This window comes from Gobio gobio (assembly GCF_949357685.1).
Source record: "Gobio gobio genome assembly, chromosome: 5".
In the NCBI taxonomy this organism is placed as follows: domain Eukaryota; kingdom Metazoa; phylum Chordata; class Actinopteri; order Cypriniformes; family Gobionidae; genus Gobio; species Gobio gobio.
The window spans coordinates 52,965,512-53,023,452 of NC_137101.1; the positions used below are offsets into that span (position 1 = coordinate 52,965,512).

At 39.4% G+C, this 57,941-nt stretch overlaps 1 protein-coding gene across 1 annotated transcript; it reads left to right on the forward strand.

The window, feature by feature from the left end:
- The first annotated feature begins 7,649 nt into the window (after positions 1-7,649).
- Positions 7,650-32,070, forward strand: LOC307126090 (uncharacterized protein). The gene is made up of 3 exons (XM_079816466.1): positions 7,650-7,713; positions 16,632-16,852; positions 29,918-32,070. Exons 2-3 carry the CDS (start codon positions 16,693-16,695, stop codon positions 31,759-31,761), a joined length of 2,004 nt encoding a protein of 667 aa, XP_079672592.1. The 5' UTR covers positions 7,650-7,713; positions 16,632-16,692; the 3' UTR covers positions 31,762-32,070.
- Positions 32,071-57,941: the final 25,871 nt, after the last annotated feature.

A 57,941-nucleotide genomic window follows, 5' to 3' on the forward strand; every position in this document is an offset into this window, starting at 1 on the left:
ATCAGAGCCCTAGTCCAATGAGGTGCGAGGTCGAGGTCATGGCCATGACGCGTAGAAGACGAGCTTTAAACTATTTTTTTTATGTTTTTTGCTGCTTTCCTTTTTCGTGATAAACAATGACAGGACACCGTCTTCAACTCAATCTCTGCATGGACGCGACAAACTTTTTGGACTCATTTTCAGGAGGCTGTCTTCGTCTTCACAACTCTGAGGCAAACTGCAGTCGCTATGAACCACAGCATGGGTAATGTAACGTTACGATTTAAAGAATATGCTTTTATTCAGCTGTATAAGGAAATGGATGCGTTAATAGATCCGAGCTTAAAACTGCACATTTTGTTTACACAGACTATCCTCGCCTCATAACGAAGCCGTGAGCTCTTATCTGCTTGGAGCGATTTCCACGAGTCCAGATTTAACCGCTGATCACGACGAAATTGTGTGTAAGTAACTTCTAATGTGTTTCTCATTCCTTGTTTAATTTTACCGTGACTGTTTTTATTAATACCAGTCTCATGTAATTGTTTTCCAGCTGCCTGTAAGACGTATTATGAATCGACACGCCGGAGCTTCAGATACAAACAACCTGAACTTACATCGCAGGCGGAAACTGCGAAGTTTAGCTCGGAGTCGATCAAGAAGGAAAAGGGTAAGATTTATTATATTAGATCCGTTTTTTGTCAATGTGAGTATTTTTCAGGTTGCTTATTGTCTTTATGGATAGTATTACAGTTGCTGGAAGCGAGAGTGTGCTGGATGAGGTGGACATTTGGAAGTCCGCGACCATTGAACTCATATCTGACGAGGAAGACGGCTTTGTTGACGGGGTGTCTGGATGGATTGTGCGGCCACCGCCCTCTCGCAGTCTGGAGCTCGACGAACTTTACATTACATTACGAGACATTACTGCTGCACTGTACATAGTTGTGTGTTTAACAATAAAGCTCTTTCTTTGAATAAACAGCTGTGTTTTATCAATGAAGCTCTTTCTTTGAATGAACAGCTGTATGCTTATAAATGAAGCCCCTTGTTTGAATAAACGACACGGTCCGTATAATTTGCCCATATATTCCTTGATGGTATGAATACTTCATAGCACAATAACATTAATATGAAACAAATTATTACAACATAAATTATATATTTATTATTATTATTGGGGTTTACATTTATAATGAGCCAGGGGGACCAATAATGATTGGTTTGCAGTGATCTGCCAACCAATCACGAGGGATTTTTCTTTTTTAAATGTAGTGGCTTCAGCCAATAGTGAGTGAGTAAATTCAAGTCTGGCCGTTGACTCTCTGGTTTCGCTGCTATTCATATGCAAATTAGAGGCGTCGCACCTCCGCGCGGTCTCTCAGCGGGGGGGGGGGGGGCTCTCCACCTACGTCATGGTTCGTTTACGACAATTTGTGGCACAGACGATCGCGACGTTCGCTGCCTCTAAATTGTCGAAAACTGCCGAAAATTAGGGAGATTTCCAGGAGTATACAGGCGTTTACGGGGTCGAAAATCCCACTTTTCATGCAGTGTGTATACGTCTCATCTTTCTCAGCAACGCTAGCTAGGCAGTGTTGCCAAGTCCCGTTGCCGTGTGCTGTTTTTCATGTCAGCGGGTTGAAGCGACCCCAGTTTTGTGATATTTAGCCCTGGGAATGTGAATTTAAGTAGGCAACCATGCCAAAAAAAAAACACATATTTTACCCCCAAATGTATTTTTACCTGTTTGTTTTGGTGCTACTTAAGAACCACTTTTCCTGGCTCAGAGCTGGGGCTTTGGGTGTGGAAACACAAAGAACCGATTTGAAACTAGGCTCTGGCTCCGATCTAGCTCTAGCACTGCTTTGGTGGAAAAGGGGTATAAGAGGCAAATGCCAGCTGGGGATGTGCTGGTGACAAAGCGCATTGCAAAGCACAGGGTGCATGTAGAGAGGGCCATCGCTAAAATAAAAAAGTTCAAGATAGTAGCCGCGTTTCCATTACAGATTTGAGCAAAACTTTTGCGATATTTTCTAAAAGTCGATAAAAAAATATTGCGAAATGACGGCGTTTCCATTAACTGATGTTATGCGACTAAAACCATGTTTTTCCTCTCGCGATAAATCATTCCAAAACTCATGCTATGCATGTTGTTAGGTTTATATATATCCCAGCCACCGCACGCCATTATTTTTAATGAGACGTGTGTGTGTGTGTGTGTGTGTGTGTGTGTCATCCAAGCATTGATGGCAAGGAAATCACCTACTTGAGCGGCACACATGAGGTGTTATGATAAATTGTGGCATTTTTTATTCTATTGTTTATTTTATGAGTTTAATAAAAAAAACTTGTCTTCTGTCCAAACATACCATCATCTGTAAAGAATGATCAACTTTTACATACGCCAGATTATTGTGACGCATTGCAGCCACATACAGAGACGAGCGAAAAGTTTGAATTTACTCAAAGTTTTTTTTTGGCTTGGAATTTCGTTTGGTCGTACTTATTATGAACGTAACTGGACATGATGGGTTTCCGCTTGCGGTTGACTTTGGCCTTAGCTGCCACCACACCACTCACAGGTTGTCCTGTAATTTTTTACCCCTGGCTTTGTGCCATTGCTGGGGCTGGCTTGTGGAGGAGATGTCATCACTTCTGGCACGGCACAGGTCCAGTGTGTGCATCAAGCCCACAATATGAGAGCAAAACCCTGGTGAACTAAATAAAAAAGAATTACAGAAGTAGCATTAGTTATTAATGTTATTAGTTATGTTCTTAGTATTAGCTGTTTTCAGAATCAGAATGTTTTATATCCATTGTTGAACATAATTCACAACTAGGAAACAGCTTTGGCTTAGTTAAAGGTGCACAACAGATAATAAAATAAAATGGATATCTGAATGCTTTATATTTAGTTTTATCTATTTCATTTTTGCACCTTTTAAGCTAAAGCAATTTTCTATTTGTGAATTCTGTTCATCAACAATGGAAATAAACATTCTGATTCTCAAAATGTCTATTCTCAAAACAACAGAGAAATGTTAGTTAGCTTTGAATGGCTTTGACGCACATGTAGGTATAGCTAGCTAACATACCCTTGTATTTGAACAAAATAGCTACTCGCAATAGACAATAATAGACCATAACATATAAAAGAGAACTTACCCGGCAGTGCAAGAGCATGACTGGTCCACAAGGCTGTGCTGGTTGCATTTGAGGTACAGGTCATGGGGTTTCTCAGATTTCGCTTGAGACCGGTAAGCATTAGCCTCGATAGTAGTCGTGTCTCCTTCATTAAGTATTTTTATATTTTGAATATATCCCTCCACTGCATACTGTAACCCCTTTTGCCTCGATCTGGAGGATATCGAGGAGGTATTGCTCCAAAAAAGGTCACTGACACGCACGGACCCGTATATCTCTTCCCGTCATAGCAATCTGTCGCGCTGGTCATGTTTGACCATTTGTGTGTCGGACGTAGCAACAGTAACTAAGGGGGGCGGGGCTCGGCGAAAGGTCAATTCCCTATTGAGCTAAATTTAATTTAATAATATATGTAACCCTAAGACGTTACATCAGCACATAATTCAAAACTGTTTTGAAAAGTGTGAGACTGTATGCATTTATGTTAATGTGCATACTTTGTATTCATCAATGTTGAAATTGATTCACGTAAAAACAACGGCAAAGAAGCATCGCGTGTGGATGTTTATTCATTTAATATCATCCTTTACATGAGTATTACAGTGTTAAACTCCATCATATCAGCGGGATGATAATCCTCCGGTCTAAAGTGAACACCACACACCACCGCGGGTTTCCAAGCAGATGCAGAAGTTAAGTCACGTCTCTTCACCGGCACAAAACGCCACAGGTTTTCTAACTTAGTTTTTTTAGGAAACCTGTGGACTCGATGTCCTGACAGGCTGGACATAATAATTTAATAACGATGATGAATTGAGATAGAAAAAACTACCGAAAAAGTTTTTATCTACTAAATTTGTGCTCTTATGTCTTTTGAAACGTTTTAATCCTGCATTACCTTTTCATATTGTATTTGCATCCAAGTTTATATATTAATTTTGAATTTATTTTTACCTGCAATATACCCTTTAATGAGGAAAATGACTGAGCACACCTTTAGAAATCTCTGCATGTGAGCGCATTAAATAACCTCATGATTTGATATTTTTGTTATGTGCAAATGCAATTTCTGACCTTCAGACCTTTATAAGTTTCTAAAAACTTTTTGAGGCTGCTGATTATGAAAGATGTCGCAGACAGAAAGCCTCTCAGTGGGTTAATGCACCTGTACCTTTAGATTGGTATTAGTCAGAGGGGTGCATGAAGAAGTACTTCAGCTTCCTCCTCAGGGCCTCCTCCTCCTCCGGCCCCTGTCCCGAGCAGAGGTGGGTAGAGTAGCCAAAATCTGTACTCAAGTAAAAGTACAAGTACTTACTGAAATATTTACTCAAGTAAAAGTAAAAGTAACAATCGTAATATTTACTTGAGTAAGAGTAAAAAAGTATTCGATGAGAAAACTACTCAAGTAGTTAGTTACTAGTTACTTTCGATCTGATTGATAAGCGAAAACCCTGAATTTCAGGCTACTTGGAGAGCTTTCACACACCTCTCTGTAACACTTTACAATAAGGTTGTATTAGTTAACATTAGTTAATGTATTAGTTAACATGAACTAACCATGAACAACACCTCTGTTCAGCATTAGTTAATCTTTGTCAACGTTAGTTCATAAAAATCCAGCAGTTCATGGTTTATTCATGTTAGTTCACAGTGCATTGACTAATGTTAACAATATTTTAATAATGCATTAGTAAATGTTTAAATTAACATAAAGATAAATAAGTGCTTTATAAGTGCAGTTCATTATTAGTTCATGTTAACTAATGTAAGCTAATGAACCTTATATATATATGTATATATATGTATATATATGTATATATATATATATATATATATATATATATATATATATATATATATATATATGTATGTATATATATATATATATATATATATATATATATATATATATATATATATATATATATATATAATATATATATATATAATATATATATGTGTGTGTGTGTGTGTGTGTGTGTGTGTGTGTGTGTGTGTGTGTGTGTGTGTGTGTGTGTGTGTGTGTGTGATTAATGGTTAAACAGTGTAAATTAATGGTGTGCTGGGCTAACTAGAGCTCTTCTTAAAACATACTTTGTTCTTATATTTGTATAAGTATATAGGCTATTCTTTAGGTAGGAATAAAATACAATACCGTTTTTATTTGTATGTATTTTCTACACTTCAGACAGGTGTCTGTCCGGATTTGTGTATAAATGCAAGACGTCACATTAGGCTATTCAATTTGTTTCGTTTTGTGAAGAAAAGGATATGTAAATGTGAAGATGAGAACGTTTGTTCGTGGACGTGTGTTGTTTGGAGGATTCAAACGATTCATTGCTTGCACAAGAGCGCATATGAGGAAAACACTCGGACAGTGTGTGAAATAGTATTATAATAAGGGAAAATTTCCCATAGTTACCAAATGACCGTTAATAGTGTTCAAATATAGGCATCATTGTGACACTTACCGCTACATGTTCTTTTCAGGGTGGAATTCTTGTATGCTGAGAGATGTCAGTTCGTTTTGGTGCACACAACATGCATCGCATTATGAAACTATTCTTTTTGACATCTTGGAGTGAAAACATAGACTGAACTTGAGGCCACGGGCAATCTGCCTCCCGTAGCTCACATCTTCCGACTAAACGCGCGCTAATTATAAGCGGGTGATGCGTAGCAACCTCTCGCGAAGCAGCCTCTCCAACGTTTCGCGAGACTTGCGAAAGTTATTCACTTATTTTAATATATATAATATAATTATTACTATTTGACAGTAACGGAGGAACGCCACCGAATGTAACTAAGTAAAAGTACAGTTTTTTCACAAGAAATTTACTTGAGTAAGAGTAAAAGTACCCATCTTTAAATCTACTCTAAAAGTACAAGTTACCCAAAAAATGTACTCAAGTAAATGTAACGAAGTAAATGTAATTCGTTACTACCCACCTCTGGTCCCGAGCCTGCCTTCAAGATTCATACAAAGCTTTTCCCCTCTTGAACTGGTCATTTAAATCAGGGCCTGGGCTCCGACCGTCTGACTTTCATGAGTCTGTTGTCACGTTAGTGAAAGAGGCTCCGATTAAGAAATCACATTATACATTTCAAATCTGCAATGTTGACATTGCGAAATCTCAGAATCAACCACATCACATTTGCTTGTATAATTCACTAGAGCACATGGCCTGATGGACAAGTGTGGACTGATGGACTTATAGTGTTTGAGTGTATTAATATGTGTGATCCACATCTGCTGATGGAGACCTTATATACTCAGTGCATTGAGTGTGTATGAAACAGTGTAATGGCACTCTTATTTCTTCCAATGTTCTATGTACCATTCGTTCAAAGCAACCAGTCTGACGCGACGAACTCATCCCAGTCGTTATATTCCTTTTGAATTCTTGTTTATTTTTGTACTGCAAAGCAATAACAACCTTTTAACTCTATATAACAACACAATATGGAACGACGGTCAAAAACTGTATCGCTCCGTCACTTGCTTACAATCCACTGACCCGGTTATGACGTCTTAGTCACCTCATGCGTAAGCAAGGGCACAACAAAAGCATATATAATTATAGTGTAAACATTCTTATTCTTTATAAAAAATGCAAGTGAAACAAATAATAATCTAAAGTTACTTCAATATTATCAAATTTCCACAATGTGCATTATGGCTCTAACACACAGAGCATGTTGATTGAGACATCTACAGGTAGGACACAAGTACAAATCATGGATTGTGGATTAATACAATTTTTCCATTTTCATTTCCAGCTTGGAAAAGCATTGTCAGTCCAGAGCATACATGTGTCAGTATTGAAATTTATATAAATGTCTGCGTTTTTGATTCTGATATTAGAAATGTGGATGTATAAAATCCATTTGAGTCTAATAATACATGAACATAGGTATAGAATGTCTAAAAAATATGATTATCCTAGTATCAGTAAATTTGTTTTCATGAAAACTTTACATTTTAAAGCCATAAACTAATAACTGATGATAAACATGATAAAGTAGACATAAAACATCAGAAAAAAAGCTTTAGTTTGTGGGTTGAATCTAAACTGCTCAGTCTCTCGACGCTCTCAAACTACATATATCTGCATATATCCAGACCACAGTGCCTCTGTTTTTACAGCCACAAATGCAAGGCCTGTTAAAATGATAATTTGCGTTTGTTATACTATTTATGACTTTTTATGGCCTTAAATTTGAACAAAATGTTTAAGGACCCACAGAAACCCTGTTATTTGGTTGTCATTAATTAAAAAATGTTATGTGTGTTTTCTATATTCTGTATATACAAGCAGTAAAAATTAAAGTTGGGTACTGTGTGTTGATTTAGAGTAATTAAAAAAAAATCTTTCAATATGAACTGTATTATTAACTTACCATTGTGTTATTAAATGTATTTCAATAATATATTCAACTCTTTAATATTATATTTTTCTATGTAAATGTCTATGTACTTCTGTGATTTTAGACGCAGCAGTGAACGGGACTTTTATTATGGTGTGGTGGTGTGACGTCATAAGGCTGCGCCGCGCTCCTGCAACGTTGAGATTCGGCTGGAGAAAGGTTTGTGTTTGAAGTGTTTAAAGTGACGCAAAATGAATGATGCATTATTAAATGTAACACTGCATTGCTTTATCTAACATTTATCAGCGTTGTGTGAGTAAAGTAACAGAATAAACTCATGAGTAGTGATGGCCAAATGAGGCTTTCTGAACCACTGAGGCTTTCCAGCCCATTGGTTCACCAAAAGGTTCATTTAGCCCAGCGGTTTTCAATAGGTGAGGCGCGCCTCCCCTGGGGGGCGCCAAAGAGCCACAGGGGAGGCGCGACGTGAAGAAAAAATAAAAATAAACCATATACTCGCGTCGCGGTATACTGGGTAAAAGCTACGCGGGATACTCGCGTCGTGGTACAAACGAGTTGACTGATTACTGACAAGTAGTAGGCCTAATGCTGACAGATTAAGCAATGGCTCCTTCTGGCTCAACATGTGCACAGGGGCTCGATAGGCCTACTCGAAAACTGAAGGATTTTATGAATGGCACCTGTTTTCAACACAAACACTTTACGCAGAAAGAGTGTTTCTTGTACTTAGAAAAAACTGCAATACAATTATTTTTTAAGGGGTAGGCTATGTTTATTTTTTTCAATCATTTTAAAATTAATTGGAGAATTAACTTGAATGTGCCTAATAGCCTATGTGTTGTAGCCATTAAATAAACGCATTTAGTTTCATATGTTAAAATATTATATGTTATTTTTTCCATCTATATGTTGATTATGAAAAGTGAACACCATGAGTAAGATAGGATGCATCGGGGACATGGAGTGGGTCAGACATGACCACTTCATTAAGTTTCGTTTTGTAGAAAGACTTTCTTTAGTTTAAAGTGAATTTCGTTTTGTATAAATTGTATCTTAATTTTAATAAATGTTTATTCAACAAATTGCCTGGATTTAATAAATAAGAAGCAAATATAGCCGCGATCAATTGCATTGCACGCGTGAACTGGAGCGCATCATAAATTCATATCTCATATCTCTTTAATTTTTTATTATAAATTAATCGAAACTCAGTTTATGCCTCATATACATGAAAAATATTTAAGAAAGCTTTACATTTCTTTAAACGAAACTATTCAAAACGAAAAAGAAATAGGCTAGCTAACGTTACTCAATGTAATCCATGATGTGCATTTCTCTCTGTAGGCTAGGCGTGTTCAATACGGAGATGGCGATCTTCAACTTAATTTTTGCAGCTGACACAGACAGAAAAGACTAGTGTAGGCCTACTAATACAAATCAATGCACGAAATCGAACTTTTTTATTTTAAATTTTTATTAAACTTTAACAAAAACTGGTCGATCTCAGCTCGAATGTGGACTTGAAGCAGAGACTGGCAGAAATGCCGATCACGCGTTTCTGGTTGTCTGTGGAGAGCGAGACTCAGATCTCCACTAAGGCTATGCAAGTCCTAATCCCCTTCACCTCCACTTACTTGTGTGAGTGTGGGTTTTCCGCACTGACCATGATTAAAAATAACTACAGATCAATTTCTCTCTGCAGTGCAGCCCCGCATCGAACACCTCTGCGCGTCAAAAGCGCGTCCTCATTGTTCCCACTGATATGGGCGGTTATTCAAAGTTCAAAATTAAAAATCAAATGACGTGAATGACACGTGCAAATGACGTGAATGGTGCATTTTGTTTATTGTTAAAATCTGAATGTATGATTTTAAATAATTTTAGCCACATACAAATCTTGTATGTGGCTGAAAAAAAAATTGTAATGCAAATCTTTTTGATCTGATAACATGCCTTCAATGCAGTTGACTGTTATGTGTTATGCGCTCCGTGAACAAAAAGCGTTGTCGTTCATTGATCAGAGAGCTGTCCATTGTGCTGATTTTGTTTGAGACAATGTGCATTAAAATGTGCGCTTAAAGAGATAGCTCACTTTATAATGAAAATTCTGTCATCATATACTCACCCTCAATTTGTTTCAAGCCTGTATGAATTTCTTTCTTCTGCTAAACACAAAGCAAGATATTTTGAAGAATGTCAGTAACCAAACAGTTAACTGGTCCCATTGACCTCCATAGTATATATATTTTTTCTTACTATGGAAGTCAATGGGACCAGTTAACTGTTTGGTTACTGACATTCTTCAAAATATCTTGCTTTGTGTTTAGCAGAAGAAAGAAATTCATACAGGCTTGAAACAAATTGAGGGTGAGTATATGATGACAGAATTTTCATTTTAAAGTGAACTATCTCTTTAAGACCCAGACACAAGTTTCACACTTGTAACATTCACATGTTAAGCATGTTTTGTTGACTTATGGTTAGGCCTACTGATGTTCTGTGATTTTTAAAAGTAGCCTCAAATAGGCCTGCATACATTTGGAAGTTATTTGCTGTTGCAAAGATTTATTAATGCACTTAAAAAAAAAAGGAAATAAAATACAATATGAAAAAATATTTACATTTTATTAGTTGTTATTGAAACTCATCATTGCCAGGAACACACAGAAGATGGCATTTACTGCCGAGGCGTGTGTGGGTTAGAGCAGGCGGACAGGATTTTGGGGAAGGGGGGGCTCGGCTGTCCTTACCTACTCTAAGGGGAGGCTCACATTCACACAATTTGAAAACCCCTGATTTAGCCGAAGCCTCATGAAACAGTGTGCTCCCTAGTGACACCTGCTGTGCACAGCAATGTATCGCACACAAATCTATTCATCCTGAGCAACCAAATTGTCATAGTGTGGGCACACCCTTTTTCTATTGCCTGTGTATTAAATAAAGTATTTTACTCTGCTTGTATTAACCTATGCACACACAACTCACACAAACACACAACTTTGTGTTCAACTATTCAGTAGTTCTTTGGGTTAGTGATGACAGTGAATGGCCCAAATGATTGTAAAGAAATTATTGTGTGTGCAGTGCTGATTGGGAGTGCAATAGTGCATGGAACTGGGAGGCTATACATATAATAATAATAATATATATATATATATATATATATATATATATATATATATATATATATATATATATATATATATATATATATATATATATTTCTATCTGTATTGTCTTTATTGTTTGATGAAACTTTTATCTTTTGTGTGAACTTTGTAAGGTGTCCTTGAGTGTCATGAAAGGCGCCTATAAATAAAATGAATAATAATAATATATATATATATATATATATATATATATATATATATATATATATATATATATATATATATATATATATATATATATATATATATATATATATATATACGTATTATAGGTATTACAACTAGATATAGGCTAATTTACTCTAATAATCTACTGAACTAATTTACTCTAATAATCTACTAAACTAAGTATAATGTAATATAATATATAATACAAGCTATGATATATAATGATAACTATGCTACTACAAACACGCTACTACTCGCTACTACGTACAACCAACACCTCAACACCAATGCAAACGCCTACTGCAAACCCCACAAGAGGCGCGAGGTTTTGAACCACTTTTATCCGGAAGCGATACTCAGAATGAAGCAATGACGTATTCAACAGAAACCGAGGCCTCGTTTGCCATCGTCAGGTGATTTTCACGGAAACGATACAAGCCTCGAATCGGGGCTTCATCTGGAACGCCCCTTTTTGCTCGACACAAGCTCCGGAGCCTCGCTTCAGATGTCCCATCACTACTCATGAGCAACAGAAAGAGCGGCTCGTTTCTCTCTTTATCATGAATCAGTTCAAACATGAGTTCAGTCTCTGGAGAGAGAACCCGAGCTTTAAACTCTCCGAGTCAATTGAACCGATTGATTTACAACAAATGATTCAGTGATTCGAAGCGCTGTATTTCTATTTATATCTCAAATTCTACAAAATATCAAATAGCTAAACTGCCTAATATATCAAGGGTCTGTATAATGTACATTCTTTTATTGATTTGTTGTGTTAGTTTTGAGTGTTTTGTCTAATCAGGTCATTTAGGTCCATTAACTGTCACTCTGATGAATTGAGATATAATTTTGGCAGAAATATAATTCATGACAATAGAATATTCATTAACAGAAATATGACACTTAAATTTAAGACAGTTCAGTAAATCTCAAAAGCTGACCATCAGAATTCAACAACTGACCAACTAATAATATATTAGACTCAAAACCAAATTTTCTTTGGTGTGTGATATGAATATTATTTCAGAGAGAAGTTATGTTTGAAACCAACCACTGCGTTAAAAGGACTTGCCTGTGAAAATTAGGGCGCTTTCACACCTACCTTGTTTGGTCCGGATTTTCCGACTTTTCAGTTTGATCTGAATCAAAATTACAGGTGTGAAACCTCCCCCGGACCAAACAGACGAAATTTGGTCCGGCAAAAAGAGGCAGTCTCGGTCCGGATCAAACTGAACAAAGGTTCGGTTCGTTTCTAGTGTGAAAGCATTTTCTGTATGGTTCATACTTTCAGAGCATTTACAGGAAGCTCCTGTTTATGTTTAAATATTATAATGTTTTTTATTATTATTTAATCTAGGCTACATTGATTATGAAAAGTGAAAAGATGCACAATATGTCAGAAGACAGAAGGTCAGAAATGATTTTGAAAGAAACTTTGTATGATTTTGCTTAGAAAGCCTTTCTTTAATGTGAATTTTGTTTTGTATAAATTTTATCTTAATTTTAATCAAAGTTTAATCAGATAATTACCTGGATTTAATAAATAAGAAGCAAATAGTCTATAGCACAATAATCACGGGAGCGATCACATGCTTTACACATGAACTGGAGCGCATCTCAAATAAACCGAAACTCAGCAGATACTTGTCTCACAAACATGAGAAATATGTGTATATAAAGCTTGAAATGTCCACTTTTAAACGTAACGAAAAGAAAATAGTCAAGCAATGCGCACTGTTCAATAGTGGCAACGATATGCGTCCGTTCCTTCATTCTTGTCAAAGACGCTGACGTCAGACGCTCGTCCGTTTACAAACTAATCAATGTCCAGATGCAGCCCACATCGATGATGACGAGTGGACGCAAGTGTGTCATGTAAAGTTCTTTAGTGCGCTCGCATGATGGCAATGTGAAACCAAACCAAAACTAACCTAAAGTATAAAAAAACAACTATAAACAGAAATGTTTAAACTTAGTTTGTGCCAATCTTGGGTTTAAGGTACCATTAAAGTGGTTTGGCTTTTAGCAGTGTTCATCTCCATAGTAACTTGCGCTCCATGGCTAACCTGCTCCAGGGCAGGTTATGTTCTGGATAAGAGATCTCAAACTGAAATTGGACCAATCAGCTGTCAGCAAAGTGACACACCTCTGATGTAATGAAGTCACTCCCCCTTTTTCTACTCCAAATTAAAGGTCACTACATAGCAAATGGTTTTTAAACACTAAAGTGTCTGGCTTTTAACAATGCTTATTTATTATAATAATAATTTTGAATGACTTGGATATCATTTAAGTAATTATTATACCCTTAATCAATCATTTTAGTTAATCAATCATTAATAGGCACATAGTTAAAATGAATATAAATAGCCTATATAAAGGTTATACAAATAAGCTTTAAAAAGATATAAAAATGACTACATGTGAGTTTAAATGTTCAATTCGCTATATATCAACTAAACTAACTTCATAACTTTTACTTGCACTAAGTAAGATTTTTCTTAAAGTTGTCCACTTTCATAGACAGCTCTTTTCTTCTTCCTGTGTAAATTTGTTTAAATGCTTAATATTTTCAATCATGTAATATTCTGCAGAAGAGAGAAATCAATTTTGCTGCTTCTCTCGCGAGAAGTAGATGTCAGTTTCACTGATCCACATCGTGTGATTGGCTGTTCACTGCTGATGTCACAGCTAAAATCCTAAACTCAGGAGCAAACCTAGCCTGGATGCCAGCCGAATTTAGCCCCGCCCACAAAATGTTTTGCTCGGGCAATTCGGTCTGGACTCGCTCCATAGAGGAGGAATTATGCCCGAACAGAAACTGTTCGGACCAATGAAATTGTCAGGGCGGGCTTTAGACGATGATGGACAGATGATCAACAGTAACGTAATCATCCACGTCATCGAAGGCTCTTGGGTTGAATTTGCTCTTATCCTAAACGGAGAACTTGTTCGTATATGCGTTCACCTTTACTATTTCTCTCAGAAACGATGATCGTGTTGGTAAGTACTCTGTGTATCCTTAAATTATTTTATTACTGCCAAAGATCGTTTACACTCATGTTTTTCTTGTAACGTTACTTAATCATGCGTGCGTGCAGACAGGGTTTCCAAGTGTTTTTGCAATGTCGCGCACAATTGCTACTCAAAACGTTTGGTTGGCAAAATATGTTATTTTGGCAAGGTTGCCAGCTAAAATTCTCATTCCTGGGTTTATATAATCACATAATTGGGGTCGCTTCAACCCGCGGACATGGAGAAAAACACGGACTTGGTAACAGTGCAGTTGAGTTCTGTTGACATTTGACAACTAACGTTACGCGTCGCTCCGTTGCTCTGATTGGTTGTGGGTCTATCCAATTGAGGTCTTTCCTGGCTCGGTTGAAACACGCCCCATAATCAAAGCTCAATGGAGCGGTACCAGACTCAAATTCTGACTAGAATTGAGTATGGCCACGCCAGGCTAGAGCAAACCCTGAGTTGACAGAGAAAGCTGATGATCAGTATCATGGGACCAACAAAGCCTGAATAGATTGGTTTGGTTTTGTCAACTCGAAACTAATCCTGTAACCCTGAGTTTGTTAAACTACCATCATGGTACAGGCCCCAGGAATACAAGTGTGAACGCACCCTAAAAAAGAATAGAGACCACCAATTTGTTTAAATTAAAGTTTAGGGAAAATATTCAACGGAGCAATTATTTTTTATTAAAAAAATAAAAAAAAAGTAAAGTCTTGTATTGTGTAACAAATAAAACCAAAGAAGAGTCATTTAACATTGTTCTCAGAATATATCCTGAGAAACACACATTAGATATGAGATGTCTCGATATCTAAGTGATAAAATGAACTGAAACCTTGTCTTAAAGAAAGTTTTACTTCATTCAAATTAATGCCTTTTTGAAAAGAAAACTATATTATTGATTTGTTTTTGTTATTAGGAAAGTTTTATATTCATCATCACTAAACGGAGTAACTCAAAACCCAATTTTGCTCATTTTCAAACAGCCTTTAAAGTTTATTTAGAAGAATCTGTAAAGTTTTAAAAAGTCAAAAAGCCCAAAGAACTGTATTTCTGGTAAATTAATTTAGCATATGTTTGTGATGTGCATTTATTTTAAATTTAAATTATTGTTGTTTCAATTTATATTTGCAAAATGTTATTAACTGATACTAAATTTCTCAGTCAATACCGATTATTCAGATCGATATCGGCCGATAGAGATAGTTAGATTTTTTTCTTATGGAAAAAATACCCTCTCCCAAATAATGCTGCAAACTATACAGAGAACCCTCTCATTCTACACACAATACTATTGGTTGCAATTAACAACAAAGGTATTGTATTAAACTGCTATTTATTTCAGATATAATGGGCTAATTACACCCAAATAAAAAATTGTAATGTTTGAATACAACTCAAATGCACATATAAGGTATTTTTCAAAAGCACTTGTATTCATGACACATTTATTCAAGCATACATATATAATTAACAGTAAGTAAGTTCCTCTCTAGCGTTTCTTTATCATTAACATCGGATGACTTTCCTGAGGTAACGCTAGACTAATACAATGTTAAATGACCTGTTGTTTTACAAGCTGTTTTTCATTCCGTTGAAACACTGATTGAGTGATTACACAAGTGATGGTAGGGATTTCGGTAAGTTGTAGTGTATCTTTCAACATACCTTTTGATATTCATGCATGTTTTTTGAGATATAACTTGTATTAAAGTGTTAGAGATGACACATTGAACTGAGGCACTACAGCGATCTGTCACGCCACATGTAGGAGCGTCAAAACAATGTTTATTATTTGAATTTCGTGATAAAATGGACAGAGTTTGAAAGACGACACTGTTGCTGTTTAGAAGTAACAAAACAAAGTGCTATTTGTGGTTATTGGATGAGAGGTGCTACAGATCATGTTTAGTGTAGGGAAAAACCGCAGACCTGCAACCCTGGCTTGAGCTACGGGTGATTCATAGGGTCAAATAGAGCCGGCTTTTATGTTGCTATTTTTAACTGTCAATAGCCACGTTTCCACCGCAGGAACTTTCCCCAGGAACTAGGAACTTTGGGCTGGTACTCGGTGTGTTTCGACCGCAGGAACCAGGGTCTAAATGAAGTTCCGGGTAAATATTTACGCTTTAGTATCAGTTTTTGCCTCTTTTCCGCCGTTTTGTTAATGACCTCTTTAGTAAACCAATACATAACCAGCAAAAGCAGCGCTGCTTGAATCTCCTCCACTTGTAATTGATGCAGACAGTATCGCGCAAAAATTATTACTGTCCGTCTCTGACTGGGAGGAGCAGTCGCATCGCACGCAGTCCTACATCACCGGACTAATTTGCCTAATCTTCCCGGTACTTTAGACCGCAGTGGAAACGCAGACAGCAACAGGTCTGGGGTACAAATTGTTCCGGGTAATTTCGGTGGGAACGGGCTTATGCGTTCTTGTCGCTTTATCTTGCTCTAAAGATAAGTGTCCTAAAGAAACGGGCACATTGTTCCGGACCCTTTTGATTGACTGCACACCATCGGCCCTGATCATCGGCTGTTTTAAACAATCAGCAGATGGCCAATAGTGAAAATAATAGCTTTTATTGGCCATTACCAATCATTGACCAATACATTGGTAGTTAGATTTAGTGGAATTCTGTAATTTTTAAAGTTTAATAAAATAAAATAAAAAAACGATCCCTCTGACTGACTGCATTACTAGTGTGATTAACTGGATTTATTTTTCTTTCTGTTAATTATTCTCATCTTAAACAGGACAAACACACAGAAAAACTCCTGGTGAAGTGACTGAGATCCATGTGACACTATTATAAAGATGGATTTTATTAAAGAGGAGAGTGAAGACCTGAAGATTGAAGAAACATTCCAAGTGAAACATGAAGAAACTGAGGAAGAAACAGAGAAAGAGGAGAGAGAAGACATGAAGATCGAAGAAACATTCAGAGTGAAAGATGAAGAAAGTGAGGAACAAACAGGTTGGTCTCAAAGCTCACCTCAGTCATTTGATATTTATTCAGATGTCCAGCTCTACAGAAATGAAGGATATTTTTCCCTTTAATATTTTCTATTTTATGGGGGATTTTACAAAAAATCTAGTCGTGTGTTAGCTGCTCAGTTGCTTACACTCATGACGCACATTTTGCAAAATGTGCTGTATTTTTGTAATTCCACTAGGTGGCGTTAATGTTGCATAAACTACATGCTTCACCTTTAAACGGTACAGCTCATCGGCTGAGGACACGCATAGAGACCACAAATAAGAAACACAATTCAAGTGTCAATTCAAAGTGCTTTAAAAATATTTGATTAAGAATTAAAAATAAGTATAATATAATAAATATTAGTAGCCTATTATAAATAAAATATAATTAGAATAAATGTAAGTATAATAAAAATAAATTATTATTTTAGAAAATAAGTTGAAATAATGCCATTGATGACTTTAACAAACACACAGACTACGATTAACAGCCTCAGATAGTTACATGTCTGCTTACAGGCAGACCTGCCAACCTTGAAGAAATTAGTACAAAAGAGTACAAAAAAGGCTGATGATGGTTAAACGTCATACAAAAATAGAACCAAAGACAGACTAAACACAAATCGCAAGATTAATAACAAACTATTCACTAGCACTAGCAAAAGTGTTTGTTTACCAGTAGATGGCAGCAATCTTCCACTAAACTATGGCACATGTTATATTTTCACTATGAATGAAATGGCCCCACTTTATATTAGGTGGCCTTAACTACTATGTACTTACATCAAAAAATCATGTACAATGTACTTATTGTGTTCCTATTGTATTGCAAAACACCTTTGCTGATATTGAGGTGGGATATGGGTAGAGTTAGGGACATGTGTGGTGGTTTGGGTAAGTTTAAGGGTAGGGTTAGGGACATGTGTGGTGGTATGGGTCAGTTTAAGGGTAGGGTTAGGGACAGGTGTGGTGGTATGGGTCAGTTTAAGGGTAGGGTTAGGGACAGGTGTGGTGGTATGGGTCAGTTTAAGGGTAGGGTTAGGGACAGGTGTGGTGGTATGGGTCAGTTTAAGGGTAGGGTTAGGGACAGGTGTGGTGGTATGGGTCAGTTTAAGGGTAGAGTTAGGGACATGTGTGGTGGTTTGGGTAAGTTTAAGGGTAGGGTTAGGGACATGTGTGGTGGTATGGGTAAGTTTAAGGGTAGGGTTAGGGACAGGTGTGGTGGTATGGGTCAGATTAAGGGTAGGGTTAGGGACAGGTGTGGTGGTGTGGGTAAGTTTAAGGGTAGGGTAAGGGACAGGTGTGGTGGTGTGGGTAAGTTTAAGGGTAGGGTTAGGGACAGGTGTGGTGGTATGGGTAAGTTTAAGGGTAGGGTTAGGGACAGGTGTGGTGGTATGGGTAAGTTTAAGGGTAGGGTTAGGGACAGGTGTGGTGGTATGGGTAAGTTTAAGGGTAGGGTAAGGGACAGGTGTGGTGGTATGGGTAAGTTTAAGGGTAGGGTTAGGGACAGGTGTGGTGGTATGGGTCAGTTTAAGGGTAGGGTTAGGGACAGGTGTGGTGGTGTGGGTAAGTTTAAGGGTAGGGTAAGGGACAGGTGTGGTGGTATGGGTAAGTTTAAGGGTAGGGTTAGGGACAGGTGTGGTGGTATGGGTAAGTTTAAGGGTAGGGTTAGGGACAGGTGTGGTGGTATGTGTCAGTTTAAGGGTAGGGTTAGGGACAGGTGTGGTGGTGTGGGTAAGTTTAAGGGTAGGGTAAGGGACAGGTGTGGTGGTATGGGTAAGTTTAAGGGTAGGGTTAGGGACAGGTGTGGTGGTGTGGGTAAGTTTAAGGGTAGGGTTAGGGACAGGTGTGGTGGTGTGGGTAAGTTTAAGGGTAGGGTTAGGGACAGGTGTGGTGGTATGGGTAAGTTTAAGGGTAGGGTTAGGGACAGGTGTGGTGGTATGGGTAAGTTTAAAGGTCCCATGGCATGAAATTTTCATTTTATGAGGTATTTCAACATTAATATGAGTTCCCCTAGCCTGAATATTGTCCCCAAGTGGATAGAAATGTTGATCGGGGTAAAACCGAGTTCTGGCTGTCTCTCTCTGCCTTTGAGAAAATGACAGGCCCGACTAGCCAATCCTGAAGGCTCCTGGTTTGACGTCCAAGCAGGCACGGTTTCCTCCCTTTCCCCCGCCCAGAGAATCTGGCACGCCCATGCAAACACTCGAGAGATCATTAACGTTACTTGTGAACGAGTGAACACTGGCAGTTTCTCAGTGTTTGGATGTACAAATGAAAACAGAAGTCTTTCTTCAGTTCCTTCTGATCTGTGATCAGTGATTTCTGATGTGTAGCTAATTATTTATTATTTGTGGACACGCAGCGGCTTCTCTCTCTCCCGACAGAACGGTGTTTTCTATCTTGAGAGTCAGTGTTTTTGTACGTCCTCGTCGCGTCTATCTGTTCTTAAATGTGCATACAGTCTTTTCTGTTTAACATCAGCAGTCACATCTTTAGAGATAAACTTCACACACGCCGAAGCTCGGCCTCCAACATCCCCGACCCCCAGTACTGCATCTGGCCCACAGCGGAGGCACCAAACGCGGCGTGAGATTAAGCAGAAGGAGGGTAAGGGTGAGGGTATCTGGGCTAGGCTAGCCAGCTTTCCCCACAATAAACTGGATTACATTCGATTACAGCTGTTGTGTCTTTGTTTGCGCTGTGTAAGTTACTCAATGCGCGTCAACGACGCTATTCATATGTTTGGAACATATCTAGAAATAATGCTATATTCAACACTTACTAACTCGTTCATCTCGCTGTAATGATACATTGCATGTGTTACAAAGTTGGTAGAATAATGATGAAGAGGACTCGGTGTGACTGGGACTCGTGTTTATTCAGAACTCTCAGATACAAACACAATAAACTCGCGCTGACTGACAGCGCTCTCATAACTCAGTAGTTACTATAAATAACTTTGTTAGCAATCGCTTCGTCTCCGTGATGTCCGGTTCGCGAACGAATCATTCTTTTGAATCGGTTCTTTTTAGTGAACCGAACCAGTTCACCAAATCGGACTGAATCGTTCTGAACGGTTCGCGTCTCGAGTCAGCGCTGATCCATAATTTACTAAAGTTACTAACTTTCTGACATGAGTGACAGTCCCTCCGACTAGAAATAAACTAATAACCTGAAGTATATGCTAGTAACTACAACAGTTCACCCTGAACTGAGACATGCTGAGAGAACTGATGAGAAGTGAACACAGGTCCATCCGTCTCTCTGGCAGACTCGTGCCTGCTCGTGCCTCGTTAAACCACGCCCCCTCCGCTCATTTAAAATGCAAAGATGTCAGCCAATCACAACAGTGGGCGTTTTTACTGAAGTCTCACAGCAGACACGCCTCTTGAAGCAGGGCATTCAGCCACAGGGCAAACAGCAGTATAGAAAAAATGCCTTTTATTTCTAAATTATGACATTTTATGATGTAAAAATCATACTAATAATATAAGTACACCTCAGGAAACACTATAAAATAATAGAAAAATGCCATGCCATGGGACCTTTAAGGGTAGGGTTAGGGACAGGTGTGGTGGTATGGGTAAGTTTAAGGGTAGGGTTAGGGACAGGTGTGGTGGTATGGGTAAGTTTAAGGGTAGGGTTAGGGACAGGTGTGGTGGTATGGGTAAGTTTAAGGGTAGGGTTAGGGACAGGTGTGGTGGTATGGGTAAGTTTAAGGGTAGGGTTAGGGACAGGTGTGGTGGTATGGGTAAGTTTAAGGGCAGGGTTAGGGACAGGTGTGGTGGTGTGGGTAAGTTTAAGGGTAGGGTTAGGGACAGGTTTGGGGGTATGGGTAAGTTTAAAGGTCCCGTTTTTCGTGTTTTTTTTAAGCTTTGATTGTGTTTACAGTGTGCAATATAACGTGTTCATGTTTCGCGTGTAAAAAAAACAGTATTTTTCACACAATTTACTTATCTGTATACCGCTGTTTTCACTGTCCTAAAAACGGGCTGATGAGTTCCTTGTTCTATGAAGTCCCTCCTTCAGAAATATGTAACGAGTTCTGATTGTGCCAGCGGTTCCTGTGTTGTGATTTGACCGCAGCTTAGCGCATGTTGCCCGGTTCCTGTGTTGTGATTCGACAGCAGCTTAGCGCACATTGCACGGAAAGGTCACGCCTCTTAACGGGGAGATATATGCGCTCAATGATCTCTTAGTACAGCGTCCCTGGGAAAGCCAAACAAAGGTGATTTGACTCCGGGATGAAAATAACAGCGTCTCGACGACATGGCGACAAACACACTGAAACGCAACACTTCCTCTTCTCCACGTGGGAGAGCAACAAGACCACGCCCCCTTTTTCGTGTATTCTTGTGGGCGGAGGTTAGTCTGTTCTACTGTTCTACTGACGTAATTAAAGAAGGAAGGAGAGGGATGTAGCCCAAACCGGCCGTTCGCTGTAGGCTTTGAAAGGGAACTTCTGTTAAATAAAATATCTCGCTTGCCATTGAACTTTGAGCTTTATAATTTTACAGGTATTATTTATGCTCTAACAGCAACATTACACACTAACTAAAGTTTGAACAATGGGATCATGAAGAACAGGACCTTTAAGGGTAGGGTTAGGTGTAAGGGAAGTGTCAACAGTGTAATTACAAATGTAACTACAGAAATGAATTACAGATGTAATTACGTGCAGGTATTTTTAAAAATGTAAGCACAATGTAAATTCATGTATGTACACAATAAGTGCATTGTATCAAATGATTAATTAAAATGTTAGTACATACTAGTTAAGGCCACCTAATATAAAGTGGGACTAATGAAATTGAGAAAAGTAGATCTTTTATTTGAATTTGACATAAAATGTTGCTATTATATAGCCTATTATTACTAATTTACATGTAAATTTAATTTAATATTTATCAAATTAAATATTAATTTTAATGAATACATTTAAATTAATATAATTTAACACGACTACACAAAGATACACAACTGTAGAGTAAAAACATTAATAAAAAACTGACAAGATTGTGACAAAGTCAGTCTGAGGCCTCTAGACAACCCAGAACATTTTTTTGTATAAAGTTTAAGGTAAAAATAACTGCCATTCATTTACTAGTATCTTAATACTATGCAAATTCGATTTCGATGTGAATTCGGACATCTGTCACAATCAGGTAACTTTTGGTCTACACCTGGTGCGCGGTAAGCACCATCAAACGAAAGCTGCTTTCTACACACAAAAAAATTTCCAACGATAAACTGATCGCGCATTCTATTTCTGACGCACTTCAATCGCTGGGCGAGGGAAGATGTGGCGGACCGGGACGCGTCAGTGGACTTAGTTACCTTTTTCACGCTTGCCTTGCACATCTGCTAATAAGCGATGGGCAAAGTTTTCTGACTATTTTTCTTACCTTGTTTTTTTTTGCTGTGGATATTATTGAGTTTGTAAAAGTTTCGCTCTTGCATTCTTCTGAACATCTTGTGCTGCCATTGCCCGATGCCATTTTTATATCACTCCATAATCTGTCTATTTTTTAAATGCCTATTCCCCGAGTGGTAGGCTACAATGACTGGCTGTTTTTAAATATAACTAATATCATAACAAAATAACCCAGGCAGTCTCATCTGCGAGAAGTAGGCCCCCATACTGACAGCTGGGCTCATAGCTTGCAGGTTTGCTTAGTGGCCTACTAGGTGCTGTAACAAAATTTAACCGCCTGTAACCGCCAACAGCGTATCTCTATGAGGCGGTTCAGCCATGGCATGCAAGCCTGCAGTTATCCGGCCTGCCTGGCTTGCTTGCTTGAGGCACTGAATTGAAATGAATGCACGCGGTGCGGGCTTTTGGCTAGTAGGGGTATGCAAGCGGAGGGTTAAAATGAAGCGCTCTGATTGGCTGAGAGCGTCATACGTCAACGTCATAGATTGCACTGAAACCGGCGAAATGCGAGATGCAACAAAATGCGTATCTACAAGCGTACCAAAGAGTTAAAATGTGTGCCGGGTACGAAAAATGCATACATGTTGGCAGGTCTGCAATAGGTCTGTCTTTAACAGTTTTCCTTAAAAATAAAATACTATGAAAATAGTTTCAGTTATGACTTTTTTTCACTTTATTTCGTTTTGGATGCAAATTTTTTCCTCTTGGGCGAGCGATTCGCTCACAGCTTAACCTGCTCATTAAATATATAAAAATTTTCATATTAAAAAGTTAATTAACAAAAATTAACAGCTACCTAACAAACAAACAACTTGCTTTGTTCTGGTTTCACTTCACCAAAAGTACCAGGGTTGGATGGATTCCCTGGGGGTCTAGTGATTAGGATTCGGTGCTCTCACCGCCGCGGCCCGGGTTCGATTCCTGGTCAGGGAACAAGTCTTTGGGGCAGTCGTGGCCTAATGGTTAGAGAGTCGGACTTGTAACCCGAAGATTGCCGGTTCGAGTCTTAGGTCCGGCAGGAATTGTCGGTGGGGGGAGTGAATAACCAGCTCAAGGGCTCAATACCACGACTGAGGTGAGACCCTTGAGCAAGGCACCAAACCCCCGAACTGCTCCCCGGCCGCCGCAGCAATATGGCTGCCCACTGCTCCGGGTGTGTGTTCACTACTGTGTGTGTGCACTTGGATGCGTTAAATGCAGAGCACAAATTCCAAGTATGGGTCACCATACTTGGCCACACTTCACTTCACTCCAGTCTAAACTAAATGATTTTATAGGTTATTTACTACACATTGTCTTTAAAGTCCCTGGCAATTCTGAGATTTGTTTCTAAACACATTATAAATGTTAGAAATGTATTGCTGAAACACATTACAAAGACTGTGAACTATGTAGTACTGAATTCAGAAGTTAGACCGCTAAACAGTTTTTCACCGTTGCTGTGTTCAGGATTTTCAGGGCGGGGCTAAAACGGTGTCTCGATGACGCACTGGAGCCACCGAGCCTGGCTCCTCCCCTAACACGATCATAACTAGAGCGCATTCGCATCAGTTTGCCCGCTTGATCACGAGTTACTGTCAGTACTGTTAGTTATTACAGCCTACAACTTACAAAACAGCTTACAAAACAAAAACGATGATCAAGAAGAGGTGGATTAATTTTGTGAACAGCTGAGGATCAGCACCGTTTCCTGCCTCTGCAGTGACTTTACACTGGATCGTTTTACAGACTTTCACCGGAGACAACTGGGATTCACTGATAATGAATCCCTGAGGATCAGCACCGTTTCCTGCCTCTGCAGTGACTTTACACTGGATCGTTTTACAGACTTTCACCGGAGACAACTGGGATTCACTGATAATCCGCTGCAGAACCGACTATCCCCCGCCCCGGCCTTCATCCTCCCGTCCCGCCGACATCAGGTGCGTCGTGATCATAGACGGTCGTGATCAGTGTGTGAGTGTTGTCTTGTGTGCTACTGCAGCTTTCCCCTCGAGTGGGCGTGGTTTCGGCGCCAACAGCGGACACACCCCCAGCGTTTGAGAGCAGAGAATGCTGCTCATTTTTTCAAGTTTTTGATAAGCTATTTTATGATTTTTTTTTTATGATTCAAATTTGGCTGGGTGGTTAATAACACATTTATCTGTGGTGTGAGGAACTCAGAACACATGTTTAGTTTTGACTTTACAGGGATTTTAAATAACCTGAAAATACTGTGGATTATTATTATTAAGGCTAATTCTTACTAACCAGTAATGGGGTGAGCACATTTGAGTTCATTTCAGACTCAGAGGTAGATGATTATAAAGTTCAGGGTATTTGTGAGTTCAGGGTTGGATGGATTCAGTGTGAGTCCAGTGATTTAAAATGAATCGGTTCAAATGAGTCATTAGGTCGCAAATCGGACATTAGTGGATACGTTGGGGGCAAATCCCAGCTGTCAGAATATCGCAAAAGATTTGTGTCAACACAGAAAACACTTCAAACTGGATAGGATTTTTTGTAGTTTATTGAAAGTATGGCTTATCAGCTGCACATGCGAAATGCTTGTCAGAGAAGAGGCAACGTTACAATTCACACTCATCGGTAATTCAGGGGAAAAAATTGTCAGAATGTGCCATAAAAAAAACACAGCATTTCCATGATAAATGAGCTGAAAATGCGAAAATCGACCTTTGACCTCTCCGACGCGCATGTCAAAACGCGTGATAAAGTTTTTGTAACCAGCAGCTCAAAAATCCTGTGAGACCCTATACTTTATTTTTTGTAGGCTTTTTAAGGCCCTTTTTATGCCCTCTGTTATTAGGGGTTCAAGCCTGAAAGGCTGAAATCCTATTGTAATTGTTAATTTTCCCATGATGCATCATTCTCCATCTAAAACTGATCGGGCAGACCAAACCGTAAGTCGTAGAGACATGAAACTTTCAGGGCTGGTAGTACTCACAACGACAACCAGCGTCACCGAGGCACGCCCCGACCGGCCTGACGGGGGCGCTACAGCAAGCAAAAGTACAAAATGGCTCATAACTCCTAAACCTTTAGGCGTGGGCTCAAGTGTCTTATATCCTTGGAATCCTTGGCTCAAGGCGGATAACATGCATGCCTCGGATTGGCTCGCCCTTCTGGCGCCAATTTCGAGAAATTTTGAGTTTTTTGAAAAACCTACTTTTGCCTACTACTCCCACATTTTTTCCCTGATCAGAACCAAACCACTGTTGGAATGTTCTTTGGAGAGAGACTATTAATAATAAAAAAAAAAACAATAAAAAAAACAATTCATAGTCGCTAAGTGGATCCAAAATGTTCAACTTTAACTAAAATGACTATAACTTCTGAACGGAACAAGATATTTTCACTAAACTCGGGTCACATGTCTATGAGCTCAAACTTCAATACTTAATAAAAATTGTGATGATTGGCCACTTGGTGGCGATGTAAGAAGAAAAAATTGTCATGAAAATGGCTATAACCACACCGAACCATTAGTCTGATAATTATTGGCATGCAGTATCTTTGTCCAGGGTGCCATGATAGTCTGAGAACAGTGGTGTATCTCAAAAAACTCAGTTTGCATATCGGCACCATGCCTTGAAGGAGCCTAAGAAGTTTCAAGCCAATGTTTTTCACAAAAGTCACCTCCTTAGTGTCAGGACTCCTGGGTGATTATTGTGTGTGTATGTATTTCTTACCTGTTGGTGGCGGTTCCTCACGGGTTCACTAGCTCCTCCCTCTCGTTTTGGTAATTGTTCACCTGTCGTGTCTCATCAGCTGTTTCCTTTTTTAGCGCACGTTGTCCTGTCTCTCGTCGTGCGCTCATTGTCTGGGTTGGTCTCAGTCACGCTGTCCTAGTCCAAGTCGGTTGTTCTTCCTGTTACTCTCCAGTTCCTCAGGTTCGGTCGCAGGCATCTGGAGGCTCGTCTTAGCCCAGAGTTCACATGCCTGTGGATACTTGAACTTGACTTTGAGTGAACTGTGCTCTGGTTTCGGGTGTTACTGGTGCGCTTCGTTTTTAGGCGAGATCCAGTCTCATCCAGGTTCGGTGAGCTGCCTTTTCTATTAGGCATTGTTTTTTCCTACTGTCCAGTTTATGGACGCTATCGGCAGTCACCTGTCGTGTGAGGATTTCTTCCCGGTCTCCGACCAGAGTGGATTACGTCGCTGGACGCCGTATGAGGTCGTTGTTCCTCGGACTGTGACTTTTGTGCTGTATCTGACCCTCTCTTTATTCCTTCTAATAAACACTGTGAACTTGCATTTGACTCCGAGACTCCTTGTGACACTTAGACTCCTGAATCCTTGCCGAGTCCAACGATACCAAACATGGCAGGTTTTTCTCTTTATGGTTTGTGTAACAGTGTATTTAGACTTTCAAAACTTTTGCTATTATCTTCGAAACTGCTAGTCCAATTGAGACAAAATCATCACAGGAAATTTGATAACATAGGTCATTAGCTAAACAACAATGTCCAAATGTCAAAACTATGATAGGAAGTGAAATCCAATCAATGATGCCCAAGGGTCATTTTTATACTCTCATAAATATACTGTAAGTGTCTATAATAACGGGGTGTCCAATCCTGATCCTGGAGGGCCACTGTCCTGCAGAGTTTAGCTCCAACTCCAATTCAACAGGTCTTATTAGGCATACTAGAAACTTTCAGACAGGGGTGTTGAGGCAACTTGGAGCTAGACTCTGCAGGACAGTGGCCCTCGAGGACCGACTTTGGACACCCCTGGTCTATAACCTCAAAATTAAGTGAGATATTTATAACAAATTTGACATACATATGTATGGACACACTCTGAGGACACTTTAAAAAGTAGTGGAGATTGGGCAAGACGTGGTGCTATAACTGACAAATAAAAAAAAAAAAAGTTCATTAAAAAAGTATTCCGTGGTAAATTGGCTGTAAATTATCATTTTTCATCTATGATCTAAGTTTATTTATTTCTTTGGATCCCCATTAGCCAATACCTAGGCAGTGGTTACTCTTTCTGAGGTCCCAACAATTAAAAAAATACACTGTCCGTGACTGTCCATGCACACTTTAAAACAAGAGGAATTTTATTGGTAAAATAGAAAATAGTAATGGTCAACTTCCTTGAGGTACACCACATTGCAACTCTTTCACAACTGAAAACTTCCAATATAATACCCTATTAAACAGATCACTTTCAAATCAATGTACAGTATGAAAAGTAATTGTGAAATAAAATATAACAATACTGCTCCTAATTTATTTTCCTCAATCTGTGCTAAGCAATCATCTGTCATCTGTGTTAATGCTGTTCGTGTTGAGGTCCTTCTCACTGTGCATGCTGAAAATTACTAAAGACTTACATTTGCTCACAAACTTTGCTAAGAACCATTAGCAAACTTATTGATCATATTAACGTTCACTTATTTTAAAGCAACATAAAACATTATTTTCTTTTTCCTATTAATTTTCATTACTTAAATTCGTAATTTGCAATTGACCTCCCATTCCTCCTTCCTCCCAGTAGTGTTGTTTTCGTCAACGAAAAGTATGACTAAATATCTTCGTCAACGAACCTTTATAACGTGACGAAAACGAGACGAGACGCAACGCAAATGCTGGTCATGTGACGATGACGAATAAAAACGAGACTAAATGTGGTTCACAAAATAAAAACTATGCTAAAATGTCTCTTCATTTTCGTTGACGAAAATGAGACGAGACGAAAAGTCGTGTTTTTATTTTGCAGTATTTCTGTGTGTCTCAATCAGGGGCTGCATCAGGTCTCACTGCGCAGACGCAGGCCACATCACTCTCTTCAAATCCCACTCGCGCGGCGTCTCCGGTGAGTGAACGGGTCCGATGGCCGGCCAGTTGGGGTTCGTAAGCCCTATTCGGACGGTAATTGTTTGTCCTGCGGTCGTAAGGTGTCTTCATTATTTACAGGAGCTAGTCAGTGATTTTATTGTCGTCTTAATGCAGAATATCAGTGTTTTCTCCCACCACCCGTGTAAAAATCTCCGGCCGAATTACCTAACTGAATTACTGTTTGACAAACACCAAGGTCGTGTGGTGCCGTCTGAATCCACATCTCTGAGTTTTCAATCACTTCAGAATTCACGGTTTATATCCTTTTTGGCCACTGCAGAGCACCGTGCGGTTGTGCTTCGCTGTTATTTTGATGCATTTTAAAGATCTAGACTTGTATTACTGAAATATTGGCAAGTATTTACAAGAGCAAGATATTTCATCACCGCTCAAACAAAGAAAGAAAGAAAAGCACGTAAACATTTGAAATGTTCCGTTATAACGGCAGCAATTATATATGTTAAAATAACCGCAGCATTATGAATACCTCATAAGCGAATAAGAGGCTATATTCACTTATTTCCACTAATTTCCATGTGGAATAAAATTGCATCCTTTATTTTGAGATAAAATACAAGACAGAAAAACATTTTAACTATAATGTGGGTCTAATTTTAAACATAAATAATTAAATAATAATTTGGATATTATTTTCCTATTAAATTAAATATGCATTTATTCTTATTAAGACATTTGGAAAAACTTTTATTACATTGAAGTGGAAAATAAAACGGGTGTTGTGGAAATAGATGGGGAGAAATGTGGCCACAAAAATCACAGGAAAAAACACCACAAACCTTAAGAGACATCTTAATGTTTTTATTTATTTTATTTAAATGTATGTGTGTGTACTTGTTTAGTTGGTAAAATAAATATGTTGTAACTTCAAATCAGAGCGTCTTCCGTGTCTGGAATGGATGTATTCTTGAGTCTATAAGGTAACAATAATATAATAAGATAACATTGTTTGAAATGGGTTTGGCTAAAAGAAGATTTTGGTTTTGTCTATAATACGTACTTATACTATATTGACTGGGTTAAATAGAATTGCATTACTAAAAAGAGACTAAAATACAATTTTCATTGACTAAAACTTGACTAAAATGTCATTAGTTTTCGTCGACTAAAACTAGACGAAAATAGTCATAGATAATTATGACTAAAATAAGACTAAAATGCTCAGACTTTTAGTCGACTAAAACTTGACTAGACTAAAAAGAGTATGACTATGACTAAAACTAATAAAAACTAAAATGACTGCTTGACACAAAGACTAGACTAAAACTAAAATGAAAACAGGCCGCCAAAAACAACACTACCTCCCAGTTCTGTTGGCTGTATCCTTTGAATCTCTTATATGATCGTTTATAAGTTACTTTTGGTTTTCGAAGTGGTTACATGCTTGCTAAATAAAACATAATATATTTTTATGCATATGTGTTTTAAAAGCCATAAACTGTTTGAACCCCGATAAATGCTGCTTGCAGCTTTAATTATTATTATTAATATTGTATTAATTTAATAGGCTATATAAAAACTGATATGCCATCTAACCGTCCAGAACCTCTCCATCCTTAATCAAACACATCTGCAAAATTCAACCTGCTGAGTATTCAGGACTGCTTGAAAATTAAAGGCAGGCGTCTTTCATTAAAGTTTGACTCTGCAAGACAGGACCAAAACTGCCCACCCCTGATCCTTAGGATAGGATACTATCCTATACCCTGCTATTGATGCTTTAAATGTCTAAATTGTTGTATGTCTGTTTCTGCCCTAGATCTCATGGCATTGAAAGAGGCAAGTCATGAACTCAATGAAAGGGAAGAAGAGAAAGGCCATTATGATAAACATCATGACTTCATGACTGGAGAAAGATCGACACAGGCTAAAAAGACTTCCTCGCAAAAAAGATCTCAAAAGACTAAAAGTTGTTTCCCCTGCAAACAGTGTGGAACGAGTTTCACTCATAAAGGAACCCTTGTGAAACACATTAAAATTCACACTGGAGAGAAGCCTCACACCTGCCAACAGTGTGGAACGAGTTTTGGAAATAAAGGAAACCTTAACAGGCACATAAAAGTTCATACTGGAGAGAAGCCTTACACCTGCCAACAGTGTGGAAAGAGTTTCAGATGTAAAGGAAACCTTGACAGTCACATGAGAATTCACACTGGAGAGAAGCCTTACACCTGCCAACAATGTGGAACGAGTTTCAGATGTAAAGGAAACCTTGACAGTCACATGAGAATTCACACTGGAGAGAAGCCTTACACCTGCCAACAGTGTGGAACGAGTTTCAAACTTAAAGAAAATCTTAACAGGCACATGAGAGTTCACAATGGAGAGAAGCCTTACACCTGCCAACAGTGTGGAAAAAGTTTAATATGTAAAGGAAACCTTGACAGTCACATGAGAATTCACACTGGAGAGAAGCCTTACACCTGCCAACAGTGTGGAACGAGTTTCAAACTTAAAGAAAATCTTAACAGGCACATGAGAGTTCACACTGGAGAGAAGCCTTACACCTGCCAACAGTGTGGAAAGAGTTTCAGATGTAAAGAAAGGCTTGACAGTCACATGAGAATTCACACTGGAGAGAAGCCTTACACCTGCCAACAGTGTGGAAAGAGTTTCAGAAATAAAGGAGACCTTAACAGGCACATGAGAATTCATGATGGAGAGAAGCCTTACACCTGCCAACAGTGTGGAAAGAGTTTCAGATGTAAAGGAAACCTTGACAGTCACATGAGAATTCACACTGGAGAGAAGCCTTACACCTGCCAACAGTGTGGAACGAGTTTCAAACTTAAAGAAAATCTTAACAGGCACATGAGAGTTCACACTGGGGAGAAGCCTTACACCTGCCAACAGTGTGGAAAAAGTTTAATATGTAAAGGAAACCTTGACAGTCACATGAGAATTCACACTGGAGAGAAGCCTTACACCTGCCAACAGTGTGGAACGAGTTTCAAACTTAAAGAAAATCTTAACAGGCACATGAGAGTTCACACTGGAGAGAAGCCTTACACCTGCCAACAGTGTGGAAAGAGTTTCAGATGTAAAGAAAGGCTTGACAGGCACATGAGAGTTCACACTGGAGAGAAGCCTTACACCTGCCAACAGTGTGGAACGAGTTTCAAACTTAAAGAAAATCTTAACAGGCACATGAGAGTTCACACTGGAGAGAAGCCTTACACCTGCCAACAGTGTGGAAAGAGTTTCAGATGTAAAGAAAGGCTTGACAGTCACATGAGAATTCACACTGGAGAGAAGCCTTACACCTGCCAACAGTGTGGAAAGAGTTTCAGAAATAAAGGAGACCTTAACAGGCACATGAGAATTCATGATGGAGAGAAGCCTTACACCTGCCAACAGTGTGGAAAGAGTTTCAGATGTAAAGAAAGGCTTGACAGTCACATGAGAGTTCACACTGGAGAGAAGCCTTACACCTGCCAACAGTGTGGAAAGAGTTTCAGAAATAAAGGAGACCTTAACAGGCACATGAGAATTCATGATGGAGAGAAGCCTTACACCTGCCAACAGTGTGGAAAGAGTTTCAGATGTAAAGGAAACCTTAACAGGCACATGAGAGTTCATACTGGAGAGAAGCCTCACACCTGAAATAGAATTGTATATTTTACTCAATTTAGTTTTGGTTTAATACAATCCATGTACCACTTTAAACTGAATCAACCTGTGTCTCAAATTTGTTGAGCAGTCTTGAATCTTTTTGAGACTTTCACTACAAGTTTCATCGGACACTTCTTCATTTAAGTCTTTAGCCCAGGCTTATTTTATATAATTTGTATTCACAGGCAGTTGGAAAGCATTAACACAGCGTGAAACCAAGTGTCTAGAGCTAGGATTGCCCTAAAACATTGCTCGAAGGCATTAGACTTTGGTTTGTCAATAAATTGTGGTATAACCGTTTGAACTGTGTGTGTGTGTGTGTGTGTGTGTGTGTGTGTGTGTGTGTGTGTGTGTGTGTGTGTGTGTGTGTGTGTGTGTGTGTGTGTGTGTGTGTGTGTGTGTGTGTGTGTGTGTGTGTGAGAGAGAGAGAGAGAACCAAAATTAAACACAGAGATCCTGACAATCAAGAACTCCACCATCAATATCATGAAGATGTTAAAGTGTACAAACAAACTCTTAAGAGCAAAAAAGGAAAAGTACACTGAACAATTATTTCAATAAATAACGAGTCATTTAGTAAATAAATATTGAGTCAATAAATAACAGTAACTTCTGGAAGAATTGGCCATTCAAAACAGGAACATATGGAAGACACACTTTGAAAATCTATACAAAAAAAACAAATCCTGCTCAAAATGAAATAAAAAACAAATTAGAAATCCTGAAAGAGTAAATTAAAGACAATCAGAACCCCCTTGCTTTCCCAATCACAGTAAATGAACTAACAGAGAGACTACATGCTTTAAAACCCAACAAGGCATATGGCTAGGGTGACCACCCGTCCCGCGTAGCGCGTGCGCGCACAGCGTTTGAAGCCCAATTCATGCGTCCCGCGAATTGAGACCGTGTCACGCATAATCAATGCTTGCTCAAAAAAAAAAGTTGGTCGCTCAGGCAGCCAAACGAACATTACTTCAATCCTAGTTCCCACACGAACATATTAAGTATTCAGTCCATTTTATCACGAAATTCAAACGATAAATGCAGTTTTAACGCTCTATAATATGACGTGACTGATAGGCGGGTATCAGTTCAACTTCAAGCGGCAGCGCGAGTGAACGCGATCAGGAACAGATGATTGCGTTCACTGGCGAGCCGCGCGCTGCCTCTTGAGAAAGAATAAATATTATTAATATCTTAAGGTATGTTGAGGATACATTACAACTTACTGAAACGTAGCATATGTTGTGTAATCGCTCCATCGGTGTTACAACCGCGGAAAGACAATAAAACAGCTGGTAAACAATGTGTAGAATCACGTTTACCTCAGAAGTCATTCAATGTCCACAGCTGTGAGCTCACTAGAGAGATTAACTCTTTCACTGAATACATGCACTATATTAGCCTATAGTTTCATTATATTAGCCTATATATATTCAGTATATACTACTTAGCCTGTTAGTGATGTCTTGTTTAATTAATGTATGTTTAAATAAACCTGTCATGAAAATTACAGCCACTAAATTATTATATTTCAACAACAAATTTGAGAAAAAATAATAATAATTAGATTTAGAAGTTAATGCAAAAACTGCCTTATGTGAAGCTTATGTGTTGATTATTATATCTAAAAATAAATAGCAACTGAATTTAGGCTAATAGTTTGGGCTCTGTTGTTAATCTTTAATAGCAATATGCAAGTAAGGGCTCCCTATATAGTTTACAGCATTATCTTTAAGAAACTTTTAGTTCTAACTGAATTAATTTAAGGACAGACAACATTTTTTTTTCTCATTTAACCACTGTTGAATAAAAATTAATAAAATGCAATTTTGTAAAACTGAACCGAACCGAACCGTGACTTCAAAACCGAGGTACGTACCGAACCGTCAGTTTTGTGTACCGTTACACCCCTAGTATTGGTCAATCTCAGGTAACTTTATTTAGCTCTTTACAAGGTTTCTAAGCAGAAGATGGATGTATGTTTTCTCAGTCCTGTTACCAAAACTCATGTGCCATTGAAAAAGCATGTTTAAAATCATGTCAATTAATTCCTTTGTTTTCCCTTCAAGATAGTAAATATTTTAAAGAAATTGTTGGTTATATGTTCAAATAATTAATATTTGTGATTTAAAAAAAACACTCTATATGAAGGTGTATTTTAATAAAAAACACAAATATTTTGTTTCATTTTAAAGAAGACTGAAGCCACAAGTTTATTATTTTTTTTAAATAATTAGTTGTATTAAACAATTGTATAAATGATGGACCAAAACAAAACTGATGAAAACAGTTGTTTAACAATTTTGTTTTAGAAAAAAAGTAAATTTTTGTAACAGGAATGACCACTTGGTAGCAGGAATGAAGACTGTGTAACAGGAATGAGTGTCCATACGTGTGTGTGTGTGTGTGTGTGTGTGTGTGTGTGTGTGTGTGTGTGTGTGTGTGTGTGTGTGTGTGTGTGTGTGTGTGTGTGTGTGTGTGTGTGTGTGTGTGTGAGTGAGAGAGAGAGAGAGAGAGAGAGAGAGAGAGAGAGTACATAGCCATGTGTGTGCTAAATGTCACATTTTTTCCTAATTTCAACTGTAAAACTCATAAATCAGGTGAATATTATATATAAACTAATATTCACAATTTTAAATCAACAAAACAGAGGACTCTACTCACTCCTGTTACTTTTACTCAGTCCTGTTATTTTTTATATGAGTAACAGGACTGAAAGTCACAGGATTGAGTTTTTAAGCAAAAAAATAAGCAAACACATGCCAAATTGCCACTTGGCTAAGTAGCTAATAGCATGAGGACACTGAGAAAATTGTAGTGACTTACCTAAAGTTAATATTTTTTTAAATAAACAAATAACCTCTATAATTTAGGTAACAGGACAGTGCGTTGAGATATGACCTTCCTAGTCAAAGTTACAATTTCATCAAATATACAGAAATAAAAATGAGAGTTACTTTTGGTCTTCCTATGGCCTACATAAGATCCAGATGATGCAACATCCTTTTGAAAAGCTCGTCTAGTGGCATGATGCAAGTTTTTAGAGGGGGCAATGTGTGAGGATAACAGGACTGAGTGAAAACCTGGGGACACGACTAAAATGTGTATTTTATATAACATATTATGGATTTTTTATAAAAAATATATGTTTTAAGCATAGATGGTATATGGAGTCACACAACAATGCAAAAAAATGTGGTTCTTCAGAGGTGCTATATAGCACCTTAGTCAAAGAACCGGTGAAGAACCTCTGAAGAACCACCGAAGAACCAAAATTTGTGTTATATAGCACTAAAAAAGGTTCCCCTATGATTACGAGCCAAGAACCATTTTTGGTGCCATATAGAACCTTTTTTTTTTTAGAGTGAACTGCAATTCCTGTTAATCCTATAATTTTATATTATAATTTATTTAAAGTTAATAAATTGTAATGAAAAATAAATAAAATTATAGCTAAAGTAAATCGTAAGTGGAAGTGCATCTGTCAATTAATTGAATGTTCAAAATATTATGAATCTTTATTTAGAAAAAAAATACACAGTGGTAGGCCTATTCATGAGCATACATCAGCAATTACACATGTTTAGGGGAATAGGGCAATACCATGTAAGGTGCTATGTGCTAGAAATGTGTAAACCACTATCAGTGAGTCTGCCCGTGGGGTGCGGGCACCGCTGCGCCAGGCAGTGTCCCACATTGTCCCTCAGAAACATACCCCTTGTCCCCCCTTGGGCTTATTAGCAGGTGGTCACCCTACATATGGCATTGATGGATTATTAAATGAAATGATCAAATACACCAACAACAAATTTAAAACCGCAATAATAAAATTATTCAACATGGTTTTGAGTGTAGGATATTTTCCCAACACCTGGAATCAAGGCCTAAATACTTTAAACAAGGAGATACATTTGGGCCAAACAATTACAGAAGCATATGTGTAATTTACAACCTGAGGAAAATATTCTGTTTGATTATTAAAATGAGATGCAGAACTTTCTAAAAACCAAAACAAAATTCTGGATAAGTCATATTGGATTTCTGCCCACACACAGAATGTCTGACCACATTCACACCCTCCACACAATCATTAATAAACATGTATACCAGAACAAATCCAAAGTCTCTGCTTGGATTTAAGCAACAAAACAAAACAAAAAATCCTAACATTTTCTCCCAAAAAGGAGGACTCAGACAAGGTTGTCCATTGAGCCCCACTCTATTTAACATTTATATAAATGAATTAGCTAAAGCGTTAAATAATGCCCCCGGCCCAATCCTGACTGAATCAGAAATCAAATGTCTCCTCTTTGCAGATGATTTATTAATTCTGTCAAAAACAAAAGAGGGGTTACAACAGGTCCTCAACATCATAAGACATCATCAGAATCATCAGATTCTTCAGTCCACTCTCATCACTGGGCATCACAGGGGTTCCACTCCACTGGTTGTAATCCTATCTCACAGGTAGGTCTTTCAAGGTTCCCTGGAGAAGGCAGGTATCCAAAGCTCATCAACTGACCACGGGGGGTTCCTCAGGGCTCAGTGCTTTGACCTCTCCTCTTCTCAATTTACACTACATGACTGGGACCCATCATATAGGCACATGGCTTCTCATACCACTGCTATGCTGATGAAACTCAGCTCTACCTTTCATTCCAACCAGACGACCCCACAGTAGCTGCACGAATCGCATGTTGTCTAGAAGACATTTTGGCATGGATGAACATCACCTGCAGCTCAACCTGGCAAAGACAGAGTTTCTCATCTTCTCTGCCAATCCGTCTTTACAACATGACTTCACCATCGAGGTAGGTTCATCTCTGATCACCCCTCCAGGGTCAGTCAGAAATTGGTGAAAACTTTGATGACCAGCTGTCCTTCAAAGACCACATTTCTAAGACAGGGGTTTGCGCTGCACAACATCTTGAAGATCAGACTGCATGCAACACAGCTTCTCGTCCAGGCCTTGGTCATTTTTACTTTTTTTTTTCTTCTTCAAAATACATATATATATATATATATATATATATATATATATATATATATATATATATATATATATATATATATATATATATATATATATATATATATATATATACAGTGAGGAAAATAAGTATTTGAACACCCTGCTATTTTGCAAGTTCTCCCACTTGAAAATCATGGAGGGGTCTTAAATTGTCATCGTAGGTGCATGTCCACTGTGAGAGACATAATCTAAACAAAAAAATCCAGAAATCACAATAAATGATTTTTTAACTATTTATTTGTATGATACAGCTGCAAATAAGTATTTGAACACTAGAATTCTGACCCTCAAAGACCTGTTAGTCTGCCTTTAAAATGTCCACCTCCACTCCATTTATTATCCTAAATTAGATGCACCTGTTTGAGGTTGTTAGCTGCATAAAGACACCTGTCCACCCCATACAATCAGTAAGAATCCAACTACTAACATGGCCAAGACCAAAGAGCTGTCCAAAGACACGAGATAAAATTGTACACCTCCACAAGGCTGGAAAGGGCTACGGGGAAATTGCCAAGCAGCTTGGTGAAAAAAGGTCCACTGTTGGAGCAATCATTAGAAAATGGAAGAAGCTAAACATGACTGTCAATCTCCCTCGGACTGGGGCTCCATGCAAGATCTCACCTCGTGGGGTCTCAATGATCCTAAGAAAGGTGAGAAATCAGCCCAGAACTACACGGGAGGAGCTGGTCAATGACCTGAAAAGAGCTGGGACCACCGTTTCCAAGGTCTCTGTTGGTAATACACTAAGACGTCATGGTTTGAAATCATGCATGGCACGGAAGGTTCCCTTGCTTAAACCAGCACATGTCCAGGCCCGTTTTAAGTTTGCCAATGACCATTTGGATGATCCAGAGGAGTCATGGGAGAAAGTCATGTGGTCAGATGAGACCAAAATAGAACTTTTTGGTCATAATTCCACTAAACGTGTTTGGAGGAAGAAGAATGATGAGTACCATCCCAAGAACACCATCCCTACTGTGAAGCATGGGGGTGGTAGCATTATGCTTTGGGGGTGTTTTTCTGCACATGGGACAGGGCGACTGCACTGTATTAAGGAGAGGATGACCGGTGCCATGTATTGCGAGATTTTGGGGAACAACCTCCTTCCCTCAGAGCATTGAAGATGGGTCGAGGCTGGGTCTTCCAACATGACAATGACTCAAAGTACACAGCCAGGATAACCAAGGAGTGGCTCTGTAAGAAGCATATCAAGGTTCTGGCGTGGCCTAGCCAGTCTCCAGACCTAAACCCAATAGAGAATCTTTGGAGAGAGCTCAAACTCTGCGTTTCTCAGAGACAGGCCAGAAACCTGACTGATCTAGAGAAGATCTGTGTGGAGGAGTGGGCCAAAATCCCTCCTGCAGAGTGTGTAAACCTTGTGAAAAACTACAGGAAACGTTTGACCTCTGTAATTGCAAACAAAGGCTACTGTACCTTAATACTAATTTAGTTTTGCTCAGGTGTTCAAATACTTATTTGAAGCTGTATTATACAAATAAATAGTTAAAAAATCATACATTGTGACTTCTGGATTTTTTTTTTTTAGATTATGTCTCTCACAGTGGACATGCACCTACGAAAGCATTAACACAGTGGGAGAACTTGCAAAATAGCAGGGTGTTCAAATACTTATTTTCCTCACTGTATATAGTGGCGAGAGAAAAGAGGGCCAGACTCAATGCGTGATGAAATTATCCCAAAGTGCCAGGAAACTGTAGCCTGGCAAGCCAGACCTACATCAAGATGTTAGGTCTGGGAACTCACGGTTGACAGGGCTCAATCCGAGGGGCTGGATAAACGGTTGTCTTTCAAATTTGGAATAAACACTGGATTCTTGACTTCATCATCACGTCACTTAATTTTACGCCTTCATCCGCATTCAGAGCAGTGGTGCTGCTACTATACAAACATTGTGGGCACACCTCTGTCACTGTTACAGTTGGTGTCAGAAGTTTTTTTTTTGTACCGCTGAGGTGACGTGGACATTCTTGTTTTTGGCAATGCCGCCAAAGACAAGGAATCATCCTGAAGAAAGCACTAGGCCAGATGTGGACCAAAGTGAAATCGAAGGGGATCCAGATGAAAGAGTGCAGTCTTTAAATGATTGCTAATTTGAGGGAATTTATAAGGTCTATATCGATTTATGTTTAGTTATTTTGAAGGACTTTTATTATGATACAGACTTAAACGTGCATCAACGTGTATAAAGCACGCTGTGTTTCCGCCTTGTGTATGTGCGCACACTTTTGTGACGGACGCAGCTTGATGCATGGCGGTTTTCTTCCCCTCCCATGAAGTTTTGTGCATCCCATTTGAGGGTTATAAGGTAAACTAAGTGTAATGTTTATCATTTTTGTAACTGTATCGTTTTATTGTGATGTTGGTTAATGTGTTGGAGTGACAGTGTTTGTTTGTTTTTATTGTTTGTGTTTTTGCTGTAGCTCTTACGGTGTCTACATGAGTGTCACGAATAAAACGCTAATGGAAACATCAGTTTAAGGAGTAATTTGACCATCATTCAAGTGGGGTAGCTACAGTAAGAGCTTGGCCATTCGTTGTTCGACTCTGCTGCGTTAATGACTGGTGTCCATGCCGACGGGTCTTTAAGAAGTGGATGTGCACGGGCAGCAGGTCGATTTCCGATGGTCAAATGTGGTTCGTTTATGGATAACTACGGCTGAAATCAAGGATTAAACGATACACTACGGATTGCAAAAGACTGTGTTCTTCTTCAGGTGACATTTATCCCTCTACGCACTTCTACAGCAGTAAAAGGATATTAAGGTGAAACATTTAACCAACGATAGACATTTTCTTCAAGTTTAATACAAGGGTTGAAATGTTTAAAGCCTTTTGAAAGACCAAATCCTTTGTTGTGTTTGAAGAAGGGATATTTATACGAGTTTTAAAGGAAATATTTGTCTTTTAAAAAGGGTTATTTAAAACACTTGATATTAATGTTTGAGGCTACATGATTACTGTTTTGTAATTTAAATGACTTTTTAACTGTGCTGGACATCTTATATTATTGTGTGTGTTAATCTGGTAATTTTAAAATGATTGAGTCAAATAATTGTGTTGATATTGTTGAATGTGAAGGGCTGATTAATAGTCTCCAACATGATATTGAAACCCTTAATCATGAATATCAAACATCAACAGAGAGTTTAAAGAGACAACAGATAATAGAGACAATTGAGACTAAAGAACAAACTTTGAGTGAACTTAAAAGTAAACTTCGAGAAGATTTAGCAGAATCTCAAGGTCCTCGACGTTCTGTTCGTCCACGAAATCCTACAGAAAAAATGCTTGCATTTCAAAAAGATTAAATTCAGAAGAGAGAAAGAAAGCTTATTTCCATGTACGAACAATGGAAAATGTCTGCACGTAAGGCTAGAAATCAACTCAAGTCTGATATTACTGAGAGCCAGCTAGCAACTTTAATTGACACCCTGGAAGAGGAAAGGGAGAAAGTTATGCATATCTATGTTGAAGTTAGAAATTATGTCACGCCATCTACTGAAATGAGACGTCGTATAGATGCCTGTGAGGCTGTGACAACAGAAATAATAAAGGTTGCTTATGAAAGAATATCAGGCATTGATGAATTTGATGTAGAACAAGTAAACCATCGCTTGAAGGATTTGCTTGAATCTAGCCATGCTCGTTCTATCTATGGCTCTACTGTTTCTCGAATTAGCCATAAGTCTAGTGCTCGGTCAAGTCATCGTTCTGCATCTTCATGTGTAGCATCAAAACATGCCGAAGCAGCTGCAGAATTGGCGGCAAAGGAAGTGGAGTACAAAATGCTGATGGAGGAAAATAAACGCAAGGAAAAAATTCACGAGTTGCAAGAGAGACAAGAAAGAGACCTAGATGCTCAAAAACGTGAACTAGAGCAGTTACAGGCGGAAAAGGATTTAAAAGTAGCACAGGCGAGGTTTGAGGCCTATAATCGGATAGCAGTGCAGGAAGTTGATAATCCTTCAATAAATCGATTTATCAGAGAACAACATTGCCTGCCTCCAAGATTTTCTGGCAAACCTGCTAATGACATATCTCCATCTCAAAATGAACTGCCTTTTCTTGTTCAAGCCCTACAAGACAGCATAAATTTGAACAGATTGCCAGCTCCAGAGCCCTTTGTGTTTAATGGTGATCCCATTAAGTATGTTGAGTGGAAGGCTTCCTTTATGTCATTGATTGATCGAAAGAGTATATCTGCTGCTGACAAACTTTATTATCTAAAAAGGTATGTGGGTGGATCGGCACTCAAAACCTTGGATGGTACCTTCTACAGGAGTGACGACGAAGCTTATAAGGATGCCTGGAGCAAATTAGATCAAAGGTATGGTCAATCATTTGTGATTCAATGTGCTTTTCGCCAGAAGCTTGCAAATTGGCCAAAAATTCAATCAAAGGATGCTATTGGAATTTTCGGATTTTCTTAACGCCTGTCAAGATGCCATACCTCATGTTGCAAGTTTACAAATCTTAAATGACTGTGACGAAAACCAAAAGTTAGTTCAAAAACTACCTGAATGGGCTGCTTCGCGTTGGAATCGACAAGTTACACAAACCTTGAGAGACAATAAGGATTTTCCTGACTTTAAGACCTTTGCAGCATTTGTTTCGTTAGAAGCAGAGATTGGTTGTAATCCAGTCACATCATTTTACGCTCTCAGCTTAACATCTGTTAACAAACAAACTTTCAGAGAGTCCAAAGGAAATAAAGCTAATGTCTTTAATACTCAGACTGATTTGGGACTTAACAGACCAAAGATCATCAAGAAAAATGTCAAACCTCCCTGCGTGTTTTGTCAAGATCCTCAACATCAGCTCTATGATTGTTCCAAATTGATGACCAAGACACTAGCAGAACGACGAGCATATGTGAAGGAAAACAATCTTTGTTATGGATGTTTGAAAACTGGCCATAGTGTAAGAGACTGTCGTCATCGCCATTCCTGTAACTCATGTAAAGGGAAACATCCTACTTGCCTTCATGATGATAACTTCACCAAAAGAGAAAGGCTAGTTCCATTAACTGCATCTGCTCCAAGGTTAGAAGATGAGTCGACAGCCGTTCTGTCTCTGAGTGTGGCCGGAAAGGGATCATCTTATAAATCGATGGTTGTGCCAGTATGGTTATCATCAAGCAACAATGTGAGTACGGAAAAACTTGTTTATGCCTTGCTCGATTCACAGAGTGATACAACCTTTATCGACCAAGAAGTGAGCAATGTCTTGCAGGCAGATACATTTCCTGTCAAGTTAAAACTGACCACTATGACTGGAAAGGATACCATCGTGAAGAGTGAAAGGATTTCAGGACTTCGTGTAAGGGGTTATAGTTCTGCCACTTATATTGAACTCCCTCCTGTTTATACTAAAGATTGTATTCCAGTCAACCATGCACATATACCTACGTGTGAAACAGCCAAACTTTGGAATCATCTTTCTGCAATTGCCGAGGAGATACCCTCTTTGAAGGACTGTGAAGCCGGTCTTTTGATTGGCTATAATTGTGCTAGAGCGCTGGCACCAAGACAAGCGATTTTAGGAGAGAATGATGAACCTTATGCTGTCAAAACTGATCTGGGTTGGAGCATTCTTGGACCTTCATTACCCAGGCTTGACTCTTCAGGTATCACTAGTCTTTGTCATAGACTTTCTGTTAAAGAAATTCCTTCATTGACTCCAGCAGATGCCATACGCATTTTAGAATCTGATTTTAAAGATGCTAATGATGATGAGAGAACTCTTTCTCAAGATGACATCACCTTTTTGAACAAATTAAGTGATGGTATAATAGTCAGGAGGCCAAAACTGATATTAAAACTTTGTCGGACACTTTTTGGTACAAGCATACAACCTATTCAGTATTAATATTTAACCCCTCAACATGTGTTCTAGCCAGGTTGTCAGCTTAGAATTTTTTTTTGTGTCCATTTTAACACTATAATCTTAAAGTGGTAAAAGCGGATTTTTTCCCCCCAAAGTGCTTCCATTTTCTATGTTACCTACTGTAATTTTGGGCAAATGTGCAATATAATCCAATTTATGTGCAAGCATGATCATTAAAAAATAATAATCAATAAATACCACAAGAGTATCACACCACAAGGGGCACTGTTGTGTCAGCACAGCTGTGATTTGACATGAGGCAGCAGATCCAGAGAAGATGATCACAGCAGGCGTCAACAGTCTGAACAAAACTTTCTAATGGAGTAAATCCCACAATCACACAACAAATTAACTTGGTCTATTTGTCTACACAAACATTTACCTCTATATTCAACCATTCTAACATCGAATGTTGCCAGAAACAGGTAAGCTAAACTGTTTTCAAACTAGCTATACTTCCCAGACAGATAGCTAGGCTAATTTACTTTCATAATTACTAGCTTACTTACTAATAGGTCAACTATGTTTTGTGCAAATGTGTAATGGAAATATTGTTTATAATTGATTTGCTGCACAGCAGCCTATTTTACAGTCTGCTAGCTAAAAGCCCTCAGCTTATGTCAGAGGACATTGTAGTGATCCACTCAGAAACCAATCAGACTAGTGTAGTGAACCATTTCTTTGACTTTAGATGAGATAACATTTCATGCCAACACTGGATGTGACACTACCAGTCAGTTCACTGGAATAGGAAAAAGGACGGCGTGGAAAGTGTTTCAGCAGTGCCCTCATCTTCTCCACAACTTTGGTGAGGATGAAGTACCAAGTCCAGCGATTCTATCCTCAGCAGAACAGTTTGTCTGCAAACTGTATGATCCTAAAACAACCAGCACTTCAATCTATGATGTTCGCTGTGCCCTGTTTTGGAAAGTGAAAGCCAATGTGGATACCAAATCTTGGAGTAACATTTGATGACCAGCTGTCCTTCAGAGAACACATTTCTAATACAGCTCGCTCATGCCGGTTTGTGCTCCACAACATCAGGGAGATCAGACCGTTCCTAACAGAGCATGCAACACAGCTTCTTGTCCAGGCCCTGGTTATTTCTAGACTTGACTACTGCAATGCGCTTCTGGCTGGACTCCCCTCTTGTGAGATCCAAACACTTCGAATGATCCAGAATGCAGCAGCACGTCTGGTCTTCAATGAGCCCAAAGGGACCCACGTCACACCACTCTTCATCTCCTGCACTGGCTACCACTCGCTGCTCGCATCAAGTTTAAGTCGCTGACCCTTGCCTACAGAGCCACCACGCGCTCAGCTCCTGCTTACTTTGACTCCATTCTACAAATCCACACCCCCACCAGAAGCCTTCGCTCAGCAAAGGAACGACGGCTTGTGGTCCCATCACAGAGGGGGAAAAATCCCTTTCCAGAACATTTTCATTCAACGTTCCCAGCTGGTGGAACGATCTTCCCAACGCCATCCGAAACGCAGAATCATTGACATCATTCAAAAGTCAACTTAAAACTCAGCTCTTCCGTGAGAACTTAACCTCATTAAAAAAAACAACACTTTCCTTTCCTCTTTCTCTTCCTTCTTCCCTCCCTACTCTAGCCTGTGCTACACTGAGCAATGTACACGGTCTCAGGATTTCAGGCTCTTATTGCGCTTCTCGATTCTTCATGACCTATCGCATCATGTACCCCCAAGTTGTAAGTCGCTTTGGATAAAAGCGTCTGCTAAATGCATAAATGTAAATGTAAATGTAAATGTACTTTACCACCAACTCAGGATGCCTTGTATCTGCACCTCATGAGGGCCCACTATCAAACAAAAGTTTGGAAACAGTCACTAGAGACCCATCCACAGTTGCCCTCACCAACCAGTTGTGGTTGGCACATGAAGGATGGAATGCTTGTCCCGGACTCAGACTGAGCACATGGACATGGTCCCTGGGTGCCTTCTGTTGGCTGCCTACCTGAGTGCCACTGCTTTGATGGAGAAAAACATACCTTTGCCATATGACTATTACATAGTTATTACTACTAACTAGTTACTAACCCCTAACCCCAAAGAAGTGAGAGAGCAGTTATGTTAGTATGGAATTAATAACTATAGTGAGATGTCAATTAAATATAATTTGTGTTACATCCTGGTACATTAATGAAGTCAAATAGCACCATAGACCACCATCTCCAGTTCTACATTTCCGCTTAGACATTAAAGTATTATAACTTGTGCAGAATTGCACTGTCTCTCCCTACAAGCTTTAAACTTGGCTTGACTCATTCCCATAGATAGGGGTACTGATTGATATAGGTTTTGGGATACTATGTTATGTTTCCAAGCTGATATTCACTTTGAAAACTGGCTCTCTTTAGGCGGAGATTGTTTTTTTCATGTTCTAGTTCTGTTGTCTCTTACACTGTACAATAAATGTTCATTCTGACACTTCAGCAGACATCCCATGAGTGTTGGCTTTCATTTGATACCATTTTTATGTATATGGTCCTTGTGGTTGTGGAGATATTCAACATTTATCGTTGGCATGTTGAGTTGAGCAGGAAACCAACCAATTGGCCTGAAATTGCTTGTACAAGTCAAAAAATTAAAAATTCAGCTTGACAACCACCCTAATATCTCCCCTATGGGTGTCTTCTAACTAAAAAAATAGGGTGACAGCTTGTACCAAAACATGTCCGCAAAAGTCTTAACGGAAGCCCTTTTCAGAATTGGCCCCCTGACTATAAAGAGAAATAGCTCTGGACACTATGAAATGCCTCTAACCTTTAAAGAGAGCCCTAATTTGCCAGACAACAGACAACTTGCTCTTGTGAGACTTAACCATCTAAAGAGAAAATTGTTAAAGTTGTTAGGCAGGATTCTAGAAACGACCATAGATTCGGATGGACTTGTGAGGAGAGTTAGGGTTCATCTTGGTGACAAAAATCTTGGAAAGAAGGGAGAACGTCTAGGGAAGCTTTCTGTAATTGAACGTCCTGTTCAGAAATTGGTTTTACTGTTGGAGACTTGTTAGTTTTTTTTTTATAAAATTTTTTTTTTTGTATTGTGTGAAGTGTCATTGTCATTTTGAAATCATTTGTATATTATAACTCATGATTTGGTGGGAGTGTAAATGATTGAAGGGAATTTGAGGGAATTTATAAGGTCTATATCGATTTATGTTTAGTTATTTTGAAGGACTTTTATTATGATACAGACTTAAACGTGCATCAACGTGTATAAAGCACGCTGTGTTTCCGCCTTGTGTATGTGCGCACACTTTTGTGAAGGACGCAGCTTGATGCATGACGGTTTTCTTCCCCTCCCATGAAGTTTTGTGCATCCCATTTGAGGGTTATAAGGTAAACTAAGTGTAATGTTTATCATTTTTGTAACTGTATCGTTTTATTGTGATGTTGGTTAATGTGTTGGAGTGACAGTGTTTGTTTGTTTTTATTGTTTGTGTTTTTGCTGTAGCTCTTAAGGTGTCTACATGAGTGTCACGAATAAAACGCTAATGGAAACATCAGTTTAAGGAGTAATTTGACCATCATTCAAGTGGGGTAGCTACACAGTCCACAATGGTTCCTGGGGCTGGAGCTGATTCTGCTGTTACTGCTCTAGCACAGATGTTCAAGTCCTTTATGGAGTATCAAAAGGATCGAGACGATCGACAAGAGAGAGAGTCTGTCTGACGAGAACAACATTTTAAAGTGCTCAGTCACCATGTCACGCAGATGCAACATAATATGGAACGAGAGAACCTGATAAGGTCCCAGTATTTACCAACCTGTCGCACTGACAGCAAATTGAGTTTACAGCACCTGAGTGAGGAGCAGAGACATCAGCTCCGGGGATGTATACCTGATCAGCTGTTTATGGATACCCCTGGCAGGACTGACTTGGTTGACCATTCGATCATCCTCAGAGACACCAAACCTGTCCGCCAGTCAGTGTATCGTGTGCCAAAGAAACTTTTATCTGTTATGAAAGAGGAATTGCAGACCATGAAACAACTGGGAGTTATTGAACCATCGACAAGTGAATGGAGCAGTCCTATAGTCCTGGTGCCAAGGAAAGATGGAACACTGCGGTTCTGCTTGAACTTCAGGAGGCTGAACAGCATTAGTAAATTTGACCCTTATCCAATGCCACGGGTGGATGAACTGGTGGAGAGACTAGGAAGGGTGAAGTAACTGAGCACACTGGATCTCTGCAAGGGATACTGGCAGGTACCGCTGAAGCCAGCATGTAAGGAGTTTACTGCCTTCAGAACCCCCTTCGTCCACTTCCAGTTCCGAGTCCTTCCTTTTGGGCTCCATGGGGCTGCAGCCACTTTTCAAAGGATGATGGATCAAATCCTCCGTGGTACAGAGGACTATGCTGCAGCTTATCTGGACGACATCGTGATCTTCAGCAAAAGCTGGGATGAGCATCTGGAGCACCTTGAGGAGGTGTTGACTCGCATCAAGGCTGCAGGACTAACAATCCGACCTGATAAATGTACCCTCGCAAACCAGAGACCCAATACCTTGAGTTTGTTCTGGGTCACGGTGTGATCCGGCCTCACCCCCAATTTCCACCGGCTGCGTTACGGCTGCGGAACGGCTCCGCTGCGTGACAGCTCCGTGTTCCGTCGTCCGTCAATACCCACCAGGTCCAGATTTGTTGCGGAACGGCTGCGGTCATGACTGACAGCTGACGTCACGAGGCCCCAATGTAATCTCGTGAATTCTGGTGTGATCGCGCGATATGTAGTTTCTATAAACAGAACTACCAAACCAGGAACAGTTTTCCATCCGGAGGAGTAAAGGATAGAACTCTTTTCTGAATTACCTACCGATCTCTCTTTTCTGTGGATTTTGATTCTACAATGGGTAAGTAGCCTAGAATATTGAAATAATTAACTTATAAAATGCTTTGTTTATTTTTTGTTCCTTTTTAAATGTACTGGGAAAGTAGCCTGCTGAGTAAATAAAGTTTTAACTATTGTTCTTGTTTGAATTGGAATAAAAAATGTTTTACTGATGAGTGACAATAATAAGTAACAAACTTTTATAGTAAAACTTTACAAAATTATTTTTTAAATATAGTCTACAGATAAGAAGTTAAGGCTGCATGAAACATTCAAAATTTACTTAACAGTAAAAGTTTGCTTTACAGTAAGCATTTGAATGCACACTGAATAGTCACCCCATGTATATTGTGTTCATGGTAAAATTATTTTTTATTTTTAATATACTAATTCAATAAATTATTCTGTGTATTTCAGTTCCCTTTACTAGGAGGAGAACAATTGCTTTTTTACTTCTGCTGGCAAGACTACGGAAGAGGGGTAGGAGAAGGAGCCAATACTGGGTCCATCCACTGAACCAGCGCAGGCCTCAACAAGGAGATTTTTATCATCTTGTGGAAGAACTGCGTTTGGACAGTCAACGGCATCACCAGTATTTTCGGATGAGTGCAGAGAAAATGGATGAGCTTCTCTCAATCATTGGCCCTGAACTCACCAGACAGAATACCAACTACTGGTCCGCCATAGAACCAAAGCAGAGACTGGCTGTTAGATTGAGATGAGCTTCAGATTACATACACAATATATCACAATAGGTTTGAACTTTTATTTCCAAAATAACAAAAATAAATTAAACAAGATAGGAACATTTACAAACAGAATTTACAAATTGTTACTAATAATCTTATCTAAAACATATACATATCTATAAATAGCAAAAAACACAGCAAAATAACTATTTACAGCATAAAATGGTAATATACAAAATTTGTTTAGGAGTGCTGCCCAACCCCCACTGTGTATCTTGATCAGAGGAAAGCATCTGTGTGAATGTTCCGGTTGGGTTTATTGATGGGGGTTGGGTTAATGGCCTGAAAGTACCTGGCCTAGACAAGGTTGCAGTGGGGGTGTGGAACATAGGGGGAGGGTGTGAATGAAATGCACTTGAATGTGCTGCTGGTTCCTGCCTTAAAGCTGGGCTGCTTTCTATTTGTTGCAGTAAGTTTAAAATGCCAATCTTGGCCTGCTGCCTCCTGTTGTGATCCAGTTTATGGAGCAGTGGAACCAGGCTCAAGGCAAAATGATAACTTTCATCAAGCTCAGATTCTGGTTTGGGAAGAGGCTCCTGTAAGATGGAGAGAAGCCGTTCTTCCACATCTGATGTTTGTGGTCTGTGGCTCCTCCTTGCTTCAGTGGCAGTTGGGACTTGAGGCATCCTATCCCTTGGGCTCCTTGACCTGTGGTGCCTGTCTGTAACCCCAGATGTAGTGTTGCCCGATGGTGTGGTTGTCTCTGGTCCCTGGCTGCCCTGAAGCACTGATGAACTAATAGGACCCGTTTAATCAGATCCACACATAGAGAGTGGTGTTGAAGATCTTTCTTCGGACAAACCACTGCTCAAATTGCTTTTGGAACTTAAAAAAAAAAAAAAAAATTGGTTGACCTTCTGACACAATTATGTCATACACACAAAAAATATCTATCACTTTTTTTAAATGTGGATACTGAATTTAACGATGATGTTGTCAACAATACTGATATTTAATTAAATACAGACCTTCTTGGTAGCAGGTGGGGCAAAATAAAGGACATCATTTCACTATATTTCCATTCCTTTTGTGTTCCTCCTGCTGAACCGCTTGCAAGCACTTTTTTTCGGTGCCTCACAAAACTGTCCCTTTGAGTTCTCCATTTTGCCTTGCAAAGATCAACAAAAAAAAAAAAAAGAGACAGACAGATTAAAATAATATTCACACATATAACTAATCTTTGTTTTGTTTTTTCCATTTACAGATACTTGGCTTCTGGTGACTCATTGATCAGCCTTGCATTTAGCTACCGCCTTGGCCACACAACTGTAATGAACTCCGTACATATGGTGTGTGCTGCCATTGAAAAACACATGATGCAGTCATTTTTGCCCCGGCCGACTGCAGATTCATGGAAGGAGGTTGCACAACGGTTCTGGGAAAAATTGAACTTCCCAAATTGCCTAGGAGCACTGGATGGAAAGCACATTGTTATTCAAGCACCACCCCTTTCCGGTAGTCAGTATTTCAACTACAAAAAGACATTCTCCATCGTGCTTTTGGCACTTGTGGATGCAGACTACCGGTTCAGGTACATACAGGTCGGGGACTTTGGCCAAACATCTGATGGTGGGGTGTATGCAGGGTCAGATTTGGGGATGGAAATGGAGGGAAACACACTACACGTTCCTCCTAGTACCGCTCTGCCTGGTGCTGCTCACCTTGGGAACGTACCACATGTCATGGTGGGTGACGCAGCATTCCCTCTGAAGCCCTACCTAATGCGACCTTACCCAGGACAGAACCTCATCCACAGGAAGAGGATTTTCAATTACAGACTCTCAAGGGCAAGGATGGTAGTTGAAAATGCCTTTGGCATTCTGGCGTCACAGAGGATTTTCCATCGAAGGATTAACCTTCACCCCAAAAATGTGGACACTCTTGTTGTGGCAGCTTGCATTCTGCACAATTTCCTCCTTGCCCCAACAGAAAATGTTCAACTGCTGGAAGAGGCATCAGAACTGGGGAGATGCATGGCACCAGTGAGGAACATGGGGGGAAACAGGGCTTCAAGAGAAGCCTGTGCTATCAGGGAGAGCTTTGCAACTTTCTTCAACTCGCCCGAGGGCAGTGTGTCATGGCAGGACAGAATTTTCTAATAAAACATCTTTACTGACTGAAACTGGTATATTTGGATTGTGTGTATGCATTAACTGTGTTTTTTTTTTTTTTGGTGTGAAGTATTTTATTGTAATAAAGTTCAAGTTTTGTGAATTGAGTGTTTTTTTTTGTTTTTTGTTTTTTTATTGAATCATCATCGGTTTGCTAACTATGTGTCAGCCCCATCATTTAGCAGTGTGAACCATCCACACACAATAAAATAAACTTATACAGTAAACCACACAGTTTAAACTTTTTTCCACTCTTATGTCAAGCACAATATTAAAAAAATGGCTAAATTACATATATATTACAAACATACACACACAATATATAAATAAATTAATGTCTAGAATCCTTATTCTATTTATAACTTTACTCAAATTTAATATTTCATTAACGTTACATAACATAATATCTGTAAATAAAGTTCTTCATGCTAATCAAACAATCCTGCAATGGCTACTTAATTCAAAATTGTAATGTGTTTTTAACCTGTATAGCTATATAACTCCTCATTACGAGTACATAACTAGCTATTTGCTTTCTATCTTTACATTTCTTGGACAAAAATAGTGACTTACCATCCACACCAATCACTTCTGCTATAGTTTTCCACGCTGCATCCTTTTTAATGTTGTCCTTATAAAAAGGATGTGAGGGGTCATAGATGATGGGTTGATTCTGTACCTCAATAATCAGCATTTCTTCATCCATCGTGTCAACGGGGTTAAAACTTAAACAAGCCTGTCTCCGCCCATTATGACGTTTTCAAGGTGTAGTGTAGGGAAATATGAGCGCGGTGTATTTTATTTTGAAAATTAAACGGATCTTTTATTTTGTTTCTGGCTGTTCTGTTTTGTCACTCGACTTCCTGTCCTGCGTACTCTGCCCTGTAGTGCTGCGGAGCGCTCCGGCATCCGGCAAAAATAGAAGCTCTGCGTATCTGCTCCGGAGGGCTGCGGATCGCCGGAGTCGGAACGCAGCTGTACCGCATTCAGTGGAAATACACTCATTGACTTTAATGGAAACCTATTGACTCCGCCGCCGTAACGCAGCCGGTGGAAATTGGGGGTCAGGTTGGAAAGGTGGAGGCCGTTAAAAGAGCAGGACGGCCTGTTAAAAAGAAACAGGTTCGAGCTTTCCTTGGACTTGTTGGCTGGTATAGGAAATGTATTCCAAATTTCTCAGCCAGGGCAATAACCCTAACAAACTTGACAAAAAAGGATCAGCCCAACAAGGTAGTATCTGAGGACTGTGAAAAAGCCTTTAAAGACTTGAAGGAGGCGCTATGTCAGGAGCCAGTTCTTCAGAGTCCTGATTTCGGGAAGCTGTTTACAGTGCAGACTGATGCCTCGCAACATGGCATTGGTGCTGTACTCCTTCAAGAAGAACAAGGTCAACTCAAGCCAGTTGTGTACATCAGTAGGAAACTCCTGCCCAGAGAGGTCAACTATTCCACTTTTGAAAAGGAGTGCCTTGCTGTTAAGTGGGCCCTGGACTCTTTAAGGTATTACTTGCTGGGAAGGAAATTCCAGTTGGAAACTGACCACCGAGCATTGGCTTGGTTAGGACGCATGAGAGACACAAATGCTCGCATTACCAGGTGGTTTCTGGCCATGCAGCCGTTTGACTTTGAGGTACTGTACAGGGCAGGATCACAAAATTGCACTGCAGATTTTCTCTCGAGGACACCATAGGTGGTGTCTGGAGAGGGAGGGGGAAATGTCACAGTGAGCCTCTGTGACTAGGGACTCTTATTATGAAAAGGACTCTTATTGTGACATAGGACTGAGAACATGCATACATACACTCCTTATTGTAACATCATGCACGCATTATCTGTTTTGTGCAAACTTGAACACCAGTTAACACAGATGTGTTTGTGTCACTGATTGTGTATTGTTTAGTGTTGTTCCTGTCCTCACCATGACATTTCTTCTTTAGTTTGACATACGAGTTATAAATTTCACAATGTTGATTTGTGTATTGTGTTAAGAAGTAAAATAAGACCGGTAATCATGTTAAAGGGTTAGTTCACCCAAAAATGAAAATTGTGTCATTAATTACTCACCCTCATGTCGTTCGACACCCGTAAGACATTCGTTCATCTTCGGAACGCAAATGAAGATATTTTTGTAGAAAGCTGATCGCTGAGAATGGCTTGAGATAGGCCTCCATTGACATTCAGTACATTTACACTCACAAGACCCATAAAAGACACTTAAAACGTTGTTACAAAGTCCATCTCACTACAGTGGCTCTACAATCATTTTATGAAGCTACGGCAATAGTTTTTGAGCAAAAAAAAAAAATGTATTCTTTATTCTACAAGTTCTTGTCTTCCTTGTCTGTCTCTGCCGTGAACTCACGAAGCACCAAGAGGCATGCGCGAGAATATGACGTAGCGCCGGCATTCGGGAATCCATGCAATACACACTTTAGTCCCATTTTGAGCTCTACGCCGAGACCTAAAGCACGATCAATGTAGAATTCAACAGCTTAGATACGGCGCGTCTTCCTCTGCTCGTTGTAAACAAATCTCCTCGCTTCTGGGTCACGTGTCCGAACGCCGGTTCTGCGTCATATTCTCGCACATGCGTCGTGGTGCTTCGTGAGTTCACGGCAGAGACAGACAAGGAAGACAAGAACAAGTTGAATAAAGTCGTTATTTAGATTTTTTTTTTCGCACAAAAACTATTGCCGTCGCTTCATAAAATTATTGTAGAGCCACTGTAGTGAGATGGACTTTGTAACAACGTTTTTAGTGCCTTTTATGGGTCTTGTGAGTGTAAATGAACTGAGTGTCAATGGAGGCCTTTCTCAAGCCTTTCTCAGCCATCAGCTTTCAACAAAAATATCTTCATTTGTGTTCCGAAGATGAACGAATGTCTTACGGGTGTCGAACGACATGAGGGTGAGTAATTAATGACATCATTTTCATTTTTGGGTGAACTAACCCTTTAAATGTTTATTGTTTCCATACTACATACATCTTATAAATAGTCATACTTACGTACTGGAACATTTTCCCACCACAGACAGGCAAAACCCGGTAGTGATGTTACGTATGACACTGAAGCTTCGATGCGTGTATCGCGAATGCGAGACAATTTGTAGTGAAGCTCCGTTTCGGGGTGTGTATTGGTTTCCCAGAGTCACGTGATCGATGACAAATGAAGCCTCACTTTCCGTGCGCGACTGCGCGTTTCGCTTTGCGTGTCAGAAGGTTCGAACCCCAGAGTCCTTGTTGGCTCAGTCAGTCTGGTTGATGGGTTTGTGAGGAGAGTGCTGTACTTTGAAAGGTAATCAATACATTACATTAAGATAACCAAAATGTATTGTTTTTGTTGTTGTGTCTTTTTTATTTTGGTAAAATCTTTGCACTTTTGTTGTTTTCCAGGTAATTTGGGGTTAGGGTGGGATTAGGGGATAGGGTGTTGGTGTTTGGTGAAGGGTTTGTATTTAGAGCAATGGCAACAGGCAAAAAAAAAAGAAAGACTTCCCCTATCTGGGAATTATTTTGAGTTTATAGCTTCCAATGTATGTATACTTTTCTACTGTCTAAGAGAAGAAATAGACTCAGCCCCAACACTGTGAAACATTTTTGTTCCTTAATAGAAATAATTAAAAACTTTGAAAATCACTTTTCTGTTATTCCTACAGTTGCACAAGCACTATCACTGCCAAGTGTCATTAGCACATTTAATGATCCTATCACATAATGTCCTTATTCACTGTGTGTGTGTTGAGAGAGAGAGTCTATTAGATCTTTTTGAATCATATAAGCTCATATTATAGCCTATTTTATTGTCACACTTTAATGAGTAAATTAATTTATTTAATGGACAAATTAAACACACGTGTAAGGCTTTTATTTGTACACATAACATTGAAACGATGGGAGTGTGTTGTGGTTGATTCATCTGACAGAGCTTCTTCCACAGCCTTCTGGCTGCTTTATTTTAAATAAGCACCAGATGGCGCTGTTCTCGACACTCTTGAAGCTTCGAATCTTTTCCCGGAACAGTCAGGGGAAAGCCTCACTGCTTCATGAGGCTTCATTTCCCCATCCCTAAAACCCGGTCACAGTAAATGCCACCATTTTGATTATCCCATTCCCGCCAATAGAAGGCACAGTTCATTGTTCTCATGTGTGAGGGGGAGTTTGGTGATCTGTTTGATTCTTGCTTTAGTATTCTTATATATGAAAAATTAATTGAGATTTTTTGTTTTGTTCCCAAATGTTTATCTGTTTTGTATTATTATAACGGTCTAACTATTTGTTACTGTTAAATAATAATTTTTCTTGGCTTTCTTAAATTTGTTACCTTTTAATTTCTAAATGGTTTAACCCAAGTAGGAGGGGCTTTTCTTTTTTAAGAGGACCTCTCATACCCCTTTTCCACCAAGGCAGTGCTAGAGCTAGTTCAGAGCCAGAGCTAGTCCCAGTTCATAGTTGGTTCAACTGAGGAGCCTTCTAAGAACCGTTTGTTTTTCCACAGGCTAGAGAGCCACAACAGAGCCATGTCTTACGTCACTGTATACGTCTCATCTTTCTCAGTAACGCTAGCGAGGCAGCGGCAGTGTTGCCAAGTCCGCGGTTTTCCCACGGAATTGGGCTACTTCATCACTGGGGTTGAAGCAACCCCAATTATGTGATATTTAGCCCCGGGAATGCGAATTTTAGTAGGCAACCTTGCCAAAAAAACACATATTTTACCCCCAAATGTATTTTTACCGGGGAAGCCCCCCTGAAACGCGATTGGGCTTGTTTTAAGTAGAAATTGGGAAGGTTTTGTTGTGAAAACCTGGCAACCCTGGGCAGCGGGAAACACACACACACCAGGCTTATTCGAGATGCATCGGTGCTGCACAAACGATCCACGTATGATATAAAAAAAAAAACGCATGAGTGAATCAAAAGCATAAGGAGTTGTGTGCTCTCGCTGGACTCGTTATCATACGGCGATCGGTCTCTGCACAGCACTGCTGCCAACAAGCCTTCCATCAACAATGCAAACGTTAAGTTACTATAGATTCACATGGCTTTACGATCCTACATCGGCATCAAAACATAGCGAATCCAACGCATTCATGCAGTTCGCCGTAATTTGTATAGACGGAGATTACAAACGAGCAGCAGCTGTTAGCTCCATTAGCTGCTATTTCAACAATGGCGGATCTCAAAAGTTTGTGTTTGTCTTGTTGACCCCGCCCCCAGTGCCTGACGTAATCGGTTCTTACTTCTAGCCCTGTTCTAGCCCAGCTTTGTTTTGGTGCTACTTAAGAACCACTTTTCCTGGCTCGGAGCTGGGGCTTTGGGTGTGGAAACACAAAGAACCGATTTGAAACTAGGCTCTGGCTCCGCTCTAGCTCTAGCACTGCTTTGGTGGAAAAGGGGTATCAGAGTTGTTGCGGGGCTCGTAGAGTGAATTGGAAATAGCTATTGCTGTATTTTGGGCCAATTCATTGGCATAGCCAAAAAGTCTGTTTATAACTTCAGAACAGTTTATTTTTGTTGTTTTTTCTTTAGTTTTTTTTTTATTCTCACTGTAAAATATAATTTGCACTCCATTGGAAAACCTTTATTTGTTCACTTTTGGAATAAACACTGGATTCTTGACTTCATCATCACATCACTTCATTTTACGCCTGCTACTATACAAACATTGTGGGCACACCTCGGTCTCTGTTACAGTTCTGCCACGAGTCTCTGCTTTCTAAACGAGTTGGGCTGAACTGACACGGAGGGGTCTTCCTTCTAGATCGTAAGTATAAATTTGAATATTTATTATCTAGTTAAGGATTTGACCTGCTTTACCTAGCCTGAGATTATAAACTAAAATTAGGTAGAAGGTGTTGATGATCTTTAGTAGATTGTGCACCGAATAACACTATGCACTGCATGAAAAGTGGGATTTTCGACCCCATAAACGCCTGTATACTCCTGGAAATCTCCCTAATTTTCGGCAGTTTTCGACAATTTAGAGGCAGCGAACGTCGCGTTCGTCTGTGCCACAAATTGTCGTAAACGAACCATGACGTAGGTGGAGAGCCCCCCCCCCCCCCGCTGAGAGACCGCGCGGAGGTGCGACGCCTCTAATTAGCATATGAATAGCAGCGAAACCAGAGAGTCAACGGCCAGACTTGAATTTACTCACTCACTATTGGCTGAAGCCACTACATTTAAAAAAGAAAAATCCCTCGTGATTGGTTGGCAGATCACTGCAAACCAATCATTATTGGTCCCCCTGGCTCATTATAAATGTAAACCCCAATAATAATAATAAATATATAATTTATGTTGTAATAATTTGTTTCATATTAATGTTATTGTGCTATGAAGTATTCATACCATCAAGGAATATATGGGCAAATTATACGGACCGTGCCGTTTATTCAAACAAGGGGCTTCATTTATAAGCATTCAGCTGTTCATTCAAAGAAAGGGCTTAATTTATAAAACACAGCGGTTTACTCAAAGAAAGAGCTTTATTGTTAAACACACAACTATGTACAGTGCAGCAGTAATGTCTCGTAATGTAATGTAAAGTTCGGCGTGCTCCAGGCTGCGAGAGGGCGGTGGCCGCACAATCCATCCAGACACCCCGTAAACAAAGCCGTCTTCCTCGTCAGATATGAGTTCAATGGTCGCGGACTTCCAAACGTCCACCTCATTCAGCACACTCTTGCTTCCAGCAACTGTAATACAATCCATAAAGACAATAAGCAACCTGAAAAATACTCACATTGACAAAAACGGATCTAATATAATAAATCTTACCCTTTTCTTCTTGATCGACTTTCAGGTTGTTTGTATCTGAAGCTCCGGCGTGTCGATTCATAATACGTCTTACAGGCAGCTGGAAAACAATTACATGAGACTGGTATTAATAAAAACAGTCACGGTAAAATTAAACAAGGAATGAGAAACACATTAGAAGTTACTTACACACAATTTCGTCATGATCAGCGGTTAAATCTGGACTCGCGGAAATCGCTCCAAGCAGATAAGAGCTCACGGCTTCGTTATGAGGCGAGGATAGACTGTGTAAACAAAATGTGCAGTTTTAAGCTCGGATCTATTAACGCATCCATTTCCTTATACAGCTGAATAAAAGCATATTCTTTAAATCTTAACGTTACATTACCCATGCTGTGGTTCATAGCGACTGCAGTTTGCCTCAGAGTTATGAAGACGAAGACAGCCTCCTGAAAATGAGTCCAAAAAGTTTGTCGCGTCCATGCAGAGATTGAGTTGAAGACGGTGTCCTGTCATTGTTGATCACGAAAAAGGAAAGCAGCAAAAAACATAAAAAAATAGTTTAAAGCTCCTCTTCTACGCGTCATGGCCATGACCTCGACCTCGCACCTCATTGGACTAGGGCTCTGATATGGAACGCGCCCGGGGCCAAATCTCTTTATACGAAACGCGTGACTTATGATCGTTTCAACCTTCAACACGCCCTGTTTTCCGCTTCACGCACAGTTTTAACATGTTAAGAAGACACATTTG

Bases quoted from the DNA above. Each gene is read 5' to 3' on its own strand.
- LOC307126090 (XM_079816466.1), top strand. From the start codon at position 16,693: ATGGATTTTATTAAAGAGGAGAGTGAAGACCTGAAGATTGAAGAAACA. The intron at 16,853-29,917 runs GTTGGTCTCAAA...TTTCTGCCCTAG, and splicing joins AGAAAGTGAGGAACAAACAG to ATCTCATGGCATTGAAAGAG.